Source organism: Canis lupus, chromosome 3 (assembly GCF_048164855.1).
Source record: "Canis lupus baileyi chromosome 3, mCanLup2.hap1, whole genome shotgun sequence".
NCBI lineage: Eukaryota > Metazoa > Chordata > Mammalia > Carnivora > Canidae > Canis > Canis lupus.
Window position 1 is genome coordinate 79,001,310 of NC_132840.1, and position 72,089 is coordinate 79,073,398.

Here is a 72,089-nt window from a genome sequence, read left to right on the forward strand (position 1 = left end):
GAAATTTTATTTTATTATTTTTTTGGTTTAAACTCACAGATTTTATTTTTATAATTTAAATTCAATTAGCCACTGTATATTACATCATTAGTTTCAGATGGAATATTACACAGCCATCAGAAAGGATGAATATCTACCATTATCATCAATGTGGATAGAACTGGAGGGTATCATGCTGAGTAAAATAAGTCAATCAGAGAAAGACAATTATATGGTTTCACTTATTTGTGGAATATGAAAAACAGTGCAGAGGATCATAGGGGAAGGGAGGGAAAACTGAATGAGAAGTCATCAGAGAGGGGGAAAAACCATGAGAGACTCTTACTATAGAGAAAAAAATGAGGATTGTTGGAGGGGACGTGAGTGGGGAGATGGAGTCACTGGGTATGGGCATTAAGGAGGGCATGTGATGTGATGAGCCCTGGGTGTTACATGCAACTGATGAATTACTGAACTCTACGTCTAAAACTAATGATGTACTATATAGTGGCTAAATAAAATTTCAATTTTAGGTTTCTTTGATATATCTTCTTAGCTTTCTATCTTGTTTAGAATCTTCCCCATATAATATTTGAAACTGATAGACTAAATTAAGTAATAAAAGGGAATTTCATTATGCAGAATTTTAGAAAAAGATTGAAGGTAAACAGAAAATTATTAATTACATGAATTGAGGTTTATTTATTTTTTAATAATAAATTTATTTTTTATTGATGTTCAATTTGCCAACATACAGAATAACACCCAGTGCTCATCCCGTCAAGTGCCCCCCTCAGTGCCTGTCACCCATTCCCCCCACCCCCCGCCCTCCTCCCCTTCTACCACCCCTAGTTCATTTCCCAGAGTTAGGAGTCTTTATGTTCTGTCTCCCTTTCTGATATTTCCTACCCATTTCTTCTCCCTTCCCTTCTATTCCCTTTCACTATTATTTATATTCCCCAAATAAATGAGAACATATAATGTTTGTCCTCTGATTGACTTATTTCACTCAGCATAATACCCTCCAGTTCCATCCACGTTGAAGCAAATGGTGGGAATTGAGGTTTAAATTCTTGCTAAGACACTCCACTTCTTATTATGTTACAAAAAAAAGACTCCGGGCTCCCTTCAGGGATATCCTTGTACCAATCCTGGCTCCCATCTGAAGAAGGTCTGATTAAAAATAAGAAGGCTTCAAGTGGAAGTTATTAAGTATTAAAAAATAGATCAAAAAAATAGAAATCCTGCGAGTAAAGGCAATGAGCAACTGCATTTCTGGAAAATAGGAATCAGAAATGTGCCCTAGCAAATCCTACAGTGTCATGATACATGTATTGTTTAAAGAGAGATGCAGTAATCTGGAGTTCAAGGTATTTGGGTATAACTGTCCTACCAATAACCCACTTAGAGGAAAACTCTTTTTGCCTCTGATATGTGTTAGATCATAAATTCTCTAAACAGTCTAGAACATAACTCATGATAAAGGAGAGAAGGGGGACGCCTTTATGGCTCAGCGGTTGAGTGTCTGCCTTTGGTTCAGGGTGTGATCCCAGAATCTGGGATCAAGTCCCACATCAGGCTTCTTGCATGAAGCCTGCTTCTCCTTCTGCCTGTGTCTCTGTCTCTCTGTCTCTGTCTCTGTCTCTCTCTCTCTCTCTCTCTCTGTCTCTCATGAATAAATAAATAAAATCTTTAAAAAAAAAAAGGAGAGAAGGAACACTAGGTCTGCTCATTTGCATTAGGCATCTTTTGAAAAATAAAAAATGATCCTGGTTGCTTGTAGGAAATAAACTGTAGGAGGCAATGGATGAAGCAAGCATTTAATTAGAGAGCTTTGTGTTAATGCTAGTAAGAGACAACAGTTTCCCAAATCAAGGTAGTGTCATAGTTGTGATATATAGGGTAGTTATGTCTATATTATATAGATGTTTTATGTGTATATGGATATTATGTATTATGTTTTAATCTCTGGTACTCCTTTTCATTTAGTAAATGTCCAAGTTTCAAAATTACCAACAATTTCCACCATGATCTTGTCCCATGTTACATGTCTGTCCTTGTTTTCTTCAACTCTGTCTCTTACTGTTTTTATTCAGTACATTGGCCTATTCTGTACTCTCAATCATGCCAAAAGTATCACCTTAGGAGTTTTGCACTGGCCAATAAACTGCCTTAAAAATATTTTTTTTCCAGGGGCACCTGGGTGGCTCAGTCGGTTAAGTGTCTGCATTTGGCTCAGGTCATAATCCCAAAGTCCTGGAACTGAGCCCCATGGTAGGCTCCCCGCACAGAGGAAACTCTGCTTCTCCTTCTGCCCCTCCTTCTGCTTGTGCTCACTCTTGCTCTCTCTCTCACTGTCAAATAAATAAAACCTTTAAGAAAAGATACTTTTCCAAATATTCACTTTAAACATAACCTTCTCAATGAATCAGGGTCCATGTCCAATTTACCTTTGTATTCTTAATATTTAACACATTTCTTGACATAGGATTTTTTTTTCCTCTCTTCAGATTGCTTCTTCTTAGATGCCAAGTAGCTGCAAGGTGGATACTATGAGTAAGTCTCTTAAAATGCAAGTTTACTTTTACTGACTAAAATATTCTATTTGGAGAGTCTGCTTAAGAGCTACTATTTAAATAAATAATATATATTTATTTTGTTTTTTAAATATTTATTTATTTGAGAGAGAGAGAGAGAAAGAGGTAGCACATACAGGGAGAGGAAGAAGCAGACTCCTAATTGAGCATGGAGCCTGATACAGGGCTCGATCCCAGGACGCTGAGATCATGACCTGAGCTGAAGGCAGATGCTTGAATGACTGAGCCATCCAGGTGCCACCCCACCCCCCCTTTTTTTAAAGAACATATTTTTATTTCAAAATGAGAGAAAATTTATGACTATAAAACTGTTTGGGTTCATGGAAGAACAAAACACATCTGCCTCTTCATTTCTTACTAAGGGAAGCTGGCTGTTCAATATTCATTCTCTTTTAATTCCCTGCTCAATTTACCATTCATTTTTATGAAGTATTTATAACCTATTGTACCTCAGGAAATTAATTTTTAACCAGAAAGTTCTAAATATAGATACAGATTTAGCCTTAGAGTTCTCAGTTAATATTTTGACAACAGGTCTAAGTCAAAATTAAGTAGAGGAAAAGATTGAAATGAAACAATGACCTAAATATGGAAACTCAGTTTATTAATAAAATGAATGTTGTTAAATTTAGTGGCATTTAAATAAAACTAAATATAAAAGCCATGTTTTTATTTTTTTCATTGCAGAGCTGCTAAATGTTTACTAATGCTTATCTGTTTGAATAAAGTCATATATTCTGATTAAGGAGAAAACTCCTGTTTTAAGTCTCATGAATCTCAGTACTTACTTAAAGCTACCAATTAATTCTATGTGCAAAGAAAAAAATCTGAAATACTAAATCAGGAAGCACCACATTAAATTTCGAGTACGCTGACTCAAACGCCACCATCTTGCAACTCACAACAACCACTATACACACCATACCTATAGTTCTGCCACTGAGTAGTCAAATGAATTAGAGGAGCACCTATGAGGTACTAGAAAATGAAGAATTAACAATTAATGAAGTAACCATTACCTCTAGAGATCTTATACTTTAGTAAGGGATGGAGATATTTTCTGGGAAGAGATGCCTAGGATCTTCTTCACTGGAAGCTGAGATTCTTCAATCAAACATCCAGTCACTGAAGCTCACTTGACTGAAATATAAAACTAGCTAAAGTGCTTACATTGTGATCGATTGGTTTGAGTAGAGTCACCAATGCTATTTTGGGAATATAAGAATGTCAAGCAGTTTTTCATATATATGCATGTATATGTATATGTATTTGTATCTATGACTTGTGCATGGACATGTCAGCACATAAATGTCTGGCAAACTTCCACAAATGTCAGGACTATGTCTTGCTAGCCAATAACAATCAAAATGCAAATTAATAGATATCTAATACAACATGATTTGTAGCTGCTGAGTCTGGCCAATAGCAGTAGGTTTCCTGACGAAACAGACAAGACCACTTTCTTGAGACCTTCAGATTGTAGGTCAGCTCCACCCACCATTCTCACTGGACATGTATCTACTCTTCTTAGAGGGGTGAGAAAGTGGAAAGTCTTACTCAACTCCGTTTTCTTTGTTGTGCCTGGAACATAGTTGGTATCAAGCACCAAAACATGGTTTTGTTTTATCCATGCTTCCTGAGTACATGCTCCACACAAAGATCCACTTGTTTTAAGGGGGGAAAAATCCACTTTATTGAGATTGACAAGAGTAGAATAAAAACATTTATAATACAATGTGATAAATGGTATGGTAAAACCAAACACCGATGGGATGCAAGCCAAAGCAGGGAACCTTCATCTAGTCCTAAGGAATTGGAAAATGTTCCTGAAAAAGTTAAGACCAGAGGGTAATAGGATAGGGAAAGTCAGGAGGTAGTGATTTCAGGCAAGAGAAAAAGTATGGGCCAAGGGTCAAAGGTACATCAACTACAATACCAATTTTCCAAGATATGAAAATAATTTTTCATTCTGTACAGTTTAACCCACAATTTAATACATAGAAATTCTATTTTCATTTTTACAAGCTACAATTCCACACTTCAGTTTCAGTAAACAAGATTCACAATTCATTGATACAAATACCTATAACTTGAGGTTTCTTTGAAGAGTAGGAAGAATTTTCAAAATTTTGGGACAAATTAAGTGCTTTTTTTTGGTGAGTGAGTATTAGAAGACTCTTGCCTAACTAAATGAAAAAGCAAATGAAAAAAACACCACTGGGATCCCTGGGTGGCACAGCGGTTTATCGCCTGCCTTTGGCCCAGGGCGCGATCCTGGAGACCTGGGATCGAATCCCACGTCGGGCTCCCGGTGCATGGAGCCTGCTTCTCCCTCTGCCTGTGTCTCTGCCTCTCTCTCTTTCTCTGTGTGTGACTATCATAAAAAAAAATAATAATAAAAAAAAAAGATTTAAAAAAAAAAAAAAAAAAAGAAAAAAACACCACTGAATCACAGCCTGAGTAGACTTTTACTAGTTTGGGAAATCAATTCAGATATTCAAGACTGATTTCTATCAAAGTAATGTTAATCTGTTCATATTTCCTAATCTCAGTATCAAGGAGGAGTGAGCGGTTGGTTTTGGCCCTTATTTTATATAATTGTCCCTTTAGTTTTAGTTTTTCATGTGTTTTTTTTTTTTATCTTTCTTAGCAGTAACTGCCAAACTGCTCATTTTACTGATCTTTTCATCATTACATTTCACCATCACTTTTATAAATTAAATAATTTATACTGAATTCATGGCCAGTCCAAAGAGTAACCTACTTTTAGAAAGATAAATCCCAATTAGAGTATATATATACAAAGATCAAGAGTCATTGATTTATTCACTCTCCACTTTACCTGAATATAACACATTTACACCATCAGACTCAGGTCTATCCTGATCTCCAAGAACAATGCTTATCTAGGCAGGTGAGGTTATAAAATGCTCTCACTCAATATGCTGAGACTCAACACAAAGTTATTGCTGATCATCTCTGAACTTGAATTACAATTGTGATACCTGATTCTGATTCAATCACTATGTTTTATAATATTTCCAATGAATGAAAATATTTTTAGGTCTCTATGCCTAAATGTTGCCATATTTATATATTTTCAAATGGTTTTCTTACAGGTATCAAAAACAATGCTGGAAAAAAAATTCTTTAAGGAAAGATTTTATGAAGAAAGTAGAGAGGATTCAGAAAATGAAGTTATGTGAGATGGATGCTATGGAATGAGAGCTATATTCTCTTTGCCACATCACCAACCTAAGCATAATGACACATGACATACTACAATCCATATAATGGGACTGTATATTCACTCTTACTTCCACAGACACTGATGGAAATTCTTCATGGGTTTATAAATGGTCTCTGCCCTGGACTGGTCTGCATTATTCTGTTAAGTATTACACTACATATGGTAGTTCTTTTCGATGGCAGCCAACCTGTACTCAGAGGGCATCTCAAGACTTCACTCTCATGTTTTGCTTATGGCTTATTTGAATGTTTGGTTTAAGAGGAGTTCTAATCAAAGTTATGTAATTTTAATATATTGTTGAATTTAGCTTAAATACATAAAAAATTCTAAAAATGACATTTCACTAATGATTATAAGATTAAAAGCTTATAATCACCATGCAGACATAAGAATAGAATATCGCTAGCACATACTAGAGAGCCCTCAATTCTCCCTACTTGTTAATAGCACCTATTCTTCCATTCTCCATCCTGATTTTGTAACAATCATCCTCCAGCTTTTCTTCACAGCTTTATCACCAAATAGGGCCTCATTGTCATCTGTACCCAGCTCACAGAAGGTTGAGGAGAATAGGGAAAAGATATATCTTGTTTCTGGGGTGGTATCCATCATGTCTAGAACTCCGTACATGCCACTCTTCACTGCAAGATGGGGATGTAGGTCCTGGAAGAGGAGATGGACAGCTAGCAATCTCTGCCACAGTGAGCTAATCAGAGTAGCGCCTACCAAATACCACTGAGGTCAAGACCGAGTAAGATAATGAAGGTGTGAACCTACTGTTAAACCTGGGACATAGTACACACCTAATGATAATGATTATTATAGGCTCTATGTGCTTCACATGCTTCCATTTATTGTATAGGCCTGTATTAATTAAGAATACCTTCACATTTTCTCAATCAGGCAACAGAACTGTCAACTGTGAAATATGAAAGATACTTTCTGGGCATTTTTCTTATTTGAGTATTTTGTCTTTAGTTTGTGTTAGAAATGGTTTTACAGTGTTCAAGTCTCACTGATTTTTAAAACTATAATAAATTCTGTATAATACAAAGAGCACCCAAGATTTAGAATCAAAACACTCAAGTCATAAGCTCAGCTGGACCACTTATTAGATATGATTTGGAACAAGCCATGGACATCTGTGAGCAGTAGTCTCAACATCTATGAAGTGGGAACTGGATCCTCTTCCTTACTGACCTCAAAGTTCTTCCCCAAGGAACACAGAGACTGACAAACACAACATGCAGAGAACACTGCAATATCACACTCTTCCTAAGAGCAACTGTAAAGTCTTGCACATTTCTTTGTTTTTTAAGTGTATCTATTTGACCTTATGTGAGAGAGAGCACAGGTGATTCCACCAGCTACCCCACCCACTGAGGAAGACAGGAGTCTCTGCCTCCAAGTATAAAACTTCCCACATTGAATGAGATTTTAGTATTTAAAGATGCAGCAAGGCACTGTATGCAAACCAATCACTTCATCTGGCCTCAGACTGAATACATAGTGAAATGTCCCAATACTAGAGAGAAAAACCAAGAAGTGTGCCACTCTTAGAGTAAAATATCATGTCAGTCCCCAATGTGGACATTTGCTGACATAATCAAATTTCAGGAGTAATGTCATTGACCCAATGAGACAAATTTTAGACTTCATCCACATGTAAGATGTAACTCTACTCTGCTGCATTACAAAAATCTGCCTTTATATCAGTCTGTTACTTTGCCATTTTTGGTTGTCACATAGAGCACATTCAACAAGCCAACAAATCGGGATCCCTGGGTGGCGCAGCAGTTTGGCGCCTGCCTTTGGCCTAGGGCGCGATCCTGGAGACCCAGGATCGAATCCCCCATCGGGTTCCCGGTGCATGGAGCCTGCTTCTCCCTCTGCCTGTGTCTCTGCCTCTCTCTCTCTCTGTGACTATCATAAATAAATAAAAAAAAAATTTAAAAAAATAAAAAAACAAGCCAACAAACCACCTAAGCTAAATTTCAAAATACTTAAATATTGAGTGTAGCTGGGAAAATGGTAAATAATGAATATTATTAAAGGTATCTTATAAAATATTTATACTGCACTTTGATATATCGTATTGATGATCTTTAAAATGACATTTTCTTGCCCTTAAAAGAAAAATCCACATTCTTTCCAGTAAAGATATTGCCACTGTTTGGTTTATTCACCAAATGTTTCCTTCAAGTTGTCATTTCTCTCCCAGCTGAAATTTGAAGTTTTGTACCTTAAAATCCATATGGGAATAGCATTATGGAAGCCAAAAACAACAACAACAACAACAACAACAACAACAACAACCCAGAAGTGATTTAGCTGTCCCCAGGTCCTCAAGCCCTGTAAATTTTACATTTTTAAATATCAAATGACCCACAGTTTGATCCTAACCAGAGAAATATTGTGATCTCCATATTTCTGGGGCCTTCCAGAAAGGAAAGGAGAGTCATAGTAAAGGCTTTCCTTATCTATTTTACCTTGTAAATTCATTCCTCCTAACTTGAGTTCCAATTACCCTTTACTATCCTATCCTCTGAAGCTGATGCCCTCTCTCACCCTAGTGCCAAATGTGGCCACAGCTCCCTGTCTTCATTTTGCAAAATACTACTGTTGTAGTCACTGGGTGTTATAATTCTATCTTAGATATGGATGGTGGAATACATGTGTGGTACTTCCTACAAATGATACAATTTCAAAATGTAGTTTCTAATACCCAACATCCTCAGAGAGGGACCTCTTATTTACTGGTCAAATGTCTTGTTGAATCCTGACCTAATAAAACATTTCTGTGCTCCTTTATTTCCCATGTCCTGATCTCTGAAATACAAAAACTTGCAAATATTCCACGTTCAATTTTTAATTATTCTATACTGTATTGTGTACCAAGTATCTTATTCTATAGTACTTTGGTGCCAGATTTTGATGTAATAAAATTTAGCAGTTTAATTTTGCAGATAAGTAATATCCTTATTTGAACCAATCATCTCCACATTATACTAGCCCAAAGGGCCTTCGCTTTCCCAACAAAAAGAAGGAACAATATGGTTTTCTAAGTAAAAAACAAAAATGTAACACCCAGCATGAGAAAAATCCATGTGTCATCCTGGAACAAAGCAGAATCAACCTTCAAACTAGAAATGTTTTTTCACAGTCCTTGTTTTTTTAAACAAAATCTATAAAGTAGAAGCAAAGCATACCACAAAGAGTAGTAGAGTCAAAATCAGAAGATTAAGAGGATACTTTAGATCTTATCTTTCTACAGGTGTGTGACTTTGGGTGAAACATTAACTATTCTGAGCTTCATTTTCCCATCCTTACAGTAAATATGTTTTGTTGATCAGTTATGTGCTACTTTGACTATATAAAAATAAAAACAAAGAAAATCAACTCTTTGCCAAAAGAAGCCTGCTGAAAAAGGTTTCCAGATGCAAAACAGATTAAAATAATGGTTTTTATGGAAATTTCAGTTTCTACCATTTAAAAAAAAGACATATTCTTGGGGCACCTGTGTGGCACAGTTGGTGAAGGGTCCAACTCTTGGTTTCAGCTCAGGTCATGATCTCAGAATCTTGATATTGGGTCCATGCTCAGCACAGAGTCTGTTTGGGATTCTCTCTCCATCTCTCCTTGCCCACCCTTTCTAAAATATGTCTTTAAAAAAAGAAAAAGACTTATCCTTGCCAATCAGAGCAAAGAAACAGGAGTGTACATACACTATCTGATTTGTGTTTCTAATTGCAAATTAGAGAACAACAACCCCAATGGTACAGTGTCACTCTATTATTGCTCAATTCAATTATTTAAGGACTATTCATCTTTTTCTAGCGAAAAAAACAAGTTCAAAATGAAAAATTTTAAAAACTCAAATAATACATTCCTGTTGCTAAACAGGAAAAAAGTGAAGACATTGTTAAATAATGAAAAAAATACCTAGATATAAAGACCGTAAGTAAATTATAGAGAGAAGACTCAAATCTCCTTTACCATGTTCAGAAAAAAATAGGTGAAGAGACTACCACTAAAAATATTTCATTAAACACCTACAAGCTCCCTGTTGTGTAACTAACTGCATAGAAAGACATTGTTTCTGATTAAAACTGTCTCCTACTCAGGATTTTCCTCAAGGCAAGCTTAACATCTTTGTTTCTCAAGGTGTAAATTAAAGGGTTCATCAAGGGAACTGTGTTGGTGTAAAAGATAGAAGAGATTTTCCCCTCATCCATAGACCCAGCAGAAGATGGTTTAAGATACATAAATGCACATGATCCAAAAAACAAGGAAACAGCAATTATGTGGGAACTGCAAGTGCTGAAAGCTTTGGACCTGCCTTCAGTGGAGCTGATGCGCAGGATGCTGGAAAGGATGAAACCATAAGACACAAAGATGGTGACACAGGGCATAATGATGTCGATGCTCCCCACAATGAAAACCACCAGCTCATTCACATACGTGCTGGTGCAGGAGAGCTGGAATAGAGGGAGGATGTCACAAAAATAATGGTTGATGGTGTTTGCATTACAGAAGGTCAGTCTCACCATGTATCCCGTGTGAGCCATGGCACCTAAAAATGCCATCAAATATGAACCAAGCATAAGACTGAAACACACTTTAGAAGACATGACAACATTATACAAAAGTGGGTTACAGATGGCCACATAGCGATCATAGGCCATGGATGTCAGCACATAGCATTCAGAAATAGCAAAAAAACAAAAAAAGTAAAGTTGGGTCATGCACCCCCTGTAGGAAATAATATTCTTCTTGGATGTGAAGTTAATCAGCATTTTGGGTGTAAACACAGAAGAATAACAGAGGTCTATGCAGGACAAATTGAAGAGGAAAAAGTACATGGGGGTGTGGAGGTGTGAATTCAGCCTGATGAGAATGATCAAGCCCAAATTTCCCAACACAGTGACCACATACATGAGTAGAAACAAGCAGAAAAGGGGGAGCTGGAGATCTGGTAGGTCTGTGAGGCCTGCCAGAATGAATTCAGTCACAAAAGAAGCATTTCTGAGAGCCATTCTTCTCTAATGGGATCTGTGAGCACAAAAGAAAAAAGTTACACAGAGAAAAACCCAGCTTTTCCCACCATCTCTCCTCTCCTAAGTGTGGTGTATACACAGGAAAGGTCTGAGACTAGCCCAACCTGGACCCCATAGACTCATTTACCATTATCATGATACTGAGTGACTCAGACTTCCCTTTATTAGTTTTTGTAAGCTAAGTAACAAAGAGCTTCAAAGCTTAGCCTATAGAGTGAAGGGAAATGCTTCCAAATATAAACACCTGTTGGAAAAAAACAAAAGATAAGTGAGAAGTTTGCACCAGGACATAATTATCCTTCTTTCTTCAATCATTTTCATTTACTTGAGCCCTCTCTTCACCAATAAAACTGAAACTTGGAGCTGGCCTCTAATGCAGATTGGACTTGGTGTGGTGGAAACCAAGTAGATTGTTTCTGATCCAAAACTAAAGGGCCAGTATACAAGAAGTTACTGCCCCATGTCACAGAGTAAAAGCCACAAATCTGGAATAGCAAGAGTCTTGCCCATGGAGAGGGAATTTATCAACAGAATGCATTCTTTGACCACCCCCTACAATATCTCTAAACATCCCTTACTCCTGGCAGATTTTTCTGTCAATTTCACTTGGGTCTCAGTGTGAAACTGAGAAAGTGGCAAATTTAGATCCTCAGATTTCAATCTCAAAAAAGGAAGACATGAATAAAAATGAAATTCAGAAACTCACCCACTTTAGGCCAGAAAACACTGGTCTTCATTATCATTGTCATTACCCATTGTCATGGAAGGGCAATTTCAGGCTCTGAGGATTTGGTTCCTTTCATTCAAAGAGAATGCAGCCCTGCTTATTTGCTGATATGCCCTTTTAGATATCTTTTAGAACTATAGATCATAGTTTCTGATTATGACTTTTAGTACCCTCAGCAGACAAAACCAGTCTTTATTATAATCATTTTTGCCGCTTGGTAAGTCACAGAATATTTAATGTGAGTGTAATTATATAATGTACTCAGTTGTAAACAAGGCAAAATCTTGCTCAGTGTCTTCCCCAAGGAAAATTTCTAAGTATAATCAGAAACTGTGGGTTTCTATAAACACCCTGGACCATAATCTATCTTCAGTTCCTCAGGGACTCAATAATTTTCTCAAGTTTTCTCTTCACTGTAGGGATTTTATATCCTCTCAAGGAAGAGCCAAAAATAAACTCCCTTTTCCCATTCTGCAAGATGGTGGAAGAGGAAGCCTTAATACCTCTTTTTCTGATTCAAAAACAATTTGTGTACAGATTCCCTTCATATGAAATCTAGAAACTAGCTAAGAAGGTCTTGCACCCAGTTCATGCATGAAACCAGACATATTGAAGCTGTTAGGGAAATTCAAGATACCCTCTTGTTATAATACCTATTGTTGGGGCCAGGCGGGAAGGGAAACTCCTCAAGATGGCGGATACGCCAAAATGGCTGAAGTTCCTGTCACCACCTCCACTTGGGATGACAGCTTGAGCAGACCCTTACACCTCTCCTTTGGACTTCCTCAACCGAACCCAATGCCCTTCAAACCCCAGAGGAGGAAGTCACCTTTGACTGGTCGAATTGCAATCCTTCCTATGCATAGTGAGGGTCACTCTGACTGGTTGGATTGCAATCCTTCCTTTGCATATGAGCCAACCAATAGGAAACCGTTCTGCCTTACAACGTTATGTAAACCCCCTACCACCTTGTCTTGGGGCGACTTCCTCGACTCACTCTCTTTCCCCCGTGAGTCGGGGAACCTCGCCCGAGGGTGCCTGCAATAAAATCTGTTCTTGGACCCTCGCTTGCCTTGGCGGTCTCATTTCCGTCTAGTTACTAAAAAACTTAACATTTGGTGCCGAAACCCGGGAGGAGATCGAGCCCCTGCAACAGCACGGAGGCTCTCTCCTCTTCCGTCGGACTGGAACTCCGCTCTCTCTCTCTGCTGGGGTCACCGGACTCCTTGCGGTGAGTGTTCCCTGGTTTCCGACCCTCTCCCGGGGCGCCCTGTCCTAATCGCGGCCGCGTCAGGGCAAACCCTCCTCCGCCACCTGGTGGCTCCGCGGTTCCGGGGAGTAAAGGAGACGTCCTTACTCCACGGTGACCACTTCTGTAAGCAGCAGCTCAATTCACAGTCGAGGGGATGCCCTCCTCCAAGTCTTGAGCTGATACGGGAAGGAGCCATGGGAACCTCCCAGTCCAAATTCGATTCCAAAACGCCTTTAGGATGCCTACTGGCTAATCTCCGAACTCTGGAGTTAGACCAGGACTTACGAAGGCGACGCCTTATCCATTACTGTACCGTCGCTTGGCCTCAATATCGGCTGAATAACCAAGCGCAATGGCCACCTGAAGGCACTTTTGATTATCAGATACTTTTTTTTTTTTTTAATTTTTATTTATTTATGATAGTCACACAGAGAGAGAGAGGGAGGCAGAGACACAGGCAGAGGGAGAAGCAGGCTCCATGCACCGGGAGCCTGACGTGGGATTCGATCCCGGGTCTCCAGGATCGCGCCCTGGGCCAAAGGCAGGCGCCAAACCGCTGCGCCACCCAGGGATCCCTGATTATCAGATACTTACGGACCTTGATAATCTCTGTAGACGCCAAGGCAAAATGGTCTGAGGTGCCCTATGTCCAGGCTTTCTGGACCCTGCGCTCCAGACCAGAACTCTGCTCTAGCTGCTCAACCTCTCAGGTACTCCTAGCCCGCTCTCCCCCGCCGACTCTTCCCCACTCCACCTCTAGAGACTCCAACTTGGCCCCTCCATCCCCCCTCGTGGAGCCTCCTGAAGATCTCTCCAGGCCCCCTGTAAGGGCCCCACACCTGTCTCCTCCTCCCTACCAACCCGCTCCCCAACAACCTGTGTCCCCGACTCCTTCCTCAATCTCCGAAACTCCAGGCCCAGGCCCAGCCTCGAGCATACCCTCTCCAACCGTTCCTCTCCTCCCAGCCCCAGAACCTCAACCACCTTCCAGCCCCCTCCCTTCTCCTCCTATCTCTGCCCGTACCAGATCCAAAAACTCTTCCCCGGACCTGGTCTGCCCCTTGAGGGAGGTTGCAGGGGCTGAAGGGGTTGTCCGAGTCCATGCGCCCTTTTCTCTACAAGACCTATCCCAAATAGAAAAACGCTTAGGTTCCTTTTCGGCCAATCCCGACAACTACCTCAAGGAATTCCAATACTTGGCGCAGGCCTATGACCTAACCTGGCATGACTTACATGTCATCCAGACCACCACCCTCACCACTGAGGAGAGGGAACGTATCCAGGCTGCTGCCCGGGGACACGCTGATCAGGTCCACCTTACCGACGCCACAATGGCGGTCGGTGCTCAGGCGGTCTCCGCCGTAGAGCCAGGCCGGGATTACCAAGACGGTCAAGATGGCCGCCGGCGCCGCGACCACATGGTCCGATGTCTCATCGCTGGCATGCGGGCGGCCTCCAATAAGGCCGTAAATTATGACAAGATCAGAGAAATCATACAGGCCCCTGACGAAAACCCGGCTATATTCCTTAACCGGCTGACCGAGGCATTAATTCAGTACACTCGCTTGGACCCGGCCTGTCCCGCGGGGGCCACGGTTCTAGCCACACATTTTATCTCTCGGTCAGCCCCAGATATCCGCAAAAAATTAAAGAAAGTCGAGGAAGGCCCTCAGACCCCCATTTCTGACCTAGTGAGAATGGCATTTAAGGTCTTTAACTCCCGTGAGGAAGCCGCAGAGCTGAAGCGACAGGCCAGACTCCAGCAGAAGGTTCAGCTACAAACCCAGGCCTTGGTAGCAGCCCTGCGGCCGCGGCTCCAGGAGCCAGCAGAGAGGGGGACCCACCCGCACCCCTCGGGGGCCTGCTTCAAAGGCGGGGCTGAAGGCCATTGGGCCCGGCAGTGCCCCACCCCGAGGGCACCAACCCGACCATGCCCTCTCTGCCATTTGATGGGCCACTGGAAATCCGACTGCCCTAGCCTCAGGGAATCCTCGGCGCCTCAGCGCGGGGGAAGACCCGAGACGGTGAGTCCAGCCTTCCAACTGCTCGGGTTGGAGGACGACTGACGGAGCCCAGCCTCGGCCGCCCCTCTCACCCAGGCCGAGCCCAGGGTCATGCTCCAGGTAGCGGGTAAGTCCATCTCCTTTCTGCTGGATACCGGGGCTACCTATTCTGTTCTGCCTTCCTACGCGGGACCTACTCCACCCTCACCAGTCGCTGTTATGGGGATCGACGGGAACTCCTCCACTCCTAGGGCCACACCTCCCCTTACTTGTAGCCTGGATGGGTTCCCCTTCTCTCACTCATTCCTGGTGATTCCCTCATGCCCAGTGCCCCTGCTGGGTAGGGATATCCTCCAAAAGCTAGGGGCAACTATTCATTTGTCCCCCTCTCCTCCCTCCTCACCCTCAGCTCGTCTCATCCTATATCTCTCCACTCCATCTACTCCTACCCCGGATCAATTACCCTTCGTGAACCCCCAAGTATGGGATACCTCGGAACCTGTAGTGGCCTCCCACCACCCTCCCGTCAAAATAAAACTCAAGGACGGTTCCAAGTTCCCCTCTAGACCCCAGTTCCCTATCTCCCTCCTCCATCGCCTCGGCCTCAAACCGATCATAGAACGACTAAAGCGTCAGGGACTTCTGATTCCCATAAGCTCTCCCTGTAACTCCCCCATCCTGCCGGTCCGTAAACCCTCCGGAGCTTATCGATTGGTTCAGGACCTCCGACTCATTAATGAGGCAATAGTCCCTCTCCATCCAGTGGTTCCTAACCCTTATACCCTGCTATCCCATATCCCTCCAAGCACCACTCACTTTACGGTGTTGGACCTGAAGGATGCCTTTTTTACTATTCCCCTACACCCCGATTCCTACTTTCTTTTCGCCTTCACCTGGGAAGACCCAGACACACATACCTCTGGACAATTAACCTGGACTGTCCTACCCCAGGGGTTCCGGGACAGCCCCCATATTTTTGGTCAGGCCTTGGCTGCGGATTTACAACAATGCCTCCTTAAGGCTAGTACCTTACTACAATATGTAGACGACCTCCTCCTCTGCAGCCCTGCCCTCACCATCTCCCAGGATGACACCACCTCCCTACTTAACTTCCTAGGGAGCAAAGGGTATCGGGTCACACCCTCTAAGGCACAACTCTGCACCCCTTCGGTCACTTATCTGGGAATCCACCTGACCCCCACCTCTAAATCTCTTACCGGAGACCGTATCCGCCTCCTACGAGAGCTCCAACCCCCTCAGACGGCAGATGAAATACTTTCCTTCCTCGGGTTGGCTGGCTTCTTTAGACACTGGATTCCAAACTTTTCTATTTTGGCCCGCCCCTTATACCAAGCGGCAAAGGACACTCCCCAGGGTCCTCTCACTGATCCCTCTTCGGTCCGCCGCCTGTTTTCCAAGTTAAGAGACTGTCTCACCGCTGGGCCGATACTAACTTTGCCTGACCCTTCAAAACCATTCCACCTTTACACTGAGGAGCGGTCGGGTTCAGCTACTGGCCTTTTGGCCCAACCGGTTGGACCTACTTACCGGATTATAGCCTATCTATCTAAGCAGCTAGACAGCACCGCCCGCGGATGGCAGCCCTGCCTTAGGGCGCTCGCAGCTGCTGCCTCCTTAACTAAGGAGGCTCTCAAATTGACTTTGGGACAACCCCTCGTGGTTTACTCCCCCCATCGACTTGGGGATCTTCTTAGCCACCGATCCCTGGCCCACCTAACCCCCTCTCGTCTCCAACTCTTCCATCTGCTATTCATCGAAAACCCTCAAATCTCCCTCTCTACCTCTCCCCGCTTAAATCCTGCAACTCTGTTGCCTACACCTTCGCCTACCTCTGAACCCACTCACTCCTGCCCGCAGCTCATAGAGGATCTCACCCCTCCCCACCCTGGACTCTCTGATCAGCCATTATCCAACCCTGACCGTATACTCTTTGTAGATGGCAGCTCCTTCCTGGCTGCGGATGGTCGGAGACACGCCGCCTATGCTGTAGTCACCCCAGAGACGGTAGTGGAGACAGTCCCCCTCCCAATTGGGACTACTTCCCAAAGGGCTGAACTTATAGCTCTCACCAGGGCTCTACATCTATCTAAGGGACAACGAGTCACCATCTACACCGACTCAAAATATGCCTATCTCATCGTTCATACTCATTCCGTCCTCTGGCAGGAGCGGGGATTTTTAACCACCAAGGGGACGCCTATAGTAAATGGACCTCTCATTGCCAAATTGCTTGAGGCCCTTAGTCTGCCCACTGAGGTTGCAATCATTCACTGTAGGGGCCATCAGACTTCTAAAGACATGGTCTCCATAGGAAATAATAAGGCCGACTCAGTGGCCAGGGAAACGGCCTTAAGTAACCCAATATCTCCCATCCTCTTCCTTAATACCCCTCATCGACCTTTCTACTCTATAAAGGAAACTCAAGCCCTCCAGGCCCTGGGAGGAAAGGCAGAAAGTAAAGGATGGATTTACATCCGAGGGAAGATTGCCCTCCCAGAAAACCTGGCCCATACCCTAATTACTGATATCCACCAATCTCTCCATACTGGCCCAAGGGCACTGAACCAGTTTCTCCAGCCCCTGTTTTACTATCCATCCCTACCTAAGGTGATTGAGGCTGTCCATAGGGCTTGTAAAACCTGCTCGGCCGTAAATGCACAGGGAGGAATCCGCAGGCCAGGGCCTAACCATCAGCTCCGAGGCCATCAGCCCGGTGAAGACTGGCAGCTGGACTTCACTCACATGCCCCGCCATAAAGCCTTTCGTTATCTACTGACTTTGGTTGATACTTTTACAGGATGGATTGAGGCATACCCCACAGCCAGAGAGACTGCAGATGTGGTGGCCACAATCCTCATTGAGCACATCATCCCGAGGTTTGGGTTACCCCGGACCCTACAGTCAGACAACGGGCCGGCATTTATCTCCAGTGTGACCCAACAGGTGGCCGAGAGCCTCAACATTACCTGGAAGCTGCACATCCCCTACCACCCTCAGTCTTCGGGTAAGGTGGAAAGGGCCAACGGGCTACTTAAGGCTCAACTCACTAAACTTACCCTGGAGACTCGCCTGTCGTGGCCCACACTGTTACCTATAGCTCTCACCAGACTCCGGGCGTCCCCCCGAGGACCATCAGGTTTGAGTCCCTTTGAGTTACTGTATGGTCGGCCCTTCCTTATCAACCACAACCTCCCGGCCATTCCTCCACCTCTTTTATCCTATCTGCCTTACCTTACCCTCCTCCGGGCCCTCTTGAGAGCCCATGCTGATGCTGTCATTCCGGCCCCGACCGACAATGCCTCCGAGGAAGCCTCTCCACGAGACTTATCCCCAGGGGACCAGGTCCTTCTCAGAAATCTGCAGCCAGGCTCCCTGCAGACCCGATGGACTGGACCTCACACGGTCATCCTCACCACCCCAACCGCGGCAAAATTGCTGGGACATACGGCATGGGTGCACATCAACAACCTTAAACGGGCACCCACAGGTATCGAATGGACCTCCCAGATGGTGGGACCCACCAAACTCCGCCTGGCTAGGGCTCCTTCTCATACTTCTCCTGAGCCCCCCGATCCAAGCGGTAGAATGTGATTGCATGAAAGGCAGCGGTACCTCGCGCTACTTTTCATCTTATACCCACATGCCCAGAACTTGTTACTCAGGGAAGACACCCATCACCTGTACTTCAAGACATGCCGAAGGAACCTTTTGGATGTCTGAACTTTCTCAAACCAGCCGATCCCCTTGCAGCCGGTACCCCAAGACTGGTAAAGTATGCTGGACTTATCTAAGCCATGTGGGCCTCTCTGATGGGGGGGGAGTCCAAGACCAGGCTGGCCAGGAGCAGACCCGACAGAGGGTCATCCACCAACTCCAGACCTCAAACCAGTTGACCTATAAGAGTATTTCCCTTGATGACATCAAGAAAGTTCCCACCACCGAGCAGCTAACGACAGCCCTCCTAAATTCCAGCTATAACTTATGGCGAAATTTCTCCAAAACCGGGGACAGCAACTGCTGGATCTGTTTTCCCTTCTCTACACTCTCTAATATCGTAGGAATCCCTCTCCCAACTAATTGGACGCTCCCCAACTCCACGATCACCAATCAGACAGTCCATATTGGACCTATTGGGGGGAATATACCGATCATTAATTCCTCTAACTCTCTCACTCCTGCAGCTGCCAACATTACTAATTCCTCTCTTCCATACTGCGCCCCCTCGGGAATATTTCTCTCATGCCCCCAGGGCACTTACCGTTGTTTAACTGCTAATGATTCCCTAGACTGCACGTTTATCCTCCTGTCTCCCTCAACCAACATTTACTCCGATTCCCAGCTCCAGTCCACACTATTTCTCCAATACTGGAGAAAAAGGGCTGCCTTTCTCCCCTTTCTGATAGGAGCAGGAATAACTACTGGGGTCGCTACAGGAGTGGCGGGAATGGGAACTTCCATAGACTTTTATTATAAACTTTCCCAAGCTCTGAACGATGACATGGAACGGATCGCTGACTCCCTCACGGCCCTACAGACTCAGGTCACTAGTTTGGCAGCTGTTACCCTGCAAAATCGACGGGCTCTCGACCTTTTGACCGCCGAAAAAGGTGGAACCTGTCTGTACTTAAATGAGGAATGTTGCTATTTTGTTAATCAATCAGGTATAGTTACTTCCAAAGTTAAAGAACTCAGAGACCGAATCCAGACCAGGCGCCAGGGCTCGTCTTTCTGGGGCCTAGACCCCCACACTTGGGTAACATGGCTACTCCCTTTGGCGGGACCCCTATGCCTAATCCTTCTTCTCATCTCTGTCGCCCCTTGCTTGTTTCGATGTTTACAGGAACGCCTGCAAGAACTCACCCGGGTATCTGTCAACCAACTTTTACTTCACCCATACTCTCGCCTGCCCACATCCGACTACCCCTACAACGACGCCCCACCGTCAGCAGGAAGTAGCCAGAGCAGAGTCGACGCCCCCAACACCATTATATAAAACAAAAGGTCGGAATGTTGGGGCCAGGCGGGAAGGGAAACTCCTCAAGATGGCGGATACGCCAAAATGGCTGAAGTTCCTGTCACCACCTCCACTTGGGATGACAGCTTGAGCAGACCCTTACACCTCTCCTTTGGACTTCCTCAACCGAACCCAATGCCCTTCAAACCCCAGAGGAGGAAGTCACCTTTGACTGGTCGAATTGCAATCCTTCCTATGCATAGTGAGGGTCACTCTGACTGGTTGGATTGCAATCCTTCCTTTGCATATGAGCCAACCAATAGGAAACCGTTCTGCCTTACAACGTTATGTAAACCCCCTACCACCTTGTCTTGGGGCGACTTCCTCGACTCACTCTCTTTCCCCCGTGAGTCGGGGAACCTCGCCCGAGGGTGCCTGCAATAAAATCTGTTCTTGGACCCTCGCTTGCCTTGGCGGTCTCATTTCCGTCTAGTTACTAAAAAACTTAACACCTATGTTGACATACCACATGTAATTGGGACAAATTTCCCCAGTTGCAAGCTACTACCTGGAAAAGGAAAGTGGTATACCATATATCCAAAGCCTCAAGTTTTTTAGAAGCTATCCATAAGACTAGATTTTGCACAGTAGGTCTCAGAAAGGTGAAGGGACATGGAACATGGTATAGTTTAGCTACACAAGGTGAGAGAGAACAGAAACAGTATTTTGGGTTGGAACTCACCATACCCATCTACCCACCACTCATACCCCACTGACTCAGCACAGAGCTACCAGTAGAAAACATTTTCCCTCCAATCATGTATATAATGACTCAACTTATTACAGGGCTTCCTGAGGAATTGGCTTTGGTCTTGCTTGTTTTAGGGTGCTGATGGGACCTGACATACTCCGGAAGCCATGGAGAAAAAAAGAACAAAGAAAGTGGCATGGAATGAAAAGAAAAGTAAGAGGCTCCCACCATCTGGCCGGGCTTGTCGTGTGGGTCTTCTCTAGTACAAGGCTAATCCGTGAAGATTAGGAGAGGTGAACATTTTGTCTAATGGCCAGACACAAGCCCAGAGAGTCTAAATATTTCCCAAAAGAACAACATAAATCACCACAAACTGTCCCTAAAGAAATGGAAATATATCATTTATGTGAAATAGAATTCATAATAGCTGCCATAATAATGCTTACTGCAGTCAGGGAACAATACATGAAAAAAGTGAGAATATCAAGCAAGAGACAGAAACCTCTAAAGGATACCAAGCAGAAATCATGTAGCTGAAGAAAAGAATACCTGAACTGAAAAATTACTGGAGGGTTAAAACAGCAGACTAGTTCACACAAAAGAAAGGATCATAGAACTTTAAAAAATGATTTGAAAGTATTGATTAAGGTAGTGAAAAGAAGAAAGAATGAAAAATAGTAAAGAAAATAAGAGAATTATTGGACAGTATCAGATGGAATATATGAATTATAGGGATCCCAAAAGAAGAGATGGAAAATGACCTGAAAGATCTCTCAAAGGAAATAATGGCTTAAAAACTCTGAAATCAGTGGAAGGAAATGAACATCCAGATCTAGGAAACAAAAAATGTCCCCGCTCCCAGCACAAAAAGATGACTTCAAAGAAATCCATAACAAGACACATTAAAAATAAAATTACTGAAAAGTCAAAGACAAAGACAATTTTGAAAGCAACAAAAGAAATGCAACTTATCCCATACAATGAAACCCCCATAAGAATATCAGTGGCTTTTTCAGCAAATTCAGTGGATTTTAATAAAAATCGTGCAGATCAGAAGGGAGTGGGATGATTTATTTAATGTACTGAAAGAAAAAAAAAAGCATCAACCAAGAATTATATAAATAGCAAAAGCATCCTTTTGAAAGGAGGAGAGAAAATATTTTTTCTCAGATGATCAAAAAGCTAGAAGAGTTCATCACAACTAAGCCTGCCTTATAAGAACAGCTGAAAAGAAAGGACACCAAATAGCGTCATGTTAGCTTAAGAAAGTCTAAAACAAATTGATAAAGGTAAACACATAAAACAGTACAGATTATAGTATTATAAAAGTGGTGAGTACATTTTTTTATTTTGATACAAAAGTTAAAAGACAAAAGTATTAAAAAGTAGCTCTAACTAAAAATGTTATAGACACAAAATGCATGTATGTATTCAATAAAGCCTTTTTAAATGACAAAAGCAAGATGTCAGAAATATTTCTTTAAATCAAAACTACAGCCCCAATAATGTATCTAAGTATATGACCAAATAGGAAAATACTTGACAGTGTGTGCTAAAGTTACACGTGTATATTAAGCAAATCTATTATGATGAACACATTTTAAAAAAAGAAGAGATTCTTAAATCAGTAACCTACCTTTATACCTCAAGGAGCTAGAAAGAAAACAAATTAAGCAGAAATACATCAAATAGAAAATAATAGTAAAATTGCTGAAAATAAGAACTGTTTTTTAAATTTTATTTATTTGAGAGAAAGAGCACAAGTAGGGAGAACAACAGAAGGAGAAGGAGAGGTAGGCTCCTCACTGAGCAGGGAGCCTGACATGGGGCTCGATCCCAGGACCCTGAAATCATGACCTGAGCCAAAGGCAGATGCTTAACCGACTGAGCCAACCAGGTGCCCCAACAGCTGTTTTAAAAGATAAAATTGGCAAGCCCTTAGCAAGTCTAAATAAGAAAAAAGAGAGAAGGCTCAGACGAGTAAATCAGAAATGGAAGAGGAGACAATAAAACTGATGCCACAGAAATAAAAAGAAAAGGATCATAAGATTATATGAACATTTATACACCAAAAAGTGGATAATCTAGATGAAATGAATAAATTCCTAGAAACATACCACCTACCAAAAATAAATCTTGAATACACAGAAATTCTGAACAGAACTGTAACTGGAATCATGATGAACTCAATCATCTAAAACCTCCCAACAATCAAAATCCAAGCTTCAAGCATAAGTCTACCAAATACTTAAAGAAGAATTAACACCAGTCCTTCTCAACCATCCCATAAAACTAAAGAACAGGGTAAATTTTCAAATCCATTCTATGAGGCCAGCTTTACTCTGATATTAAATACAGACAGAAACACTACAAGGAGAGAAAATTAGAGCATTCCTGAAGAATTCTGAATTCTTATTCATCTGAAGAATGCAAAGCATGTATTTACATACACACTTAGTAAGGAAGAAAGGGGAGAAGGGCATCATTCTTTACTTATGTTGAGAGAATTCTCTTAGTATTAAAAAAAGTAATCAGATTGAATTTCTCCAAATGTGTAAATTTGAGAAAGAAGAAATGACTCAAAATAAGAAATAGCTCCAAACACGAAACAATGACTTTTGCCTACCACAATTATGGATTTTTATTTTTATTTTTTATTTAAATTCAATTTAGTTAACATACACTATATTATCAGTTTCAGGAGTAGAATTTAGTGATTCATCAGTTGCGTGTAATATCCAGTGCTCATTACATCAAGTGCCTTCCTTAATGCCAACTCTAAAGGGAGAAGGATGGAAAAGACCATGTAGGTATGTGTTAGCCTGTTTGGGCTGCTATAACAAATCCATGGATTGGTGGCTTATAAACAAGAGAAATTTATTTTCATCTCTGATGAGTTCTCTCTTCTTGGTTCATACACTGCTTGTCTTCTTGCTCTGTCCTCACATGATCAAAGAGAAAAGCGAACTTTCTGATATGTCTTTTATAAGGGCACCGATCCCATTTATGAAGGCTCTACCTTCATGACCCAATCATCTACCAGAGTTCTCACCTCCTAATACCATCACACGAAGGGGTGAGTTTCAGCACAGGAATTTGAGGAAGCCACAAACATTCAGTCTATAACAGGTCTTTTAAAGGTCTTTCTTCATTCTCTATATCTATAATAAAGATCTACATTTAAAGTCCATGTTTAGGATCTTTCCAACATACCACATATGATTTTGAAACTTCTATACTCACAAAATTAGGGGATTCAAGATGCAACTATTTGGAAATGGACCAAGGTAAAAAGTAGATTATTAATTATATGAAATGAGGTTAGAAATCTTGCTAGAAAACATGACTACTGTGTGTGGTATTAAAGGAGACACCTCATTCTCTTTGTGGGCATCTTTATAAAAAACAAAACTCCCCATCTCGAAGTACAAATATAAAACTGCAAATGGAAGCTATGATTAAGAGCTGGCTAGCTTGACTTTATTTTTCCTCTTGGAATCTGAGTAAAAATGAAGAACCAGAAAAGGGACCTGCTGATCCATGACTTGTGTGACCAGTACATTTAATGCCTATCCCCTGCTCAAAATAAGTGGCCATGATTAAAAGCTACTCTTTCCTGTACTCAAAACTTGTCATAATATGAAATTTCTGAGCAGATAAAAAGTATAAAAATCTGGGGTGTAAAGGAAATGAACAATTGGGTCTCTGGACAATAGAGCTCAAAAACATGTCCTAGCAAATCCCACACTGTGACAGTATATGTATTATTCAAAGAGAAGTGCAATTGGGGCACCTGGGTGGCTGAGTGGTTGAACATTTGCCTTTGCCTCAGGTCGTGATCCTGGAATCCTGGGATCAATCCCACATCAGGATCCCCACAGGGAGCCTGCTTCTCCCTCTGCCTGTGTCTCTGCCTCTCTCTCTGTGTCTCTCATGAATAAATAAATAAAATCTTAAAAAAAACAAACAAACAAAGAGAAGTGCAGAAATCTAGGATTTACTCTATTTTGAGCATCAACTGTCCTATCATGACACTTCTAGGAAAAATATGTTGCCTCTGAGATTTTCTAATTCATAAATTTTCCACACAATTTAGAATGTAAAAGTGAGAAGGAACACTTGGGTCTTCAGGGGAAAGCCTTCTTACAATCACAACTATCCTAAAAGTAAGAATTTTCTTCTGTATCAAAACCGTAACAGTGTGAAATATTAATTTGTTTTATTTCTCTCTAAGAATTAAGGTATAGAGTTATGTGGTCCAAGGAGGTCCCTACCAATTGGAAATTAATGTTTCGGCGATAATCTAAGTAAACAGCTCCCTCTGATGGGGACTTTTGTCTTAGACAATATTTGAATCAATTTAAAAGAAAAAAAAAATGCTATAAGGAATATCCCAAGAAGGCTTTAGGAATATTTATTTTCTTTTTTCTTTCCAAGTTTTTATTTAATTTCTAGTACGTTAACATATAGTGTAAATTTAGTTTCAGGTGTACAATTTAGCAAGTCAACACTTCTATAAGACACCTGGTGCTCATCGCAACAAGTACACTCCTTAATCCCTATCACCTATTTAAACCATCTCCCATTCACCTCCCCTTTGATAACTAACAGTTTGTTTTCTATACTTAAAAACCTGTTTCTTGGTTTTCTTCTCTTTTTCCCTCCATGCTCATTTGTTTTGCTTCTTAAATTCCACATATGAGTATTTTTAAAAGCAAATTAAGATCCTTGATATATATATATTGGAATATATATATATTCCATATATATATATGGAAACCATGTATAGGAAACCATATATAGGCAAACCATATATATATGTATGTATGTATATATGTTAGTTTCACTTTAAACCTGAAAAAAATATACATTTTAATATGCTGGAAGAAAAATTTGGTAATTATTTTGCATTCTCCTTTCACTTACCCTTATGTCAATGTAACAAGAATTTGAATTTTTTTTTCTTCCAAATTTATCTAGACATAGTGACATATAACACTGTGTAGCTTTAAGTGTACAACGTGTTTATTTGATAAACATATATTTCCATATGATCACCACAGCAGTATTTGCTAACACTTCCATCGAGTTACTTAGTTACCATTTCTTTTTTGCAGTGAGAACTTTTAAGAAAACTCCCTTAGTAAATTTTAAGTATGTGGTATACATACACAATGCAACATTTTTCAGCCATGAGAAAGAACGGAATTCTGCCCTTTACAACACCATAGATCGTCCTAGAGGACTTGCTAAGTGAAATAAATCAGGGAGAGAAAGACAAAATACTGTATGATACCGCTTGTATATGGAATCTAAAAAGCCAGACTCAAAGAAATGGAGAGTAGAAAAATGATTACCAGGAGCTGGGAAAAGTGGGAATTGAGATGACGCTCATCAGACTTCCTGTTAAAAGATGAGTAAGTTCTAGATCTAATGCACATAGCACTGTGATTATAGAGAGTGTTTGAATTCTTTAGAGGAGTGGTAAGGGCTAAAACAAGACATTTTTCAAAGACTAGTTAGTACTAGAGAAAAAAAATTAAGGCTGTTCCTTATTCCTCCCTACCTACCCTCTCTATTCCCTCCGTGTTCATTTGTTTTGCTTCTTAAATTCCACATATGAGTGGAACAATCTTATGGCATGTATTTCAATGAAGAGAATGTAAAAATAGTCCTCGTATTAATGGTCACTTAACTTTCAATATGGATGCCAAGATGTTCTATGGAGAGTCAATAATCTCTTCCACAAATGCTGGAACAAGTGGATGTTCACATTTGAAGAAATGAAATTGGATCCGTATCTCACACAAGAAAAAAAAATTAACCCCAAATAAATCACAGATATAAATATAAGAAGTAGTATCATAAAACTTATGCAAGAAAATATCTATACAAGACATTGTGACCTTGGGTTCGGCAATGATTTCTTTAATATGACACCTACAGCACAAATGACAAGAGAAAAAAATAGATAAATTGGAATTCAACAAAATTACAATAAGTGTATACATCTAATGGAGTAGTATGTGGAAAAAAGAAACCAAATAAAAGCAAAACTTATCAAAACAGAGGTAATATAGTTAAATGTAGTGCTTACATGCAGTTTAGGCACCTAAGTACCTGTACTTGACAAGAAGATATATTTCAAGCCAAAGGTTTATATTTCCATCTCATAAAATCACAAAAAAATAAGCCCCAGGGGCACCTGGGTAGTTCAATTGGTAAAGCAACCAATTGGTTAAGCAACCTCTTGGTTTAGGGTCAGGTCACTATCTCATGGTTGGTGAAATGGAGCCCCACAATGGGCTCCAAGCTCAGTGGGGAATCTGCCTGAAGATTCTCTCCCTCTCCCCCCTCCCCATGCACTTGCGTGCTCTCTCTCAAATTAATACATAAATCTTAAAAGAAAAAAAACCCTAAACATGCAAGAAAAAGTAAGTTATAAATGTAAGGGCAAAAAGCAATAAAATAGGAAACAAAGTACAATATGTAAAATCAATTAATCTAAAACGTCTGTTTTTGAGATCAATGAAAATAATAATCCTTTAGCCAGACTGAATAAGTGAAAAAGAGAAAGGCACATATTACTGATACCACAAAAATATAAGAAGTTGTTACCACAGATCCTATGGACTTGAAAGTAAGGGAATATTATAAACAAATTTATGCTAATAAGTTTGGCAAACAATTAAATGGATAAGTTTGCTGAAACACACAAACTTCCAAAGCTTACTTAAGAAGTAGGTAATTACAGTGGCTTTATATCTATTAAAGAACTTGAAATTTCAGTTAAAAATTTTGACATGAAAAGATGGCGGAAGAGTAGGGTCCCCAAGTCACCTGTCCCCACCAACTTATCTAGATAACTTTCAAATCATCCTGAAAACCTATGAATTCAGCCTGAGATTTAAAGAGAGAACAGCTGGAATGCTACAGTGAGAAGAGTTTGCGCTTCTATCAAGGTAGAAAGATGAAAAAAAAAAAACAAAGAAAGAAATAAAAAAGCATTCAAGGGGTAGGGGCCCCCTTGAGGAGCTGGGCTAAGGCTGCCCCCAGGACAGGAAAAATTTTGACATGAAAAAAAAGCATTAAGTCTATCTAGATAATTTCATTGTTAAACACTTTTAAACATTTCCAGAAGAAATAATACAATTCCAGCAATCTCTCATAAAAATTAAAAAGGAGAAACATGGCAATTCATTTTATACAACATGCAATACCTTGATATCAAAACCAAAATCATTACCAGAAAAGACAACTGTAGAACAATGCCCATCATAATCACAGATGTAATCTTTTAGTTCTAGCACACTGAATCCAAATATATAGAAGTAAAAATATATCATGAAAACTAATGTTTAACCGTGGGAATACAAGCCTGGCTTAATATCTGAATATCAGTCAAATTAACTCATCATATCAAAGGAGTAATAAGGAAAACTATATGATCATCTTAATAAATATTGAAAAATGTTATATAAATTACAATGTGAGTTTACTATTTTACTGTATAAATGTATACAATTATGTATAAAATACATAAGTAAAAGGGAAATTTCTGAACCTGAAAACAGGCATCTCCAAAAAAAAACAACAGCTCATTTCACAAATAAGGATAGATAGTAAACATAATTTATAAATGTAAAACATAAAACCTTAAGACTTTTACAAAAGAAAAAAAAAGAAAAATGTTTATGGCCTATGGTTAGGGAAATATTCCTAAGGCATGATAAGAAAATGAAACATCTATAAAATAAAACATTGTTAAATTGCACATTATCAAAATTAAACAAGATAATATTAAAAGATTTCTTTGTGTAACCTTCAATTTCTTTCATAAGTGTTTTAAAGTTTTCAGAATACAGATCATTTACCTCTTTAGTTATATTTATCTTTAGGTATCTTATGGGTTTTGGTGCAATTGTAAATGGGATCAATACCTTGATTTTCTTTGTGCTGCTTAATTATTGGAGTACAGAAATGCAACTGATTTCTGTGCATTGACTTTGATCTTGTGACTTTACTGAATTCATAAATCAGTTCTAGCAATTTTTTGAAGTCTTTTGGGTTTTCTACCTAAAGTATCATTGCGTCTGCAAATAGTGAGTTTGTCTTCTTCCTTGCTGATATGGATGCCTTTTATTTCTTTTTGGTTGTCTGATTCCTGAGAAGCTAGGACTTCCACTACGATATTAAATAACAGTGGAGAGTGGACGACATCCCTGTCTTGTTCCTGACCAAAAAGGAAAAGTTGTCATTTTTTCCCAACTTAGGATGATAATAGCTGTGGGTTTTTCGTATAAGCAAAAGGGAAATCATTCCATGTTCATGGATTGAAAGAACAAATATTGTCAAAATGGCTATACTACTCAAAGCAATCTACACATTAAATGCAATCCCTATCAAAATTCCAGGAGCATTTTTCACAGAGGTCAAACAAACAATCCTAAAATTTGTGTGGACCCACAAAAGACTCCAAATAGCCTCAGTAATCTTGAAAAAGAAAAACAAAGCTGGAAGCATCACAATTCCATACTTCAAAGTATATTACAAAGCTGTAGTGATCAGGACAGTACGGTACTGGCACAAAAACAGACACATAGATCAATGGAACAGAATAGAAAACTCAGAAATGGACCTTCAACTATATGGTCAACTAATCTTTAACAAAGCAGAAAAGAATGTCAAATGGAAAAAAAAAGTCTCTTCAAAAAATACTGTTGGGAAAAATGAACAGCAACATGCAAAACAAGGAAACAGGACCACTTTCTTACATCATACACAAAAATAAATTCAAAATAGGTGAAAGATCTAAATGTGCGACAAGAAATCATCAGAATCATAGATGAGAACACAGGTAGAAACGTCTTTGACATCAGCCATAGCAACTACTTAGTAGTTAGGTACACCGAGGCAAGAGATACAAAAGCAAAAATAAACTATTGTAACTTCATCAAGATAAAAAGCTTCTTCACAGCAAAGTAAAAAAATCCACAAAACTAAAAGTCAACTTCTGAATGGGAGAAAATATTTGCAAATGATATCTAATAAAGGATTAGAATCCAAAATATATAAAGAGCTTATCAAACTCAACACCCAAAAAACAAATAACCTAGTTAAAAATGGGCATAAAAAGGAATAGACATTTCTTCAAAAACCTACAGATGTCCAATAGACAAATGAAAAAGATATCCACCACCTTGATCATCAGGGAAATACAAATGAAAACTACAATGAGATATCTATCACCTTTCACCTATCAGAATGGCTAGAATTAACACAGGAAACAACAACTGTTGGCAAGATGCAGAGAAAGGGAAACCCTATTATACTGTTGGTGGGAATGAAAACTGGTGCAGCCACTCTAGAAAAGAGTATGGAAGTTCCTTAGAAAATTAAAAATAGAACCAACCTAGGATCCATCATTGTACTACTAGGTATTTACCCAGAGGATACAAAAACAGTGATTTAAAGGGATAAATGCACTCTGATGTTTATAGCAGCAGTATCAACAATACCTAAATTATGAAAAGAGCCAAAATGTCATTGACTGATGAATGGTTAAACAAGTGAGGTGTGTGTGTGTATATATATAATGGAATATTTATTACTGAGTGATGGAAAATAATGAAATCTTGCCATTTGCAATGACCCAGATGGAACTAGAGATTATTACAATTCCATTTATATTCATGTCTTCCTTTTGTGATGGAAGTCCAGGGATCTAAGATGGCACTTTCCCCCCCTCCCCCCAGTTTTTGCAATCCTCACACTCATGTGAAATTGATAGAGGGACCTGTTCAGGGAGAGAATGGTAGTGCAGGGAAGGTTCAGAGATATTATTATGTCCAAAGGATGCACTTTATCAGCCAGTTCCATGAACAGAACTCTCAGTTTGTACATTTGTGGTTTTTACTCTGTGACATGAGGCCGTAGCTTAACCTCTCCTCAACTCTAATTCTTTAGTTTTGGATTAGAAAGAATGTGTTACCTGTTCATCAAGATGGTAGAAGAAGTAGCCCTAGTCCCTTCTAGGCTCCATGAACACGCTGATTCAAAAATATTTCAAATACATATTCCCTTTGTAAGAAATCCAGGTACTACTTAGGGTAGACCTGCTCCCAGTTAAAGCATGACTCTATTCTTATTGGAACTGCCAGGGAAATTTTAGATATTTTCTTGTAACACTTATCGTTGCACAGCCACCTTCAAATTGGGACAACCCCTCCCCCTAATTCTTGGCTTCTCCCTGGGGAGGAAAATAAATATACCATGTGTCCAATGACCCAAGGTCTATCCAAAAGACTGTGTCAGAAGTCAGAGGGGATACAGGACATGGCATACTTTAACCGCCCAAACCAAAAAAGTAGTGGTTTGGGCTGAAAGTCACCAGAGATCCTCCCCTGTCACAAAGATGCTCACTGGAATCAGAGAACAATACACAAACCAAGAGAAAATTTCAACACAGAGCCAGAAAACTTAAACTTATTAAACAAATCATGAAGCTGAAGAACAATATCTGAACTGAAAAATGCAGCGGAGGTTCAAGAGCAAAGGAGATTATACAAAAGAAAATATCACTGAATTTGATTAAAGGTCACTGAAAATTACTCAGTCAGAAGGGCATAATGAAAAAGGAAGGAAATGTGGTGAAGAAACCCTGAGGGACTTATTGGATGCTACCAAGTGGATCAATATATGCATTTTGGAAACGCCAGTGGAGAGTGAGAAAGAACCAAGAAGCATATTCAAAGCAAAAAAAAAAAAAAAAAGGCTGAAAAATTCACAAACTATGGCAACATCCCAATACTGTGACTCATTTATAGAAGGATAAAACCCATAAAAATTGCATAATGAGTATACGTATATACAAAGACCAAGGGTCAACTACTTCTCCACTCTCCACTTTACTAAATGAGCTAACCTCACTTCCGCCTTCAGACTCAGGTCTATACCCATTTCCAGAAAGGATGCTTATAGGCAGGTGAGATATAACATGCTCTAACCCAATATTCTGGGACTCAACACAAAGTTGCTGACTGCTGCAATCACCTCTAAACTTGAATTGTGATTGTGATCTCTGGTTCCTATTTAATCTATGTTTTTTGACACCTCTGGGAGATGAAGCAGTCTTTCCTCTATGCCTAAGCATATCCATTTTTCAATATTCCCAAATTATTATCACAACACAGTTGTCAAAAATAATGCATAGAGAAGTTCTTTAAGAAAAGATTTTATTAAATAAAAAAGAAAATTGTAAACGCAGCAAGACAACAGAAGTCCCTAACTGACAAGGGAGGACAAATAAGATTAGCAGCAGATCTGTCAAGAGAATCTTGGCAAGCTGGAAGAAAGTGGCATGATATGTTCCATATGCAGAAAGGGGGAAAATTGCAGGCAAGAATACCCTATCCAGCAAGACTGTCATTCAGAATAGGAAAGATAAAGTGTTTCCCAAATAAAAAATAAAGGAATTTGTAACCACTAAATCAGCCCTGCAAGAAATATTAAAGGGAAAAAAAGAAATATTAAAGGGGCATTTTGACTGGAGAAGTAAGACCAAAAGTGGCAAAGACTAGAAAGGAACAGAAAAAAATCTCCAGAAACAACATTGAACAAGTAATAAAATTGCACTGAATTCATATCTATCAATAATTACTCAGGGTGGTTCAGTATGAACAAATCAATCAACATGACACACCACATTAATAAAAGAAAGGATAAGAAACATATGATCCTTTTAGTAGAGGCAGAAAGAGCATTTGACAGAATACAAAATCCATTCATGATAAAAATCATCAACCAATTAGGGGTAAAGGGAACCTAGTAAAAGCCATATATGAAAAACCCACAGCTAATATCCTCAAGAGGGGAAACACAGAGCGTTTCCTTTACTGTGAGGAAGAAGGCAGGGATGCCCACTCATTCCATGAATATTTAACATAGTACTGGAAGTCCTAACCTCAGAAATCTGACAATGAAAACAAATAAAAGGCATCGAAACCTGCAAGAAAAAAGTCAGACATTCACTATTTGCATATGATATGATACTCTATAAAGAAAATCCAAAGGACTCCACCCAAAAATTGCTAGAATTGATAGACAAATTCAGTTACAGTCACAGGATACAAAATCAGTATAGAGAAATCCTTTGCATTTCTATACACCAATAATTAAGTGGAAAGAGAAGTGAAGGAATTTATCCCACTTACAATTGCACCAAAAACCATAAGATACCTAGGAATAAATGATAGCAAGAGATAAAAAGTCAGTACTCCGAAAATTATAGAACGCTTATGAAAGAAATTCAAAACAACACAAAGAAATGGAAAGGCATTCCATGTTCATGGATTGGAAGAACAAATATTATTAAAATGTCTATACTACCCAAAGCAATTTACACATTTAATGCAATCCCTGTCAAAATTCCAACAGCATTTTTCACAGAATTAGAATAATCATAAAATCTGTATGTAGCCACAAAAGACCTCGAATAGCCAAAGCAATCTTGAAAAAGAAAACCAAAGCTGGAAGCATCACAATTCCATATTTCAAGTTATATTACAAAGCTGTAATGATCAAGACATTTATAATGTATTTGCTCAAAAACAGGCATATAGATCAATGGAACAGAATAGAAAATCCAGAAATTGACACTAATCTTTGGCAAAGCAAGAAAGGATATCCAATGGAAAAAAAGACAGTTTCTTCAACAAATGGTGTTGGGAAAACGAAATAGTGACATGCAGTAGAATGGAACTGGACTATGGCACGCAAAAATAATTTCCAATTGGATACAAGACCTAAATCTGAGACAGGAAACCAATAAAATCCTAGAAGGGAGCATAGGCAATAACCTCCTTCACATTGACTATACCAACCTCTCAGATATGTCTCTCAAGGGAAGGGAAACAAAAGCAAAAACAAACTTTTGCAACTTCTTCAAAATAAAACGCTTCTGCACAGCGAAGGAAACAATCAACAAAACTAAAAGGGCAGCCTTCAGAATGGGAGAAGATATTTGCAAATGACATGTTTGATAAAAGATTAGTATCCAGAATATACAAAGAACTTTTAAATCTCAGTATCCAAAAAACAATCCAATTAAAAAATAAGCAGAAACATGAATAGACATTTCTCCAAAAACATACAGATGGCCAAAAGAAACATGAAAGGATGCTCAACATCACTCATCATCAAGGGAATGCAAATCAAAAGTACCATGAGATATCACCTCACACAAGTCACAATGGCTAAAATTAACCACACAGGAAACAACAGATATTGGCGAGGATGTAGAGAAAGGGAACTCTCTTACACTGTTGGTGGGAATGCAAACTGGTGCAGCCACTCTGCAAAACAGTATGGAAATGTCTCAGAAAATTAAAAATAGGGATCCCTGGGTGGCGCAGCGGTTTGGCGCCTGCCTTTGGCCCAGGGCGTGATCCTGGAGACCCGGGATCGAATCCCACGTCGGGCTCCCGGTGCATGGAGCCTGCTTCTCCCTCTGCCTATGTCTCTGCCTCTCTCTCTCTCTCTCTCTCTCTCTCTCTGTGACTATCATAAGTAAATAAAAATTAAAAAAAAAAGAAAATTAAAAATAGACCAAATCTGGGATTCAGCAACTGCACTGCTAGGCATTTGCCCAAAGGATGCAAAAATGTTAGCTTTACCTGAGCTTTTATTCTGAGACTTGGCATTTTGATTACTGTAATATTTAATTTAAATACAGGTATAATCCAAGTTTTTCAGCCTTAATTTACCATGAAAATCAGCATACTTATAATTATCAAAGCCTACAAAATATATACTTCAATCATTATTATAAAATGAATAGCTTATAATGACCATGCACCTATAAATAGACCATTCCATGTCCCACAGCCATCTATGTGCCTCTAGATCCTCCCATCCTCCACCTCAATAGGGTTGCAATCATGCTCCAACTTTTGCTCAGAGCTTTACTACTTAAGTGGGTCCTCATGGTGTTCCACGTGCAGCCAGAAAAAGGAGGAAGAGAACGTGGAAATGATTAGTATACTCTACCTTTATGTGTTTCCATATATTGCATGGGCCAGTATAAAATAGGAATATATTTTATATATTCTTAACTAACTTAGGCAATAGAGCTTTCAAATATAAGATGGGAAAGATGCTTTCTTGACATTTTGCTTAGTTTAGCATTTTGCTTTTATTTGTTTTCTGAGACTTTTTATTTACTGCAACCATTTTCATGTTCACATTTTCATATTTTAAAGTATAGTATGTTAATAATAATAATACCCTGATATATTTGGAATCAGAACACCAAGTGCTAGTCTTAGCTCTACCACTTAAAAGTTGTCATTTGAGACAAACCATGAACACATCTGAACATCAATTTCACATCTATGAAATGAAAACTAAGATTTGTCTCCTCTTTATCTCACATGACTTCCCTTGGGAATATAAGAACTGAGAGATGTGACACAGCAGAAAAACTAAAACACATTAAGAGCAATGGTAACACCCTGTCTCTATATTAATATTTGAAGTGGGTTAATTTAACTTTATGTCAGATAGAGACTTCCTACAGCCCCTTTGATACCACCAGCCATCCTACTCCCTCAGAAAGATGAGAGTTCCTCCCTCAGAAAGTAAAACTTCACATAGAGTAGGATTTTAACATTTAAACGTACATAGTTTGTTCAACCAAGCCCTGCAGATAAACCAACTACTTTGCCTGGTGGTCAGCTGATAATACAAGGGAGAAAAGCCAACTATGACAGACTCATGGAAAAATACCATATCTGTCTTCAAACATGGACATCAATTCAATAAAATCAATTTTAAGAACTAAAGTTTGACCATATAAGACTGCTTTTAAAATCCATTTTCTCTGTTGTGTTAAGAAAATCTACATTTTCCATCAAAATCCTAGAGAAGAACACAGGCAACACCCTTTTTGAACTTGGCCACAGTAACTTCTTGCAAGATACATCCATGAAGGCAAAGGAAACAAAAGCAAAAATGAACTATTGGGACTTAATCAGGATAAAAAGCTTCTGCACAACAAAAGAAACAGTCAACAAAACTAAAAGACAACCTACAGAATAGGAGGAGACATTTGCAAATGACCTATGAGATAAAGGGCTAGTATCCAAGATCTATAAAGAACTTATTAAATTCAACACCCATCTTTCGATGGACACCGAGTCCATCGAAAGATGAGTGGATAAAGAAGATGTGGTTTATGTATACAATGAAATATTACTCAGCTATTAGAAATGACAAATACCCACCATTTGCTTCAACGTGGATGGAACTGGAGGGTATTATGCTGAGTGAAGTAAGTCAATCAGAGAAGGACAAACATTATATGTTCTCATTCATTTGGGGAATATAAATAATAGTGAAAGGGAATAGAAGGGAAGGGAGAAGAAATGTGTGGGAAATATCAGAAAGGGAGACAGAACGTAAAGACTGCTAACTCTGGGAAACGAACTAGGGGTGGTAGAAGGGGAGGAGGGCGGGGGGTGGGAGTGAATGGGTGACAGGCACTGGGGGTTATTCTGTATGTTGGTAAATTGAACACCAATAAAAAATAAATTTAAAAAAAATAAATAAATAAAAGTAAAATAAAATTCTGATTTTCAAAAATAAAATAAAATAAAATAAAATAAAATAAAATAAAATAAAATAAAATAAAATAAATTCAACACCCAAGAAACAAAAAATCCAATCACAAAATGGGCAAAAGACATGAACAGAAATTTCACCAAAGAAGGCAGACATGGCCAACAAGCACATGAGAAAATGCTCCGCATCACTTGCCATCAAGGAAATACAAATCAAAACCACAATGAGATACCACTTCACACCAGTGAGAATTGGGAAAATTAACAGGACAGGAAACAACAAATGTTGGAGAGGATGTGGAGAAAGGGGAACCCTCTTGCACTGTTGGTGAGAATGAGAATTGGTACAGCCACTCTGGAAAACAGTGTGGAGGTTCCTCAAAGACTTAAAAATAGAGCTACCGTATGACCCAGCAATTATACTATGAGCGATTTACCCCAAAGAAATGAAATGCTGGGACTCCTGGACCCCAATGTTCATAGCAGCAATGTCCATAATAGCCGAACTATGGAAGGAGCCTCGATGGCCTTTGACAGATGGATGGATAAAGAAGATGTGGTCTATGTATGCAATGGGATAGTACTCAGCCATTAGAAAGGACGAATACCTACCATTTGTTTCGACATGGATGGAACTAGAGGGTATTATGCTGAGTGAAGTAAGTCAGTTGGAGAAGGACAATCATCATATGGTCTCACTCATACAGGGAATATAAAAAATAGTGAAAGGGAATAAAGGGGAAAGGAGAGAAAATGAGTGGGAAATATCAGAGATGGTGACAAAACAAGAGAGACTCCTAACTCTGTGAAATGGACAAAGGGTAGAGGAAAGGGAGGTGGGTGGGTGGATGGGGTAACTGGGTGATGGACACTGAGGGGGGCACTTGATGGTATGACCACTGGGTGTTGTACCATATGTTGGCAAATTGAACTTCAATTTAAAAAATGGAAAATAAATAGATAAAGTAAGTGTGAAAGTTAAAAAAAAACTACATTTATATTCTTCCCTCACTATGTCTTATTTATATTAGTGACATACACCCCAATGCTACACATTGCTGGGTACTCAGAGGTACAAAATGCTTTGTGTGAGCATGCAACTAAATGTGCATGTGTGTTAGTACATATGTGTGCACATGTGTATGTGTATGTGTGTTTCCATGAACAAACAAAAGAATAAAGCAGCAGCCACTTCCTTTTCCTAGATTCATAAATACTTCCTGCTCAGCCTTTCCTCTCAGAAGGTGGGACCAGGAACCATCTACCAGAAAGTGGGTTGCATACCATGCAATCATGTTAGCAATGATCTCTTAAAATATCTCAAAGAATATGACTTGTACACTGTGTGTAGGGGTGTGTGTGTGTGTGTATGTGTGTGTGTGTGTGTGTTTAAGGAGGCAGTGTAAGGAGGAGTAGAGAAGGAGGTTCAATATGTTTAGGGGTTCAGCAACTAAAAAGATAGGGAATTCAGAACCCCTTGCTTGCACTTCTGCTTTTTATGACACCTTAACCTCCAAGTACCTTAATCATGCTCATTCCAAATCTGGTTCCAAACAACCATAGCAGCTCACTTACAAGAACTTTACATGAAACAAATCCAGAATGTAATCAACTTTGCTTCTGGTTCTGAACAAGGAGGATCATTTTCTGTTATTGCTAAGAAAGTTCAGGGAGAGCTCTGTCCTTGACACAGGTACAGACAAATCCCATGACTTACCTGCTTGACTCTTAGCTGTGATCATTTCAATAGACTCATATTTTCCCTCATAACTTCCTTTATGTACATGCACATAACACAAAAAAGCAGAAACCATAAGGGATAACTCTCTGTTGTGCATGTAATACATCTGACATCTGACTTGGTTCTTCTGAAAAAAAAAAAAAAATAAGTCCCAATACATAGGTAGTGCTTAAGCTACAAATCAGAAAGCTGTCAACTAAGTTGTTTTTAAGACAACTTTGTAAATCTTAACTTTAATAAACTGTCTTTAGAACTTTTATAACAATTTTAATGAAATTTTCCCCATAACCTGAAAAAAATGGAATTCAGTCCAAAAGGTAGTTTATCCTTTCTGCAATAAAAAATTATCATTTCTGAAAGTGAACTGAAATTGAAGATTACATTTGTATTTTGAGGCTTCTCAAACGAAAGATTAATGACCAAGTTTAACATATACTTTAGCTTCCTCAAGGAGTAATAAAATATATAAGAAAGTGTATGCCCCTTTGCACCATCTATAAGGGTTCCCGAATAGCCAACCTCATTTACATATTGACAAACTTTTATCAGTAATCAAAACAATTTCATCAAAATGGACAGTAAGTAAAGGAAAACAAACAAACAAAAAACCCCCACAGAAATTAAACCAACTATTTTATACAAATAGAACTTGTTAAATGGAAATCAAGCATCTTGATATGGAATTCAGGGGATGTGGTGTGAGAAGTCATTTAAAATCATATGTCAGGGAGGCACCTGGGTCTGCCTTTGTCTCAGGCCATGATCTCAGTTCCTGGGATCGAACCCAGTGTCAGTCTCCCTGCTTATGCTCTTTATCTCTTTCTCTCTCTCAAATAAATAAAATCTTAAAAGAAAAAAGTCAGTAACTGTATGGTGACAGTAACTACACTTACCATGGTGTGCATTTGGTAGTGTATATAAATGTCAGATCACTATGTTGTACACGTGAAACTAATAGAGTGTTGTACATCAACTATACTTCAATTAAAAATAAATTAACTTAAAAAATAAATAAATAAACCATAGTTAAGCTTTTAGTGATGTCAAATATCTAAAACAAAAACAAGCCAACAAACCAGTTATGCTAAATTCACAATACACAAATCTTGAGTGGAAATTAGAAAACTGGTAAAATAGTAAATATTCTTCAAGTATATGAGGATTATCACCTGATTAAGCATTAAGGGTTTTTTTATTTTTAAGATTTTATTTATTTATTCATGAGAGACATAGAGAGAGAGAGAGGCACAGACACAGGTAGGAGAAGCAGGCTCCATTCCATGCAGGGACCCTGACTGGGACTCGATCCAGGGTCTCCAGGACCACACCCTGGGCTGAAGGCAGCGCTAAACCGCTGAGCCACCCAGGCTGCCCAGGATTAAGAGTTTTTAAAGTAGTCATCTTTTTGTGTTTCTTCAAAATAAAAATAATCTAATATCCTATACCAGAAAAGGAATTGTCACAATTTGGTTAATCACCAATGTTTCTTTCAAGTTGTCATCCTCTCCCAGCTGTAATTTCAGGGTTTTTGTAACTTAACATCCATATGGGAGTAGCACATTGAAGCCAACAACAACAACAACAACAAAAACAAAAACAGCAGTCATTTAGCTGTTTCCAGGTCTTCCTGCCTTGCTAGTTTACCTATTTAAATATCAAATGACTGCAATGTTATCCTACCCAGAGAAATCCTGTGATCTCCCTAATATTTCTAGAGTCTTCCAGAATGGAAGAGTCACAGAAAGAGTTGTCTTTTTCCCATCATTTGCCTTCTAAATTCCTGCACCTTAATTTGAGTTTTGAAGACCACACACAATTTAATCTCCTGAAATTTCTGTCCTCTGAGCTCCTGATTCCTCATAAATGTGGCCCCAGTTTTGGTCTTCATTCCCCAAAACACTATTAATATAGTGACACTGTGCCTTTTAAGTTTTATCAAAGCTGTATGAACAGTGTGGGTAGGGGGGATACGGAGATTACAGTACTCTAGAGACCAGGATACAAATTTATTAGATTTAATATGGTTTTAAACCTCATAATCCTTTTCTACAGAGCAGTTTCCTGTTTATTGTCCATGCGGTTTTTGGGTCCTGACCTGTTTGTTGCTGGGTTCCTCTCTCCCATACCCTAGCCTCTGAATTACAAGCACCTGCAAACATTCCAAAATCTTTTTTATTATTATTAATTTGCAGGGAAAAAATCCCTGTTGTTCCAATCCTCTCTCAAGCATCCTAGCCTAACAGGGCTTCTTTTTTTACAAGCAAAAGAATTATCAAACTATTTTCCTAAAACAACCATTACCCTGAGGGATATTCATGTGTAAGCCAACAAAGCACAGTCACTTTCAAAGTAAAAAAAAAAAAAAAAAAAAGTTTTTTCTCACATTTCATGATTACCAAAATAAAAGAAATGAAGTGAAAGAGATAAAAAGTACACTTGAATGAGCAGTAGAATAAGTAGCCTCCTGAAATAAAGAGGCTAACAGTTTATCTAGGTTTTTCCTTCATAAGCCTTATGACTTAACTCATTACCCTTTCTCAGCTTCTGTATCATATCTACAAAACAAATATATATTGATGATCTATTATATGTCCTATGGGAAATATGAAATATCTGCCAGAAGGAGCTTAATGCTTAGTGCTTACAACTAGAAAGTGGATTGTATTTTAAAGACATTATGGAACCCGCAATACTGTGAAATACTGGCATTTTAAGGAGGCACATTACAGGCAAGTGGAAGGTGTAGATAGAAGTACAGATGATGTGAATCCTGATTCCAAAGGCACAGTACAATCAGCAAGTGCAGCTCCCCACAGTGATGCAGTATCACCCTTCCGTTACTTTATGTGATCATTTGCAAAAGCATTTATTTTTTTCCAGAAGAAATAAAACCAACTCTATAATGACAATGTACAAAACCGATAAATTTCTTGGTTAATGTTATTCTTAAAGTGTTAAAGTGATAAAGAGGAGAAGACATTGTAAAAATGATGAGGAAAGAAAATATATTATTAAAAAATTGGGAAAAATTGGGCTCTCTGCTCCTCCCCATCTGAAATAGTCACATCTTCTGGTGCAGTGCCTGCCACATCCCCAAGACAGATAGTGAAAGTCAGAGTACCTGGATTTGGCCATATGGTTGCCTGGTCACCAGGGCTACTATAACTTCTGGTAAAGTGGATGCTGCTGCAATGATTGACCTCATTGACCTCAACTACATGGTCCACATGTTCCAGTATCATTCCACCTCTGGCAAATAACCCATAAAGTCATGGCTGAGAAGAGGAGCTTGTCATCAATGGAGAACCCACCTCCATCTTCCAGGAGTAAGATCCCACCAACATCAACTGGGGTGATGCTGGTGTTGAGTATGTTGTAGACTCCACTGGGGTCTTCGCCACCATGGAGAATACTGGGGCTTATTTGGAAGTGGGGACAAGAGTATCTCCTGTGATGTCCCTGGCCCTTCTTCTGGCAATGTCCCATGTTTATGATGGGTGTGAACCATGAGAAGTATGACAACTCCCTCAAGATTGTCAGCAATGCCTCCTGTACCACCAACTGTTTGGCCTCTCTGGCCAGGGTCATCCATGACATCTGGACTATAGTCCATGCCATCACTGCCACCCAGAAGACAGTTCCTCTGTGATCTGTGGCATGATGCATAAGGGGCTGCCCAAAAAGTCATTCCTGCCTCTGCTGGTGTGCCAAGGCTATAGACAAGATCATCCCTGGGCTGAATGGAAAGCTAACTGTATGGCCTTCCATATTTCTACCTCCAATGTGTCAGTCATGGAACTGACCTGTTGCCTGGAGAAAGCTGCCTAATATGAAGACATCATGAAGCTGGTGAAGCAGGTATCAGGGGGCCCCCTCAAGGGTAATCTGGACTCCACTAAGGACCAGGTTGTCTCCTGCAACTTTAACTGTGACACACACTCTTCCACCTTCCATGCAGAGGCTGGCACTAGTGACAACTGTGAGAAACTCATTTCCTGGTATGGTAATGAATTTGGCTACAGAACCGAATGGTGGACCATATGATCCACATGGTTCTCAAGAGTAAGAGCCCTCTAGACCACCAGCCCCAGAAAGAGCAAAAGGAGAAGAGAGACCCTCAGCTTCTGAGGAGTCTTGCCACAACTCATCCCCCAACACAATAAGAATCCCCCAACCTCTATGTAGCTTCTAACTCAGAATGTCTGAAGTGGGGAAGAAATTAGGGTGCCCTACCTTGTCATGTATCATCAATAAAGTATATATTACTCAGCTCCAAAAAAAAAAGAAAGTAAATTGACAGAAGATTCAAATTTCCTTCACCATGGTAATAAAGACATAGGATATGAACACTCCCACCTAAACTATTCTGATGAAAGAAACAGAATATACTAGTCCTAAAACTACATACAAAGACAGAGGTTCTGATCAAAACACTCTCCTACTCTGGATTTTTCTCAGAGCAAGTTTAATGTCTTTGTTTCTCAAGCTATAAATGAAAGGGTTCATCAAGGGAACCACATTGGTATAAAAGACAGAGGAGATTTTCCCCTCATCCATAGACCTAGCAGAAGATGGTTTAAGATACATAAATGCACCTGAACCAAAAAAGAGAGAAACTGCAATTATGTGGGAACTGCAGGTGCTGAAAGCTTTGGATCTGCCTTCAGTGGAGCTGATGCGCAGGATGCTGGAGAGGATGAAACCATAAGACACAAAGATGGTGACAGTGGGCACAATGATGTTGACGCCCACCACAATGAAAACCACCAGCTCATTCACATACGTGCTGGTGCAGGAGAGCTGGAGCAGAGGGAGGATGTCACACAAGTAATGGTTGATGGTGTTTGCATCACAAAAGGTCAGTCTCAGCATGCATCCAGTGTGGGCCATGGCACCTGAGAATGCCATCAAATATGAACCAAGCATAAGGAGGGAACACACATTAGGGGACATGGCAACATTATACAAAAGTGGGTTACAGATGGCCACATAGCGATCATAGGCCATGGATGTCAGCACATAGCATTCAGAAATAACAAAAAAACAGAAAAAGTAAAGCTGGGTCATGCACCCCCTGTAGGAGATAATATTCTTCTTAGATGTGAAGTGAGTCAGCATTTTGGGTGTAAACACAGAAGAATAACAGAAGTCTATGAAGGACAAATTGAAGAGGAAAAAGTACATGGGAGTGTGGAGGTGTGAATTCAGCCTGATTAGAATGATCAAGCCCAAATTTCCCAGCACAGTGACCACATACATGAGTAGAAACAAGCAGAACAGGGGGAGCTGGAGATCTGGTAAGTCTGTGAGGCCTGCCAGAATGAATTCAGTCACAAAAGAGGAGTTTGTAGGAGCCATTCTTCTCCAAGGGGATCTGTGAGCACAGGGGGAAAAAAAGGATTTCATTAGAGAAAAAGCCAGCTCTTCCCACAATATTTCATCCTACAAGAGGGGATATACACTGAGAATACCTGAGGTCTGAGACTAACGAAATCTGGACACAGAATATCGTCATTTATCCTATCATGATACTGAGAAACACTACCTTCCCCTTTATTAGAAGTTTACAATCTAAATAGAGAAAAGGGCATCACAATTTAGCCTAAAGAGGAAAGTCCAGTCCTGCCACATGCAAACAGGACTGTTTGAGAAACCAAGGAAGAAGGGAGAAGGATGGACCAAAGCACAACTGTCCTTCCCTGGACTCACCATTTCCTCCTTCACTTAAACCTCCCATCAAGTAAAATTGGAAGCAGAGTCACTCCAATCTGGCGCTGGTCTCTAATGCACATTAGACTTGGTATGATGGGGACAAGAACTGTGTATATATTAGAAAACTAAGCGACCAGAGTCTAGGACAGGTTAAGTTACTGACTCACGTCACAGAATAAAAGCCATAAATCAAAAAGAGTGAGAGCTCCATCCATGGAAAGGGAACTTTCTGACAGAGATACTGTATCCCTGTGCCCCTTAAGTCTCTGAATATCCCCTGATCTCCCCTTGAACAGATTCTTGCTCACCTGAATCTCCGAACTGCACAAAATGAAAAAGAAAGTTACATATCTTTGGTCTCTGGATTTCCAACTCACAAGAGGGACATTCATATAAGTGGAATTCAAGAACTCACCCTCCTTTGCCCAGAATATCTCAGTGCTTCCTTATCATTGCTCTTTACCCCTGCAGTCCTGGAATGGTTATTTCAGGTTCTGAGGCCTTTAGTCCCTTTGATTCCAAAAGGATGTAGCATACACTTAATTTCAGATATGCCCTAGAAATCTTTCCAAACTACAGGTCATAATTTCTGATTATGACATTGGGTTCTCTCATGCAACAGAGGAAAACAGTCTTTATTTTTATCTTATTTGCCACTTCTAAGATACAGATGATTTATAAGCACCTGCTTATAAACACAGTAGAAGCCTGCTCAGTCTCTTCCCCTTGGGATTATTCCTGTGTGTAAAAGAAATAATAGGACTGTATTTACACTCTAGACTGTGCATCTGTCTTTAGTTCCTTGGAGACTCTAAATTTACTCAAGTTTTCTCATCACTGTATGGATAGTCCATCTCCCAAGACAGAGCCAAAAATGAACTCCATTTTCCTTGTCTTCTTCATCTCTGAAGGGAAATTTATTATACTGTTTATTTCCCTCTTTATTCCCATATCTTAAATGGAAAATATTCTGCAAAGATTCTGTATTCAGGATTCTTTATGTCTTTTCTTTCTTTTTTAATTTTTTTCTTCTATTTAAATTCAATTAGCCAACATATAGTACATCATTATTTCAAATCTAGTTTTCAATAATTCATCAGTTGCATATAACGTCCAGGGCTCAACATATTGTCTGCTCTCCTTAATTCCCATCACCCAGTTACTCCATTCCCCCACTGACCTCCCCTTCAGCAACCCTCAGTTTGTTGCCCTGAGTTCAGAGTCTCTCATGGTTTGTCTGTCTCCCTCTCTGATTGTTTCCCATTCAGTTTCCCCTCCTTCCCTTATGGTCCACTGTACTATTTCTTATATTCTGCATATGAGTGAATCCACATAGTTGTCTTTCTGATTGACTTATTTCATTTATAATAGTACCCTCCAGTTCCAACCACATCATTATAAATGGTGGGTGTTCATCCTTTCTGATGGCTGAATAATATTTCACTGTATAATGCCACATCTTCTTTATCCATTCATCTATTGAAGGACATCTCAGCTCATTCCACAGCTTGGCTATTGTGGACATTGCTACCATAAACATTGGGGTGCAAGTGCCCCTTCATTTCACTACATCTTTGGGTTGTAGGGTAGCTCTATTTTTAACATCTTGAGGAACCACCATACTGTTTTCCAGAGTGGCTGTACCAGTTTGCATTCCCACCAACAGTGTAAGACAATTCCCCTTTCTCCACATACTCACCAACATCTGCTGTTTCCTGTATTGTTGATTTTATCCATTCTGGCACGTGTGAGGTTATAGCTCATCATACTTTTGATTTGTATTTCCCTGATGACAAGCAATGTGGAGCATTTTTTTTCATGTGTCAGTTGGCTATTTATATGTCTTCTTTGGAGAAATGTTGGTTCATGTCTTCTGCCCATTTATTGACTGGATTCTTTGTTTTTTAGATGTTGAATTTGTAAAGTTCTTTATAGATCTTGGATACTAGCCCTTTATCTGATATGACATTTGCAAATATCTTCTCCCATTCCATAGGTTGCCTTTCAGTTTTGTTGACTGTTTGCTTTGTTATGCAGAAGGCTTTTATCTTGAAGTCCCAGTAGTTCATTTTTGCTTTGGTTTCCCTTGGCTCTTGAGATGTGTCCGGCAAGAAGTTGCTGCGGCTGAGCTCAAAGAGATTGCTGCCTGTATTCTCCTCTAGGATGTTGATGGATTCTTGTCTCACATTTAGGTCTTTCATCAATTTTGAGTTTCTCTTTGTGTATAGTGTAAGAGAATGGTCTAGTTTCATTCTTCTGCATATATCTGCCCAATTTTCTCAGCACCATTTATTGAAGAGACTGTCTTTTTTCCATTAGATATTCTTTCCTTCTTTGTTGAAGAGTAGTTGACCATAGAATTAAGGGTCCATTTCTAGGTTTTCTATTCTATTCCAGTGATTTATGTGTCTGATTTTGTGCCATACCATGCTGTCTTGATGATCGCAGTTTTTTAGAATAGCTTGCAGTCAGGCATTGTGAGGCCACCGGCTCTAGTTTTCTTTTTCAGCATTCCTTGGCTATTTGGGGTCTTTCTGGTTCTATACAAATCATAGGGTTATTTGTTCCAACTCTGTTAAAAATGTTTATGGTATTTTGATAGAGATTGCATTGAATCTATAGATTGCTCTTGGTAGTATGGGCATTTTCACAATATTTGTTCTTTTAATTTGTGACCATGGAATGTTTTTCCATTTCTTTGTGTCTTCCTCAATTTCTTTCAAAATGTTCTGTAGTTTTTAGAGTACAGATCCTTTACCTATTTGGTTAGGTTTATTCCTAGGTATCTTATGGGTTTTGGTGAAATTGTTAAGTGGGACTGACTACTTAGTTTCTCTTACTTCAGTCTCATTGTTAGTGTATAGAAATGCAACTGATTTCTATGCATTGATTTTGTATCCTGCCACATTGCCGAATTGTTTTATGAGTCCTAGCAATTTTGGGGTGGAGTCTTTTAAGTTCTCCACATACAGTATCATGTCATCTGCAAAGAGTGAGAATCTGATTTCTTTGCCAATTTGAATACATTTTATTTGTTTTTGTTGTCTGATTGCTGAGGCTAGGATTTTTAGTACTATGATGAACAACAGTTATAAGAGTTAGCATCCCTGTCATGTTTCTGACCTTAAAGGGAAAAGCTCTCAGTTTTTCCCCATTGAGAATGACATTTGCCATGGGCTTTTCATAGATGGCCTTTAGGATATTGAGGTATGTTTCCTCTATCCCTATTGAAGAGTTTCAATCAAGAAAGGATGCTGTATTTGTCAAATGACCTTTCTGTGTCTACTGAGAGGATCATATGGTTCTTGTCCTTTCTTTTATCAATGTGATCTATCACATTGACTGTGAATGACTTGTGATTGACTTGTGAATGTTGAACCACCTTTGCATCCCAGGAATAAATCCCACTGGTCATGGTGAATAATCCTTTTAATGTATTTGGATTTAATGTAATTGGATGCTGTTGGCTAGTATCTTGGTATTTTGACATGTGTGTTCATCAGGGTTATTAGTCTGTAATTCTCCTTTTTTGATGGGATCTTTATCTGGTTTTGGGACCAAGGTAATGTTGGCCTCATAGAATAAGATTTGAAGTTTTTCTTCCACTTCTACCTTTTTAAACTGCTTCAGTAGAATTGGCATTATTTCTCCTTTAAAAATTTAGAAGAAGTCCCCTGGGAAGCCATCTGTCCCTGGGTTCCTGTTTGTTGGGAGTTTTCTGATTACTGCTTCAATTTCCTTGCTGGTTATGGGTCTGCTCAGGTTTTCCATTTCTTCCTGTTTCAGTTTTGGTAGTTTATAAGTTTTCAGGAATGCATCCATTTATTCCAGATTGCCTGAATTGTTGGCAGACAGCTGCTCATTATATGTTCTTAAAATCATTTGTATTTCCTTGGTGTTCATCTTAATCTCTCCTCTTTCAGTCATTATTTTATTAATTTGGGTCCTTTCTCTTTTCTTTTTAATAAGTCTGGCTAGGGAGTTTATCTATCTTAGTTCTTTCAAAAAACAAGCTCCTAGTTGCACTGGTCTGTTTTTTTGTTTTTTGGGGTTTTTTGGTTTTTTTGGTAAAGATTTTATTTATTTATTCATGAGAGAGCCAGAGACATAGGCAGAGAGAGAAGCAGGCTCCTTGAAGGGAGCCTGATGTGGGACTCAATCCTGGAACTCTGGGATCATGCCCTGAGCTGAAGGCAGATGCTTAGCCACTGAGCCACCTAGGCATCCCTGCACTGATCTGTTCTACTGTTCTTCTTGTTTCCATTTCATTAATTTCTGCTCAAATCTTTATTTTTCTCTTCTGCTTGGTTTAAGATTTATTTGCTGTTCTTTCTCCAGCTCCTTTAGGTATAAGTTTAGCTTGTGTATTTAAGATTTTTCTAATTTTTTTAGAAAGGCCTATATTGAAATGTACTTCCCTCTTAGGACTGACTTTGCTGTATCTCAAAGGTTTGAGCAGTTAGTGCTTTCATTTTCATTAGTTTGCACGAATCTTCTTTTTTTTATGAAAAGAAATATGTGGGCATTTTAATTGGGAGTGCATTAAATTTTTTTTAATTTATTTTTTATTGGTGTTCAATTTACCAACATACAGAATAACCCCCAGTGCCCGTCACCCATTCACTCCCACCCCCCGCCCTCCTCCTCTTCTACCACCCCTAGTTCGTTTCCCAGAGTTAGCAGTCTTTACGCATGAATCTTCTTAATTCTTCTTTAATCTCCTGGTTGACCAATTCATTCTTTAGTAGAATGCTCTTTAAATTCCATACTTTTGAGTTCCTTCTAATTGCCTCATGTGATTAAGTTCAAATCTCAAAGCATTGTGGTCTGAAAATTTGTAGAGAATAATCCCAATCTTTTGGTATTGGTTGAGACCTGATTTCTGACTCAGGATATTATCTATTCTGAAGAAAGTTTCATGTACAGTCAAGAAGAGTGCATATTCTGTTGCATTAGTCAGAATGCTCTGTATATATCTGTGAAGTACATCTGGTCCAGTGTATCATTCAAAGCAGTTGTTTCTTTGTTGATCTTCTGCTTCAATGATCTGTCCATTGCCATGAATGGGGTGTTGAAGTCCCCTACTATTAATGTATGATTATCTATGTGTTTCTTTACTTTGGTGATTAATTGGTTGATGTAATTGGCTGCTCCCAAATTAGGAGCATAAATTTTTACAATTGTTAGATCTTATTGTTGGATAGACCCTTTAGATATTATATAGTGTATCTCCATGCTTACTACAGTCTTTAGTTTAAAATCTAATTAATCTGTCATGAGAATTGCTACCCCCAGCTTTCTTTTGAGGTCCATTTGCATGGCAAATGACTCTCCACCTCTCGCCACCCTGCATTTTCAGTCTAAGGTGTTTTTAGGCCTAAAATGAGTGTCTAGTAGACAGGATATGGATGGGTCTTGTTCTTTTATATAATCTAATACCCTGTGTCTTTTAATTGGAGCATTTGCACTCAGAGTAACTATTGAAAGATATTAATTTAGTGCCATTGTATTACCTGTACAGTCCTTGTTTTTGTAGATGGTCTCTGTTTCTTTCTGGACTATATTACTCTTGGGCTTCCTCTTTACTTACAGGATCCTCTTTAATACATCTTGCAGGACTGGCTTGGTGGTCACATATTCTTTCAGTTTCTGTCTGTCCTGGAAGCTCTTTACCTCTCCTTCCATTCTGAATGACAGCCTTCCTGGATAAAGTATTCTTGGCTACATCTTTTTCTCATTTAGTACCCTGAATATATCATGCCAGCCCTTTTCTGTCCTGCTGGGTCTCTCTGAGAGGTCTGCTGTCAATCCAATATTTCTCTCTTTGTATGTTAAGAATCTCTTGTCTTGAGCTGTTCTCATGAAATTCTCTTTATCTCTGAAATTTGCAAGCTTCACTATTATATGTCAGGTTGTTGATCTATTGTTAATTGGTTTTGAGAGGGGTTCTCGCTACCTCTTGGATATGAATGCTTTTTTTTTCCCCCAGCTTAGGGAAGTTTTCAGCTATGATTTGCTCAAAAATACCTCTGCCCCTCCCCACCACACACACACACTCAGGCACTCCAATTCTGATGTGGGTTCTTTTCATGGCATCACTGATCTTTCAGAGCCTCTCCTCAGGGGCTATTAGTTGTTTATCTTTCTTTTTCTGAGCTTCCTTCCTTTCCATCAACTTGTCTTCTATATTACTTATTCTATCTTCTCCCTCATTTACTGTGGTGTTAGAGAATCCAATTTAGATGGCATCTCAGAGTATTTTTAATTTCAGCCTAATTAGTTCTCATTTCTGCACCACAAGATTCTCTAGTCTTTTATGCTTTTTTTCAAGCTCAACTAGTAATTATAATTATCTTTAATTCCATCTCTGATATCTTACTTAAATGCATATTGATTAGATCTGTGGCAGAAAGTACTACCTCTGGTTCTTTCTTCTGCTGTGAATTCCTCCTTCTAGTCATTTTGTCCAGAGAAGTATTGATGAACAAATGAACAGAATTAATAATATCAAATGACTCAAGCAAAATACACACTAGACAAATTTTAAGAGATCAGAAAACAGAAAAGTGAAGAAAAAGACAAAGACAAACAAAACAAAAACAAAAACAAAAACAAAAAGGAAATAAAGGGGGAGGAGAGGGGGAGGGAGAATATAATCTCATAGAGTGGACAAAAGAGGGTGATCCACTTGGTCCTGAGTGTATTTTGGTCTCTGTTTTAGAAGACACTAAATTCCAAAATTATTTAAAAAAAAAGAACAACTATATATACAAAAATAAAATTGAATACAGGGAAAGGAAGCCAAAAATTAAGAATATATCTATAAAATGTAATTGTAAAAAAATGACAGTTATAAAAAGACTTAAAATCAAAGAGCTAATAAAATAAGTAACTAGTTGAAATACAAAAAAGAAAAAAATGGAAAATTTTAAACTGAAAGATAAACAAATCATAAGAAAAAAAAACTCAAGTTCTGAATACCATCCTCCCCTAGCACTGGAGTTCTGTAGTCCTGTTTGGTCAGTAAACTTGCTGTTCACCTGTTCTTCTCACTGGTCTTCTGGGGAAGGGCCTGCTGTGCTGATTCTTGGGTGTCTGCTCCTGAGTAGAGAGTGGAGTTGCACCATCCCTTCCCAGGGGACCAGGCTCAGTGTAAGCCATTTGCACCTGAGACTGTTTCCTTGGAGCCTTCTAGGCCTCTTTAGAGTGTGAAAATTAAAATGGCCACGCCCTGATCTCCAGCCTCAGAGTTGAAAGATCCCAATGTGTTCCAAACTCTACAGACTCCTATGGTGCCTTCCCACTCTGATCCTCCCATGGGAAGACAGAATGACGCTGATTTGTGCAATTTGCAGGGCCCCAGCAGGGAGAGCATTTGCCTGCTCCTTTGCACACCCACTCCACCCCTTCTGGAGAAAGCAAGGGTTGCTCCATTTCTGTCCATTGCAGGGCCTGGCATGGAGAGTATTTGCCCAGTCAAGAGTGCACCCACTCCGACTCTCCCAGAGGAAGATGGACGGATGCTGTGTTCTAATCTTTTGTAGGGACGTACATGGAAAGCAGTCCCCCATCCCGCCTCGTTTGCAGTTTATGGGTGAACCCAGCTGAAAGCCCCCTCTCAGGGCTCACTGACTTAAACCAGATTCCCTGCTCCGAGGCTTGGGAACTCTGCCAACTTAGGCACCTCTGTTCTTTCTGTGAATCTGGGGATCCTGAGACCCCACTATCCCACCTGGGACTCTTCTTCCTATCACTTTCTGGAAGCTGGCTTACAAAGGCTCCCCCCCGTGCCATTTATCTTCCAATATATACCCTCTATTTCTCTTCACTTCACTCCTACCTTGCAAAAAGTGGTCACTTTTCTATTTTTATAAATCCAGTCATTCTTTTCTTCCATCTCAGGTTGAATTCACAGGTGTTCAGGATGATTTGATAGTTATCTAGCTAAATGAAAAGGACCAGATAAAACAAGGACCTCCCCCCACCACCACTCTTTTGCCATCTTGCCTCATCCCCTCTCTATTTCTTTATCTTGAAGTTTTCAAGAGGGAGAATCTAATGTCTATTGTCTCTTTCCTGAGATATCTCTAAAATAATTTTAATGCCATGTATTCTTCTAAAGTTTTTATTTTTTTAAGGTTTTATTTATTTATCTGAGAGAGAGAGAGAGAGAGAATGAACATGAGTAGGGGAGCAGCAGAGGAAGAGGAAGAAGCAGACTCCCTGCTGAGCAAGTAGCCCAATGCAGGGCTCAATCCCAGGACCTTGAGTTCATGAGCTGAGCCAAAGTTAGACACTTAACTGAGTCACCCAGGCTTCCCTGAAGTTTTTACTTCTAAACATCTACTGGATATTTGTACCTGACCATTCTGCTGGGACTTGTATAACATTTCAGTAACTGAGGTCATCTATTTCTTCTCATCACACACACACAAAATAAATGGAGCTGTGCAAGTTAGAGAATGTGTGTATGAATCCTACCTTCAGTCTTACTAATAATACCAGGGCCAAATTACTTTTCTTGTCCTCTGGTATCTTTGTAAAATAGAATGTAAAAATCAAAACAAAAACAAAACCCGACTTTTCATTGAGTTGTTATGTTGATTAAATGATAAAATGTAACCAAAATGGCTTGAACAGTACCTGTCCCATGATAGTCGACTAATTCCAGTTGTCATTTATATAAATTCCAAGAGATCCTCCATCATCACACTCATCAGACATCTTCTCCTTTAATTCATCTGTTCTCCAAAAATTATAGCTTCTGTAAGAATAAACACCATTTTTTGTCTTATTAGTTAAGCATATGATGTACAATATACACATATGTATGTATATAATACAGCATACATAGTAAGAACTCAAATATTTCTGAAAATAATACTATACTCTGGTTGCAAACCTTCAGAATATTTTCCACAAATCCCACATGCTAAGCAATAGAGTCTACAACCAGTAGGGGCAACGGCTTCCATTTCTTTTGCTCAGCCACCATACAAATTCAGGCAGTTTTTAGGTTTTAACTTAACTCTAATACTAACCTGTAGTTGCTCCTAACTATTTTCTAAAATCTTCACGTACATCCTTTCATTTAACCAGCCACACTGCTGCTAGAATGAGCTCTGAAAGCACATATCTGTCATTCTCTAACCCAAGAACTTTCAATTGTTCTCCAATTAACTTGGACAACTGAAAGTTTGTCAAAAATCTGCCTTAAAACTATGATTCAGCCTTAGTAAAACTAAAGAAGAAACTGAGTCAAAGTTATTTTTTTCTTTTGTCCTCTTCTTTACAGGATATAATTGAAAAATAACAATTTCATATATTTAAGATATATGACTTGGTTTTATAAGTGTAAAGACTCAAATAATTGCCACAATCAAATAAATCAAAATATCTATCACTTTATGTAGTCATTTCTTTCTTTCTTCTTTCTTTCTTTCTTTCTTTCTTTCTTTCTTTCTTTCTTCTTTCTTTCTTTCTATTTCTTTTTCTTCTTCTTCTTCTTCTTCTTCTTCTTCTTCTTCTTCTTCTTTCTTCTTCTTCTTCTTCTTCTTCTTCTTCTTCTTCTTCTTCTTCTTCTTCTTCGTGGGAGAATTCTTCTTTTGTGTTTGGGAGAATATTTAAGACAACTCTGAGCAAATACCAAAATTTTAAAGTATGCAACAAAGTGCTGTTAACTATAGTGACATCAGTGTACATTAGATCTCCAGAACTTATTCATCTTGCATAAAGGGAATATAAGGGAAGGGAGAAGAAATGTGTGGGAAATATCAGAAAGGGAGACAGAACATAAAGACTGCTAACTCTGGGAAACGAACTAGGGGTGGTAGAAGGGGAGGAGGGCGGGGGGTGGGAGTGAATGGGTGACGGGCACTGGGGGTTATTCTGTATGTTAGTAAATTGAACACCAATAAAAAAAATAAAATAAAATAAAATAAAAAAATAAAATAAAATAAAATTTTAAAAAAAAATGCAAAAAAAAAAAAAAAAAAAAGGAAACCTTATGCACCTTGACCAACACGTACAAGGATTCCCTGTTCTCCACAAACTCAACAATGCTTATCTATTGTCTTTTTTTATAATGGACATTGTAACAGACATGAGGTGATATCTCATTAGGGTTTGCATTTGCATTTCCCTGGTGATCAGTGATATTGAGCATCTTTTCATATACTTGTTGGGCACTTCCAAGTTTTCTTTGGAGAAATATGTATTCAGGTCATTTGCCCATTTTTAAATAAAGTTATTTGCTTTGTATTGTTGTTACTATTGAGTTTCAAGTGTTCCTTACATATTTTGGATATAACCTTTTATCAGATATATGGCTACGGACACTTCCATCCAATCCATAGGTTGCTTTTTCATTTTGCTGATTATTTCCTTTGCTCTAAAGAAGCTTTTTTAAAAAGAAATTTTATTTACTTATTTCAGAGAGAGAGAGAAAGAGAGTAGAGGAGCAAAGATAAGGAGAAGCAGACTCCCTAAGCAGAGAGCTCAACATGGGGATCAATCCTTGAACCCTGATATCATGACCTCAGCTGCAGGCAAATGCTTAACCAAATCAGCCACCTGGGTGTCCTTAAAGAAATTTTTTATCTGATGTTATCTCACTTACCTATCTTTGTTTCTTTTGCCTTTATTTTTTTTTTTTTTTATTAAAAATAATTTTATTTCCTTTCAAATTTCTGACAGCTTATCTTGTGTTTTCTCTGATTCATAATTAGATTTTACCAAGTTGTCTATTTTTATTCTTTTCAATGTGTCAATGTTTGGATTAATTTTAATTTCTATTTTCAATGAAGTAATTCCTGTTGCTAAATTTAATAATTCATTTCTCATGGTTCCTTTTGTTTGTGTTTTTAACTTTTTGAATTGTTTTTTTTTGGTGTCATATTAAAGAAAATCTCCAATTTTATGCAAAAGGTTATATCTGTATTTTCTAATATATACCATTGGCCTCTCTATTTATCTTATATTTATTTTTTATATTTGTTTTTATTGATGTTCAATTTGCCAACATATAGTATAACAACCAGTGCTCATCCCGTCAAGTGTCCTCCTCAGTGCCTGTCACTGAGTCACCCCCACCCACAGCCCCCCTCCCTTTCCACCACCCCTTGTTCATTTCCCAGAGTTAGGAGTCTCTCATGTTCTGTCTCTCTTTGGGTTTTTCAAGTACAGCTTTTCCTTATTCTCTTGAGGTAGTTTCCTTCTACTCTTAGTCTGTTGAAAATGTTGAAAATTTTTTATCATGAAAGAATGTTGATTTTGGTCCCATGCTTTTTAAAAATCAATTGACATGAATTGTGTGTATGTGTGTGTTTTCTTCATTTTATTAATGTGGTGTGTTACTTTGATTGATTTTTTTTATTGATTTTTATATGTTGAACCACCCTTATATTGTAGGAAAAATCGTGGTGTATAAATCTTTAAACATGCTGCTGAAATGGATTTGCTAGTGTTTTGTTGAGGATATTTGCATTGATGTTCATGAAGTATATTGGTTTATAGATTTCTTGCAGTGTCTATTTGGCTTGGGTATCAGGGTAATGGTAGACTCAAAGACTGAGTTAGGAAGTGTCTCATATTCTTCAATTTTTGAAAAAGCTTAAGATGGATTGGTGTTAGTTCTTCCTCAAATATTTTGAAGAATTGACCAGTGAAGCCATGAGGTCCAGGACTTTATTTTCCTGGGATATTTTTAATTACTGATTCAATATCCTTACTAGTCATAGATCTACTCAGATTTTCTATTTCTTCATGATTTAGTTATGGTAGGCTTTGAATTTCCAGGAGTTTATCAATTTTGTCTAGGTTATCCAATTTGTTGGCATATACTCATTTATTACAATCTTTTTCATTTCAGTACAAGTGGTAGTAACATCCCTACTTTTATTTCTGAATTTTTTTCTTTGACATTTTTAAACTTTTTAACATTCCAAGAAAACTGTCATATATCTACAAAAGTTGAGAGCATATTACAATTTACTATGCATAACCCATCACCAAGTTTCAAAAATTATCAACTCATAGCCAACCCTGTTTATCTCTACCACCATTACTTAACCCTCTCTTCAGTGGAGTTCCTCTGGGGAAGAATGGAGATATCATATTTTAGAATGTATTTCCAAAATATAAATATTTATTAAAATTCTAATAACAACATTACTTTACACCTAAATTAATATGAAAATGCCTTAATGCTATCAAATGTCCATTAAGTACTTCAATATACTTGATTGTTGGGCTAGGATTTTAGCACAAATCCACAGTATAAGTGTGAGGTACAGCTGTGTGATGTTAGTGGATATACTTGGTCCATTCTGAAAAACTTCTTCTGCAATGTCCTTTTATCATAAATTATTTAAATTGAAGGAGCCTCGGTGCCCATCAAAAGATGAATGGATAAAGAAGCCGTGGTCTATGTATACAATGGACTATTACTCAGCCATTAGAAACGACAAATACCCACCATTTGCTTCAACATGGATGGAACTGGAGGGTATTATGCTGAGTGAAATAAGTCAATCGGAGGACAAACATTATATGGTCTCATTCATTTGGGGAATATAAAAAATAGTGAAAGGGATTAAAGGGGAAAGGAGAGAAAATGAGTGGGAAATATCAGTGAGGGTTACAGCACATGAGAGGCTCCTAACTCTGAGAAATGAAATAGGGATAGTGGAAAGGGAGGTGGGAGGGGGGAGGGGGTAACTGGGTGACAGGCACTGAGGGGGGCACTTGACGGGATGAGTACTGGGTAATATGCTATATGTTGGCAAATCAAACTCCAATAAAAATTATTTAAATTGAAATTGGCTCAAATATAAGCCATAGCTCCCTTGGAGACTCTATAACCAAGCAACTATGATAGTTCCACTCTGCATTTTTTAACTTGCTTTAGAGATACAAAAAGTCAAGGAAATGAGAAAAAAAAATAATGTTCAACTTATCTCAGTCCCTCCAACAAATTGTAGCTACCAATTATGGAATAGGGGGAAATGTCGTATAGAACTGAAAGCTGAGGAGGGGTGAAAACCCTTTTCACACAGAAATAAGGTAGGCATTTTATTCTTTTTATTTATTTTTATTCGTTTCATTTATTGAGTCAGGAAATGCTCATGATCATGTTGTCTTGTCAATAGTATCTTGTTCTGAAGTGATTAATTTGAATCTTTTTTTCCTTAGTCCATTTAGCTAAAGTCTTGTCATTTTTGTTGATTTTTCCAATAAACCAACTTTTGGCCTTATTAATTTTCTCTATAGTTTTTCTATTCTTTATTTTATTTATTTCTGCTCTAGTCTTTATTTCCTTTTTCCTGTTACATATGTGCTTATTTTCATCTTCTTACTTTATTAAGTTGTGAAATAAATAAGGTCATCAGTTTGAGATGCTGAGTGAAATAAGTCAATCGGAGAAGGACAAACATTATATGGTCTCATTCATTTGGGGAATATAAAAAATAGTGAAAGGGATTAAAGGGGAAAGGAGAGAAAATGAGTGGGAAATATCAGTGAGGGTTACAGCACATGAGAGGCTCCTAACTCTGAGAAATGAAATAGGGATAGTGGAAAGGGAGGTGGGAGGGGGGAGGGGGTAACTGGGTGACAGGCACTGAGGGGGGCAGTATATTTATAAATATATAAAGATATATATATATATATCTTTATATATTTATAGCTATGCACGCATAGCTATAAATTTCCCCCATGCCACAGCTTTTTCTGCATCTCATGTGTTTTGCTATGTTGTGGCTTTGTTCTCACTCATATGTAAATATTCCCCAAATTCCATTGTGCTGTCTTCTTTGATCCATTGGTTTCTTTAAAAGAGTGTTGCTTAATATCCACAAATTTGTGCATTGTCCTGTTTTTATTCTGTGATTGATTTCTAGCTTAATTTCAATCTTCTCACTTAACCTTTGGGTTTTACAGCAGTCTTGTTAGCAGATGGAAGCACTGGCTTTCTCTCTGTGGGTGAAGTTTTGAATGCAGCTTATAAAGACTAATGAGGAAATATTCATGTCACTGGATTCATGAAAATAGTAAAGAAAATTCTAGGGTCAAGAACAAGACAGGCTGTCCACTCTCACCACTGTTATTTAACATAGTACTTACTGGAACTCCTAGCCACAGCAATAAGACAACAAAAATAAAAGACATCTAAACTTGCAAGGAAGAAGTCAAGATTTCACTATTTGCAGATGACATAGTACTATATAAAGAATACACACAGACAACAAAAAAAATTACTAGAACTGATACCTAAATTTGGTTATAGTTGCAGGATACAATATTAATGTAGAGAAATCTGTTGCCTTTCTATATACCATTAATGAAAGCAGCATGAAGAGAAATCAAGGAATCAATCCCCTTTAGAATTGCACCATAAACCATAAGATAACATAGGAAAAACCTAACCAAGGAGGCAAAACATCTGCATTCTGAAAACTATAAAACACTGGTGAAAGAAATTAAAGATGACACAAAGAAATGGAGAAACATTTTAATCTTCATTGATTGGAAGAAAACATCTGTTAAAATGCCTGTATCTATTTTTGCTACCGAAAGCAATTCAAACTTAATGCAATCTCACTCAAATTAACAACAGCATTTCACACAGAGCTAGAACAAATAATCCTAAAATCTGTATGGAACCAAAAAAGACTCTGAATAGCCAAAACAACCTTGAAAAAAAGAAAACCAAAGCTGGAGGCATCACAATTTCATACTTCAAATTATATTGCAAAGCTGCAGTGATCAAGACAGTATGGTATGGGCACAAGAACAGACACATAGATCATGGAACACAATAAAGAACACAGAAATAGACCCACAGCTATATAGTCAACTAATCTTTGACAAAGAAGGAAAGAATATTCAATGGTAAAAAAAAAAAAAACCCCAGAAAATAGTCTTTTCAAAATATGATATTGGGAAAACTAAAGAGCTACATTCAAAAGAATGAAACTGGACCATTACCATTTTTTTTACACCATAAACAAACAAAAAAAAAGTCAAAATGGATGAAATATCTAAATGAGAGACAGGCAACCATCAAAATCCTAGAGAACAAGCAGTAATGTCTTTGACAACAGCTATAGCAACTTCTTACAAGATATGTCTCCTGAGGCAAGGGAGACAAAAGCAAAAATGAACTGTTGGGACTTCATTAAGATAAATGGCTTCTGCACAGCAAAGGAAACAATCAACACAAGTAAAAGGCAACCTTCAGAATGGGAGAAGATATTTGCAATTAACATACGATAGGGTTAGTATCCAAAATATATAAAGAACTTACCAAACTCAAAACGCATAAAAACAAATAACCCAGTTTAAAAATGGACAAAGGATGGGACGCCTGGGTGGCTCAGTGGTTGAGCATCTGCCTTCAGCTCAGGGCGTGATCCCGGGGTCCTGGGATTGAGTCCTACATTGGGCTCCCTATGAGGAGTCTGCTTCTCCCTCTGCCTATGTCTCTACCTCTCTCTGTGTGTCTCTCATGAATAAATATATAAAGTCTTTTTTTTTTCAAAGGAGCAAAAGACATGAATAGACATTTTTTTCAAAGAAGACAACAGATGGACAATAGACACATGAAAAGATGCTCAACATCCCTCATCATCAGGGTAATACAAATCATATCTACAGTGAGATATCACCACACACCTGTCAGAATGGATCAAATCAACAACACAGGAAACAGCAGATGTTGGAGAGTATATGGAGAAAGGGGAATTGTCTTACACTGTTGGTAGGAATGCAAACGGGTGCAGCCACTCTGGAAAACAGTATGGAATTTCCTCAAAAGGACAAAAATAGAACTAACCTATAATCCAGCAATAGTACTATTAGGTATTTACCCAAAGAATACAAAAATACTGATTCAGAGGAAGACATACAACCAATGTTTATAGCAGCATTATCAACAAGAGACAAATTATGGAAGGGCCAAAAGTCCACCAACTAAAGAAGATGTAATATATATGTAGATATAGAAGATGTAATATATATGAACAATGGAATATTACTCCGCCATAAAAAGGAATGAAATCTTGCTATTTGCAAATATGTGTATGGATCTAGATAATATTATGCTAAGCAAAATAAGTCAGAGAAAGAGAAATAACATATAATTTCACTCATAGGTGGATTTTAAGGAATAAAACAAATGAATATGGGGGTAGGGAAAGTGAGAGAGGCAAACCATAAAACAGATTCTTGATAACAGAGAAGTAACTGAAGGTTGCTGGAGTGGAGGGGATGGGGAGATGCATTAAATGGGTGATGGGGGTTAAGGAGGGAACTGGTTGTGATGAGCACTGGGTGTTCTATGTAAGTGATAAATCATGAAATTCTACACCTGAAACCAATATTACACTGTACATCAACTAGTGGAATTTAAATAAAAACTTGAAATAAAAAAAGAAGAAAGTAAAGCAAAATAGACTACATAGAGTAATAGACATGAACCAGAAAGCTAAGAACTTAGTCTAAACTTTTTCTTTAAAAGCTGTGTGAAAAAAATAAAAAATAAAAATAAAGAAAATAAAAGCTGTGTGATTTTAGGTAAATCTAACTATACTAAGTTTCACTTTCCCATCCATACAATAAATATATTTTGATGATCAGATATGTGTTGGTTTGACTATACAAAGGTAAAAAGAAAAATCTGTGAAAAGACTCTTGGTATGTGATGTTTACATATGCAAAATGGATTAACCTTGATTGTCATTATAGAATCTTCAACCTCTGCCATTAATGGAGACATATTCTTGCCAATTGGAGGATGGAAAAATGAGAATACGAATAGAGTACCTGATACATTTTTTAATAACAAGTGGCAGATAAGAGTACCCTCAATAATGAATTGTCACCCTCCTGTAACTTAATTCAATACTTTAAAGACCATTCATCATGTTCCAGAGGAAAAAACAAGTTCGAAATGAAAACAGGAAAAGAAAAAGACAATATGTTTCTTACCTAATGCTATTACTAAGCAGAACAAAAAGATGAGGATGATATTGTGGTATTGGTGAGGAAAAGAATAGGACCTACTTTATAAAGACTAAAAATAAAATATGAGACTCACTCTCCCTTTACCGTATTAGGAAAGATAGGAAGATAGCCAATCAAAGTGCTTTATTTACACACAGAATCTCCCTGTGTGTAATAAACTACACAGAGAGAATTTCTTTCTGCTCAAAACTGTCTCCTGTTCAAAGTATTTCTCACAGCAATTTTAATGTCTTTGTTTCTCAAGCTGTAAATGAGGGGGTTCATCATGGGAACCGCATTGGTATAAAAGACAGAGGAGATTTTCCCCTCATCCATAGACCCAGCAGAAGATGGTTTAAGATACATAAATGCACCTGAACCAAAAAAGAGAGAAACTGCAATTACATGGGAACTGCAGGTGCTGAAGGCTTTGGACCTGCCTTCAGTGGAGCTGATGCTCAGGATGCTAGAGAGGATGAAACCATAAGACACAAAGATGGTGACACTAGGCACAATCACATTGATGCCCACCACAATGAAAACCACCAGCTCATTCACATACGTGCTGGTGCAGGAGAGCTGGAGCAGAGGGAGGATGTCACACAAGTAATGGTTGATGGTGTTTGCATCACAGAAGGTCAGTCTCAGCATGCATCCAGTGTGGGCCATGGCTCCTGAGAATGCCATCAAATATGAACCAAGCATAAGGAGGGAACACACATTAGGGGACATGACAACATTATACAAAAGTGGGTTACAGATGGCCACATAGCGATCATAGGCCATGGATGTCAGCACATAAGCTTCAGAAATACCAAAAAAACAGAAAAAGAAAAGTTGGGTCATGCACCCCTTGTAGGAGATAATATTCTTCTTAGATGTGAAGTGAATCAGCATTTTGGGTGTAAACACAGATGAATAAAAGAGGTCTATGAAGGACAAATTGAAGAGGAAAAAGTACATGGGGGTATGGAGGTGTGGATTCAGCCCGATTAGAGTGACCAAGCATAAATTTCCCAGCACAGTGACCACATACATGAGTAGAAACAAGCAGAACAGGGGGAGCTGGAGATCTGGTAGGTCTGTGAGCCCCACCAGAACGAATTCAGTCACAAGAGAAGCATTTCCAGGAGCCATTCTTCTCTAAAGGGATCTGTGAGCACAAAAGAAAAAGTTACACAGAGAACAATTCAAATTTTCCCACCATATCTCCTCATAAGAGTTGGGTTTGTTCTGGGAATATCTGAGACTAGCCCAACCTGGACTCACAGAATCCCCTTTACTATTATCATGAATCTAGTGATATGAGCATTCCCTCATTAGAGACTTTATAAGCTGCATAAGCAAAGACATTCAAAACGTTACCCACAGCAAGAAGGCCGGTGCTTCCATATGCCAACAGGATTGTTGTGAAAACCAAAGGTTAAGGGAGAAGATTGGACCAAGAGAGAATCGTCTTCTCTCATTTCATTTCTTTGACCACATGACCCTTCCCCTAACCAGTAAATTGGAGGCAACAACCCCAGCAAACTGGTGCTGGCTTCTAATGGGGATTAGATTTGATGTGGTGGGAATGAATAACATTCTTTATAACTCAAACCTAAAGGACCTAGGAAAGTTTAAGCTACTGCCCTATGTCACAGAGTAAAAACCATAAATGTACAAAAGTGAGAGATCTGTCCATGGAATTGAATGATAAATTGCATCCTTTGAACCTAATAATGTCTCTGAACCTTCCCTGCACCATCACCCTCCCCTCAAACACGTCCTTCTACCAATTTCAGGAAGTCTCAGGGCTGCAAAACCTAGAAAGAAACTGGCATATCTTAGATCCCTGGACTTCCATCACAAAAGGAAGACATGAATATAAATGGAATTCAGAAACTCACCCTCTTTAGGCAAGAACACCTTGGTCCTTCCTTACCAGAATTAGCCCTGTGGTCCTGAAACGGCAGATTTAGTCCTCAAAGTTTGGCTTGTTTTGATCGTAGGAGCACGTAGCCCACAAGTAATTCTTATGTGTCCTGGAAATCCTTCTGAACCACAGATAGTAACTTCTGACTCTGAGTCCTCTTAAGCAGCACACAGAAATAAACAGCCTTGATTATTATCATTTTTGCCACTTGGTAAATCACAGAAGACTTAAGGTGAGTGGAATGATATAATGTACTCAGTCATAAACAGGGCAGAAGCTTACTCAGTCTCTTCCACAGGGAATGGTTTCTGGTGTAATAGGGTATTGAGGGGATCTATTTACACAAAGGACCATGATGTATCTCTAATTCCTTAGGGACTCAAAATTATACTCAAGGTTTCCCTCTACTGTAGGGATTGGGCATCTCTCAAGGAGGAGACAAAAAGAAATTATCATTTCCTGTTCAGCTAGACAGCAGAAGAGGAAGCTTTAGAACCTCCTAGCCACAATGAACACACTGATTCAAACGTTTTGTGTACCTATTCCCTTTGTAAGAAATCCAGATACTAATTACGGTAATCCTGCCCCCAGTTAAAACATGAATCTAGTCATATTGGAACTGCCAAGAAAATTCTATATCCCCATAGTTATCCTTGCACAGCACTTTCAAACTGGGACAAAACTCCCCAGTTCCTGGCTTCTCCCTGAGGAGGACAAGAAGTACACCGTGTATCCAATGCCCCAACTGTTATTAGGTCTATTCAGAAAACTGGCTTCCAGATAGTCTGTGTCAGAAAGCAGAGGAGAGATAAGACATGGCATACTTAGCTGCCCAGGGTGAGAGACAAAAGAGATGGTGGTTTGGCTGGAAGTCACCAGAAATCCTCCCACTGGCTCAGTATATAGCAAGCAATTGAAAACTCCTTTCTTACAGCTTCTCTTGGGTGAAGGGGAAAATGTACACCACATGTACAATAGCACAAATTATCTGTGAGCTGGCTGAGGAATTGGCTTCAGTGTTGCTTATTTTAGAACACAGACACAACTTAACACAATGGATGCTTGGGGGTGGGAGTGAAGGAACAACTAAGAACAAAGAAAGAGGATTAACCTGCAAAAACTTGAGAGGCCTCCAGAGTCTCTGACCAAGCATATTGGTGGTACTTTCTTGAGTCCAAGGCAAGATCATGAATATTTGGACAGATCAGTGTTTTGTCTAATGTGCAGACACCAATGCAGAGAGTCTATGAAAATGAAGGCAAGTTGAAATACTTTACAAAAAGGAATAAGAGAAATCTCCACAAATTAACACTAAGAAAATGAAAAGATGTGATTTAACTGATAGATAATTCAAAATAACTGTCATAAAGATACTCATTGGAGTCAGAGAACAATACACAAACCAAGGGAAAATTTCAACACAGAGACAGAAAACTTAATATTAAACAGGTGCACATTAGTGCCTCAGTTGGCTAATTGTCTCCCTGGGATCCAGCCCCCTGTCAGCCTACCTGCTCAGCAGGGAGTCTGCTTCTCTCTCTATCCCTCCTCAACACTTGTATTCTCTCTCTCTCAAAGAAATAAATAGGTTCTTTATAAAAGTATTAAGCAGAAATCATGGAGCTGAAGAATACAACAACTCAACTGGAAAATTCATCAGGGAATCAAAAGTAAACAAGATCAAACAAAAGATAGGATCACTGAATTTGGTTAAAGGACACTGAAAATTATTCAGTCAGAAAAGCAAAATGAAAGAAGAATGAAAAATAGTGGAGAAAACATGAAGGACTTATTGGATGCTACCACGTGGATCATTATATGCATTTCAAAAGCCTCAGCAGGAGGGATTCATGGGTGGCGCAGCGGTTTAGCGGCTGCCTTTGGCCCAGGGCGCGATCCTGGAGACCCGGAATCGAATCCCACGTCGGGCTCCCGGTGTATGGAGCCTGCTTCTCCCTCTGCCTGTGTCTCTGCCTCTCTCTCTCTCTCTGTGACTATCATAAATAAATAAAAATAATTTTAAAAAGCCTCAGCAGGAAAGTGAAAAAGAACCAGAAAGCATATTCAAAGAAAAAAAGGCTGAAAAATTCCCAAATCATGGCAGATTCCCAAAACTATGACCTAGAAAAATAAAATGCACAAAACTTGCAATGTGAGTATATGCATATACAAAGACCAACGGTCAACCACTTATCCACTCTACATTTTTCGTAACGGAGCTAATCTGACTTCCACCTTCAGACTCAGGTCTATATCAGTTTCCAGAAAGGATGCTTATAGTCAGGTAAGATATAAAATGCTCTAACTCAATATTCTCAGACTTAACACAAATTTACTGGCTGCTGAATCATCTCTACCTTTGAATTATGATTGTGATCTCTGGTTCCTATTTAGCCATTATGCCTCATAATACTTCTGGTGATTGAAGGAATCTGTTCTCTATGTCTACGTACATCAATCTTTCAATATTCCCAAATTAGTATCATCATACAGTTGTCACAAATGATGCCTAAAGGAGTTCTTTAAGAAAAAAGAAAATTGTAAAAGCAACAAGACAAAAGGAGTCCCTAATTTACAAAGGAAGACAAATGGGATTAGCAGCATATCTGCCAAAAGGAACTTGACAAGCCAGAAGAAAGTGACATGATATATTGGATGTGCTGAAAGAGAAAAATTGCAGGCAAGAATATGCTATCCATCAAAGCTATTATTCAGAATAGAAGAGATAATGTATTTCCAAGAAAAATGAAAACCAAAGGAATTCATGACCACTAAACCATGCCTGCAAGAAATATTAAAGGAGACTCTTTGGGAAAGAAAGAATAAAAGTGACAAAGACTGGAAAGGAACAGAGAAAATCTCCAGAAACAACACAAAACAGGTAATAAAATTCATATCTATCAATAATGACTCAGAATGTAAATGGAATGAATGTTCCAATCAAAACACATAGGGTAACAGAATAGATTAAAAAACATCTATATACTGCCTACAAAAGACTCATTTTAGATCTAAAGATACCTGCAGAATTGAAAGTGAGGAGATGGAGAAATATTTACCATGCAAATTGATGTCAAAAGAAGGGCAGAAAAACAATATTTATATTAGACAAATTAGATTTTAAACCAAGGATTGTAACAAGAGATGAAGATGGGTACTATCTCATAATAAAGGGGACTATCCAACAAGAAGATCTAATTGTTAAGACTTATACCCTCAACATGGGATCACACCATGCATATTTTCCTATCACAACACTGTGAAACTTGAAATCAATCACAAGAAAAAATTTGGGAAGACTGTAAATACATAGAGGTTAAACTGCTGCAACTAAAGCATGAATAGATCATCAAGGAAATTAAAGAAGAAATTAAAAAAAAAACATAAAATAATGATAATGAAAACAGAGTGGTCCAAAACATTCGGGATACAGCAAAAGCAGTCAGAAAAGGAAAGTACAGCAATACAGGCCTACTTAAAGAAGCAAGGAAAAAAAAAAAAAAGAAGCACGAAAAACCTCAAATAATCAACCTAACTTTACACTTTAAAAAGCTAAAACAAAACAAAACAAAACAAAAACAAAAAAAAAAACAAAAAAAAAGAAACAAGTGGAGCCAGCAGAAGAGGGAAATAATAAAGATTAAATAGAAGTAAGTGATATAGAAACTAAAAATTAATAGAACAGATCAATGAAACCAGTATGTGGTTCATTGAAAAAATTAATAAAAGTGACTTATCAAAAAGAAAAGAGGACTCAAACAAATAGAATCACAAATGAGAGAGGAAAAATAACAACCAACACCACAGAAATACAAATGATTATAAGAGATTGTAAAAACCTATATGCCAACAGACTGGACAATCTGGAAGAAAGGGATAAATTCTTAAACACACGTAAACTAACAAATCTGAAACAGGAAAAAATAGAAAGTGTGAACAGACCAATAACCAGCAAAGAAATTGAATCGGTAATCAAATATCTCCAAACAAAAGTCTAGGGGTAGATGGCCCCACAGGCCAATTCCACCAAACATCTAAAGAAAAGTTAATATCTATTCTTCTCAAGCTATTCCAAAAAGAGAAATAGAAGAAAAACTTCCAAATTTATTCTGTGAGGTCAGCATTACCCTGATACCAAAATCAGACAAAGACCCCACTAAACTACAGGCCAATATTCTGATGAACATGGATGCAAAAATTCTCAATAAAATACTTGCAACGTGAATCCAACACTACATTATAAGAATCATTCACCGCAATCAAGTGGGATTTATTACTGCACTGCAAGGTGGTTCAATATTAACGAATTAATTGACATGATACACCACATTAATAAATGAAAGGATAAGAACAGTATGATCTTCTCAATAGATGCAGAAAAAAGCATTTGACAGAGAAAAATGTTGATTCATGATAAAAACCCTCAACCAATTAGGAGTAGAGAGAGCATTCCTCAGTATAGTAAAAGCCAAATATGAAAAACCCACAGATAATATAATCTTCAACAGAGGAAAATCTCTGCTTTCCTCAGGAGCGAGAAACAATTCAGGAACAAGAAAGGGATGTCCAGTCTCACCAATAATATTTAACATAGTACTGGAAGTCCTAGGATCAGCAATCGGACAACAAAAAGGAATAAAAGGCATCCAAATCTTCAAGGAAGTTGTCATTCACTATTTGCACATGAAATGATACTCTATATAGGAAACTGAAAAGATCCCACCAAAAAATGGCTAGAACTGATACACAAATTCAGTTAAACTTGTAGGATATACAAGCAATATAGAGAAATCTGTTGCATTTCTGTACAACAATAATGAAGCAGCAGAAGAGAAATCAAGGAATTGATCCCACTTACAATTGCACCAAACCATAAGATACCAAGGAATAAACCTAACCAAAGAAGGATGCCTGGGTGGCTCAGTGATTGAGCATCTGCCTTCAGTTCAGGGCATGATCCTGAGATTCAGGATCAAGTCCCACATCGGGCTCCTCCCAGAGAGCCTGCTTCTCCCTCTGCCTATATGTCTCTGTCTCTCTCTGTCTCTCTCGGTGTCTCTCATGAGTAAATGAATAAAAATCTTTTTAAAAAAACTAACAAGGAAAAAAATAAAAATAAAAAAACTAACAAGGAGATAAAGATCTACACTATGAAAATTATAGAATACTTGTGAAAGAAATTCAAAACAACACAAAGAAATGTAAAGACATTTCATGCTTATGTATGGGAAGAAGTATGGTTAAAATATCTATACTGCCCAAAACAATCTACACATTTAATACAATCCCTACCAAATTCCAACAACAGTTTTTACAGAATTAGAATAAACAATCCTAAAACCTGTGTGGAACCACAAAATAACCAAAATGGCCAAAGCAATCTTGAAAAAGAATCCCAAAGCTAGAGGGATCACAGTTCTAGCCTTCAACTCACATTACAAAGCTATAGTGATCAAGACAGTATGGTACTGGCACAAAAGCAGGCACATAGATCAATGAAAGAGAATACAAAATCCAGAAATGGACCCACAACTATATGGTCAACTAATCTTCAACAAAGCAGGAAAGGATACCCAGTGGAAAAAAAAAACACTCTCTTCAATAAATTATGTTGGGAAAACTGGACGGTGACATGCAGTAGAATGAAACTAGACCACTTTCTTACGTCATACACAAAAATAAATTCCAATTTGTTGAAAGACCTAAATGTGAGGCAGGAAACCATTTAAATCCTAGAGAAGAACATAGGCAGTAACCTCCTTGACATTGGTTGTAGCAGGCTTTTACAAGATGTTTCTCCTGCAGCAAAGGGAAATAAAAGCAAAAATAAACTATTGCAACTTCATCAAAAATAAAACACTTTCACTTGGAGAAAGAAACAACATTAAAAGGCAACATTCAGAATGGGGGTAGGTATTTGTAAGTGACATGATAAATGTGTGGGAAATATCAGAAAAGGAGACAGAACATAAAGACTCCTAACTCTGGGAAACGAACTAGGGGTGGTGGAAGGGGAGGAGGGCGAGGGTGGGGGTGAATGGGTGACGGGCACTGAGCGGGGGGAACTTGACGGGATGAGCACTGGGTGTTATTCTGTATGTTGGCAAATTGAACACCAATAAAAAATAAATTTATTATAAAAAAGGTTTAGTATCCAGAATATATAAAGAACTTATCAAACTCAACATCCAAAATATAAATAATGCACTTAAAGAATCGGCAGAAGGCATGAATAGACATTACTCCAAAAAACATACAAGTGTCCAACAGACACATTCTCAACATACTCAACATCACTCATCGTCAGGGAAATACAAATCAAAACTACAAGGAGTTATCAGCTCACCCCAGTCACAATGACTAAAATTCACATATCAGGAAACAACATATATTGGAGGAAGGGGAACCTCTTATACTACTGATGGGAATGCAAAGTTGTGCAACCACTCTGGAAAACATTATGGAAGTTCCACAAAAAGTTAAAAATAGAACAACCCTAGGATCCAGCAATTGCACTACTAGTTATTTACCTGAAGGACACAAAAATACTTATTCATGGGATATATACACCCCAATGTTTGTAGCAGCATTATTAACAACAGACAAATCATGAACACATCTGAGCATCAGTTTCACCATCTATGAAATGACAACTAAGTTCCCTCTCTTCCTTATCTCACATTACTTCCCTTTGGAATATATAAATTGACAGGCATGACAGGCAGAAAACACTAAAACATGTTAAGAGCAATCATAACACCCTGTCAGAGAAAGACTTTCAATAGCCTCTTCCTTTGATGCCACCAGCCATCCTACTTACTGAGGAAGAGGAGAGTCTCTTTCACACGGAGTATGATTTTCCTGTTTAAGATACGTACGTTGTACACAAAGCCCTGCATATGAACCAACTGCTTCACCTTGTGGACAGCTGATAATACAGTGAAATGTTGCAATGCACAAGAGAAAAGCCAACTATGCCAGACTCAGGGGAAATACCATGTCTGTCCCCAAACAGGGACATTGACTCAACAAAATCAATTTTAAGAAGTAATTTTGACCACATAAGGTTTCTTTTAGAATTTATCTATTCTATTGCTTTAAGAAAATCTACATTTATGTATTTCTCTAACTATGCCTTACTTATATTTGTGACATACACCCCAAAGCTGGGTATTCAGAGGGACAAAATGCTGTGTGTGCATACAAGTAATGTGCACGTGAGTGCGTGAGTACACAGGTGTGTGCATGTGTATGTGTGTTTCTATGAACAAGCAAATGATAAAAACAATAACTATTTCCTACATTTACCTGCTCAGCTCTTCCTCTCAGGAACTGGAACCAGGGTCCATCTACCTGAAAGTGGGTTGCATACCACGCAACCAATGTTAGGAAGTGATCTCATAAAATACGACTTGAACACTGAGTGTAGGCATGTGTGAGTGTGTGTGTTTGTGAATGAGAGATAGTTTAAAGAGGCAGTGTAAGGAGTGAACAATGAGGTTCAATACATTCAAGAGTTCAGCAATTAAAAAGACATGAAACTCAGAATCCCTTGTACTTCTGCTTTTCAAGACACCTTAACTTCAGTGTACCTTGATGATGTTCATTCTCATTCATGCTCACCTGGTCTGAGCAACAATAGCAGCTGCTTACAGAATATTTACATTAAACAAATTCAGAAAATAATAAACTTTGTTTCTGGTCCTGAACAAGGAGGATCATTTTCTGCTATTGCCAAGAAAGTCCAAGCTTTTATAATGATTCAGGACAACTCTGTCCTAGGACATAGGTGCAGACAAATCCCATGACTTACCTACTTTATTGCTAACTGTGACAATTTCAGTAAACTCTTCCGTTTTTCCTAATTTGTTTTATGGCCATTCATATAGCACAGAAATGCAAAAACCATAAGGGATAACTATGTTGTGCACGTAACACACCAGACTTGGTTCTCCTCCTTTTGAAAGAAGTCCAAAACATGCATACTGAGTAAGTAATTAACCAGGAAGCTGTCAGGTAAGTTGTTTTTACAGAAACTTCTCAAACTTCAACTTTAATAAACTGTCTTTAGAAGTTTTATACCAATTTTAATGAACTTTTCCCCCAAATAACATGAAAAAATGGAATTTAGTTCAAAAGGTAGCTTTTATCCTTTCTGCAATAAAAAATTATCATTTTTAAAGTCTTTTTCTGAATTTGAAGAAGATTACATTTGTATTTTGAGGCTTCTCAAATGAAAGATTAGTTTGACACATACTTTTACCTACCTCAAATAGTGATAAAATCAATAACAAATGGATGCATCTTTGTAATGTCTCTAATGAATCCTGAATACCAGCATCACTATTTATATCTTGACATACTTTTTTAAATAATAAAAACAATTTCATTAAAACAGGCAGTAAGTAAAAGAAAACAAACAAACAAAAATGCAACCAAATCCAACTATTTTATATAAATGGAAGTTGTTAATTGAAAATCCAGCATGTTGGGGCACCTGGGTGGCTTAGCAGTTGCCTTCGGCCCAGGGTGTGATCCTGGAGTCCCAGGATCGAGTCCCACATCAGGCTGTCTGTATGGAGCCTGCTTCTCTCTCTGCCTATGTCTCTGCCTCTCTTCCTCTGTGTGTCTCTCATGAATAAATAGATAAGTAAAATCTTTTTTAAAAAATCAAACATGTTGATATGGAGGTTAGGGGATATGGTGTGAGAGAGCATTTAAAACCATGTCACTGAAGAAAAACAAAAAAATATAAGAACATATTATGAGCAACTTTATGGCACAAATTAGGCAATCTGGAAGAAATGGATGCATTCCTGGAAACTTATAAACTACCAAAACTGAAACAGGAAGAAATAGAAAGCCTGAACAGACCCATAACCAGCAAAGAAATTGAAGCAGTAATCAGAAAACTCCCAAAAAACAAGAGTCCAGGGCCAGATGGCTTCCTGGGGGGAATTTTACCAAATATATTTTTTAAGATTTTATTTATTTATTCATGAGAGAGAGAGAGAGAGAGGCAGAGACACAGGCAGAGGGAGAAGCAGGCTCCATGCAGGGAGCCTGATGTGGGACTTGATCCCAGGACTCCAGGATCATGCCCTGGGCTGAAGGCAGGCTCCAAACTGCTGAGCCACCCAGGGATCCCTCTACCAAACATTTAAAGAAAGATTAATACCTATACTTCTGAAGCTGGTTCAAAAGATAGAAATGGAAGGAAAACTTTCAAACTCATTCTATGAGGCCAGCATTACCTTGATCCCAACCAGACAATGACTCCAACAAAAAGAATTACACACCAATATCCCTGATGAACATGGAATGCAAAAATTCTCATCAAGATACTAGCCAATAGGATCATTACATTAAAAGGATTATTCATCATTACCAAATGGAATTTATTCCTGGGCTGCAATGGTGGATCAACATCTACAAATCAATCAATATGATACACTACATTAATAAAAATAAGGACAAGAACCATAGGATCCTCAATATATACAGAAAAAGCA

The 72,089-nt window shown here is 38.6% G+C and overlaps 5 protein-coding genes across 5 annotated transcripts; 2 read left to right on the forward strand and 3 right to left on the reverse strand.

Annotated features, from left to right (window-relative positions):
• Window positions 1–9,929: 9,929 nt before the first annotated feature.
• LOC140631159 (olfactory receptor 8B8-like) lies at window positions 9,930–14,917 on the reverse strand. The gene is made up of 2 exons (XM_072822481.1): window positions 14,909–14,917; window positions 9,930–10,868 (listed from the first exon to the last, which is right to left on the reverse strand). The coding sequence occupies exon 2, from the start codon at window positions 10,860–10,862 to the stop codon at window positions 9,930–9,932; it is 933 nt and encodes a 310-aa protein (XP_072678582.1). The 5' UTR covers window positions 10,863–10,868; window positions 14,909–14,917.
• Window positions 14,051–17,822, forward strand: LOC140631158 (uncharacterized). The gene is made up of 2 exons (XM_072822480.1): window positions 14,051–14,992; window positions 17,684–17,822. The coding sequence occupies exon 1, from the start codon at window positions 14,194–14,196 to the stop codon at window positions 14,926–14,928; it is 735 nt and encodes a 244-aa protein (XP_072678581.1). The 5' UTR covers window positions 14,051–14,193; the 3' UTR covers window positions 14,929–14,992; window positions 17,684–17,822.
• Window positions 17,823–18,526: 704 nt separating this feature from the next.
• Window positions 18,527–19,879, forward strand: LOC140626081 (syncytin-1-like). The gene has a single exon (XM_072813694.1). The coding sequence runs from the start codon at window positions 18,527–18,529 to the stop codon at window positions 19,877–19,879; it is 1,353 nt and encodes a 450-aa protein (XP_072669795.1).
• A 22,495-nt stretch (window positions 19,880–42,374) lies between these two features.
• LOC140625488 (olfactory receptor 8B3-like) lies at window positions 42,375–43,307 on the reverse strand. Its single transcript, XM_072812782.1, has one exon. It carries the CDS (start codon window positions 43,305–43,307, stop codon window positions 42,375–42,377), a length of 933 nt encoding a protein of 310 aa, XP_072668883.1.
• Window positions 43,308–60,866: 17,559 nt separating this feature from the next.
• Window positions 60,867–61,799, reverse strand: LOC140625498 (olfactory receptor 8B3-like). Its single transcript, XM_072812784.1, has one exon. It carries the CDS (start codon window positions 61,797–61,799, stop codon window positions 60,867–60,869), a length of 933 nt encoding a protein of 310 aa, XP_072668885.1.
• Window positions 61,800–72,089: the final 10,290 nt, after the last annotated feature.

Coding starts and splice junctions, on each gene's coding strand:
- LOC140631159 (XM_072822481.1), bottom strand. CDS start 10,862: ATGGCTCTCAGAAATGCTTCTTTTGTGACTGAATTCATTCTGGCAGGC.
- LOC140631158 (XM_072822480.1), top strand. CDS start 14,194: ATGGCGGTCGGTGCTCAGGCGGTCTCCGCCGTAGAGCCAGGCCGGGAT.
- LOC140626081 (XM_072813694.1), top strand. CDS start 18,527: ATGCCCAGAACTTGTTACTCAGGGAAGACACCCATCACCTGTACTTCA.
- LOC140625488 (XM_072812782.1), bottom strand. CDS start 43,307: ATGGCTCCTACAAACTCCTCTTTTGTGACTGAATTCATTCTGGCAGGC.
- LOC140625498 (XM_072812784.1), bottom strand. CDS start 61,799: ATGGCTCCTGGAAATGCTTCTCTTGTGACTGAATTCGTTCTGGTGGGG.